General features: G+C 39.9%; 1 long non-coding RNA gene across 1 annotated transcript; it reads right to left on the reverse strand.

The window, feature by feature from the left end:
* Positions 1 to 16,181: 16,181 nt before the first annotated feature.
* On the reverse strand, positions 16,182 to 40,355 carry LOC115238979. Its single transcript, XR_003884572.1, has 2 exons — positions 40,225 to 40,355; positions 16,182 to 19,794 (listed from the first exon to the last, which is right to left on the reverse strand). It is a non-coding gene; the product is annotated as an uncharacterized LOC115238979 (long non-coding RNA).
* Between the last annotated feature and the right edge of the window lie 30,701 nt (positions 40,356 to 71,056).

Here is a 71,056-nt window from a genome sequence, read left to right on the forward strand (position 1 = left end):
AGAGAGAGAGAGAGAGAGAGAGAGAGAGAGAGAAGAGAGAGAGAGAGAGGAGAGAGAGAAGAGAGAGAGAGAGAGAAATAGTTAATTATCATATCAATTATCGAAAGTCATCAAGGGAAGGAGGATGGGAGGGTATTGGCTCGTTAATGCCAGTATTGTCGATACAACATGCTACAATGTCCAATAAAATGGCGCTCGATAACAACAGCATAAACACGCATATTTACGGTTTCACAGTAGCATATCGCAACATTTTCGTAACACCCGGCCGTTTATATGTATATCGTGGCTTCGTTTTCTCGTCGGGGAACATACTCGAGCAGATAAAAAACGACTTCCTCCGACTGAAGAAGTATAAGTAAGTAGCCATCCAACTATCTACGCGTCAGGGCCGCCTTGAAGATGCAACGAAAACTTATCTTATCTAAAATCCTATTCTATTTCGATTATTGCTGTCACTATATACAACGAGAATTACTTATTCTAAAAATCTGCAAGAAACAATAAGATGTTAATTTAGCAAAATTATTATCGTTGATATTCAAAATTTAATTTAATTTAATTTATACTACATTGTAGTTATATAAAAAAGTGTATAATTTATTAAGTCTATCATACCTTCAAAAATTATATAATTAAAATTATGCAATTAAATCGTGAAATAACACTTTCTACGAAAACATGAGATTCACTTTGTTCGTTAAACGTCAAATTATTTTTAGTCAGATGTTTTTAAGAGCTCACAAGTGTATTGTTCGACGTTTATCTCGACAAGAATGAAACCATCGTGTACGTGTCAAATTTTTATTTGTTCTTCAAAAAAGGTATATCGCGAAGCTTTTCCCTAGAAAGTACGGTATCGTGAATTTTGTGTCGGCGCCGACGGCGGAAATGTTGCCTCCAACCCTGCAACGCTATATCTATCTACTCCACTAGCCACCCTCGTCGACTTTCCGCTCGCAAGAACACACCATTCTTCGCGATCTGCTGAAGTATCGTAAATTCGATCCGAGGTAAACGATGCCAATGGGAGCAGTCGATATTGTGTCGCGCGCGTTATGCAGATACCGATGCGGACACGGAGACAGAAAAGGGAGAGGGGGGGGGGAGAGAGAGAGAAAGCTAAATTCCGTTTCTTGCTGTGCATCGTGTCGCTGCTAATTGGCTGGAGGAAAATGGCGAGTAGACAGGCTGTGAACACAAAGTTTTCTCTCCCTGTCGGCCGACGACTCGCTTAAAGCTTTTTCTTCACGCGAGGTCGTTATCGAACTCAACTCACCGTCTGCGAGAGCGAACAAATGTAACTACGTGCAGTGACATATGCGCAAAAAAAGATTAGAAAAATTACCTTATGCGTGTATTTAATATCTTCATTTTTTCTAATTGTAAGAGAAATCACAATCTCGCGTGATTGCATTAAAATGTCCAAAGTTTCGAAACCTTTTTCCTATATTATAGTCTCTTATTCTATTTTTTCTCTGTCGAATGACGCGCGTGCATAAATCGAATTATGAGACTTACTGTCTTTAACGGTTGCTTAAAAATGGGAAGAAATGCGACAGAGAGAGTGGCGTATATGTATCCGCGATGCGCATCTCGAAGCGGAGAAAAGTCGGAGGAGGAGAGGGGGGCGTATTGTCTCGGCGATTATTTATGGCGAATTTTAAGCCCCCTAAGTGTGGCCGCTGTAATAATTAACAAAAGGCATTATGCCGCGCGGAGAATGAGCCGCCCGTCCGCCCTCCCGCTCGCGTTTAAGGGTGCGAAGGTGAACGCGTCCGTTCGCCAGGAGAGATAACACCTGGGACCAGCGGCGCTCGATTGCCCGGGGCTCATTTACTAATGAGCACGGCCCTATAACGTCTGCGAGAGTAATGTGACTTCTTTCCCGGCGGCCGCAGCCGGTCGCACAACGACGCGAGCGATTTACGCGCGGACGCGACTCGTCCCTTTCTCGCAAGAGCTGAGATGATCTCGAATATGTGAACCAAATGAGTTGCGATGTGATCCGTTTCGAAATATTTCGCCTTCTTCGCGCAATAAAAGGTTCATTAAATCATATTAAATTTTATCCAAGACGTGTCTTGTTAATGATATATTTCGCACGTGGTTCCGTTTAAAATCAAAGATCTCGAACTGAATGCAAATATCACTGGGACATCGCGGATAAATATCTGAAAGGATTAGAATTTAAAGATTATTCTCTACTTTCTCAATTTCGACTACCTAATAATATTCATTGCGGCAATTGTGAATACATATTCTGATGTTAAAATCGAAGCTTTGTTTTGCACTATATTATATATAATTACTAATTAATAACAAAAATGAAGCTTTAATTAGATCATTAGTGATTATTTGAATTATAGACAATATGTGATAAGCAAAATTGTGAAACGTGAAGCTAGGTTATTAAATATAAATTAAACAGACAGCATAAAGGATCGGATATATCGAAAATAATTAGATGGAAAATCAAGTTAAAATGGCTCGTTAATACTCGGATATTCGAATATTCGTATAACGTTCGTATCTCGGCCGAAACATCCCCCGAATCGCCCCGCTGCCGCCCCATTCTGGGAGAGTTTGCTGGCTCCCTCATCGTTGTTCGATTCGTCACGAGACAAGAACGTAAGCCGGATGAGTCAGGGTTGTATGCCACACAAGGTATTCACTCTCCCTCCCTCCCCCTCTCTCTCTTTTTCGTATAATCTTTCTCGACGTCGAGCAGACATGCACGGCGCTCGTAAAGTTCCGAGGGAGCACTCGATGACAAAAGAGCGAATCCGGGTGTTTCGGAAGACGAACGTGTGTGAGAATTAAGAGCGTGTGGCAAATAATCGAAACGCGATATGTGAGATAACTGCAGATAAATGTGTCATCGATATATGTTTTCGGGAAGGGCATGTTTGTATCACGAGTAAATTTTATATTGGCGAATAAATACTGCGCCCAATGATTCAACAGCGTCAATATAAGTACATTAGTTTATATAAAAAGTTAATGACGTAATTATAAATATCGAAAGCTGTCAATTATAATCGTTGAATAATATGTCAACCGCAGTTGAATGTTTGTGGCATTTCGTGCAATCTTTTTTTATAATATATTAATATAGATATTCGTTGAATTAAAAATAAGAATTTGATGGAAAATATTAAATATGTATATAGAAAATATGAGAATTTTGAAAAAAGTTGAAACCCCTCAGAAAAACATAACAACCTTATTTCTCAATTAAAAGCGTAATATCCCGCGTAAACGTCTTCGTAAAGCGCGTGCCGAGCTCTTCGATTGAAATAATAACCGCACGTTATGTTGCACAGGCGCACTCCAATTAATATCACTTTATGTTAGATAACATGCCGAGTAAATAATTTCGATCTAGCGGCCACTTAATTTCCACCGCGACTATTTGTCGCTGGGAACAGCCAAGAATGATGAACTCGTAACGAAAGCAACGACGCGATCTAATTTTGATAAGAATCTTCAGCGGATAAAAATTGTTTCTTATCGATAATACAAAAACATCCGATTACAAGGCATATAGAAGTACGCTTCCATCTTGCGCGATTACGCAATTTGCACCTTCCTCCTCCTCTTCCTTTTATCATCCTCTCGACCCATCGCGAAAGAGGCTACCGGGACTTAATGGTTGAAATTTAGAACGATTTAAGTGGCATATGGTGGCATTTTAATTGACAGTCTGGTTAGGTCATTGCGGCCTGAATCGTCGTAACACATGGGCGAACGGATGGACGACCAGACGAGAGCAGAGAGATGAAGGAGGAGAGGCTAAGCACCACGTGGGGAACACTTCATGAGAATCGGGGCGCATCAGGGCCGTGCAAGTCGTCCGGAAAAAAAACGCCCCTATCAAGCCCTCTTTAGAGACACACTCATTAGAATCCGATCGATCCCGTATTCTCACAATCGGTTAAATCACGAATATGCTGATTTACAAGAATATCCGCAAAAATTTTTTTACGCAAATTTACATATATATATTTAATGTCGTGATAAATTTAGCAGAAAAAAGACGCTTATTAAGCATCTTATGTGTAGATAATAGCAAACTTGCTTAAAACTTTAATGTGACACGACGCAAAAAATTTCCTAGCAAATTATTTTTTTATATCCATTCGTAATCGATTATTTCTTACTACTCTTAGAGATGAATGTGAGTTTCATCACGTCTTATTCTTTGTTCGTGACCGACGCGTAATAATATCACACACTCACCGGCTACATCCGCACACGCCCAGAAATTCGGAAGATAGCCTCCGGAGCGATTCGTTCCAGGGACGACGGCAATCTTGTATATACGGATGATTATACGAAGCGCTCGTCATAGCGGCTTATCTCGCCGCGCACTTATATCAGTTTATCTCTGTCGGGAAGAACCGGTCCCTGCTACACGATGAGGAAACGAACAGATGCACGGACTGTGCGCAACTGAATGAAGCCGCGACTCGTTTTCCGCGACGTCTCTCAGGCGTCGAAGACGCCCGAGCGTCGTCGGCGATGATGGCCGAGAGCGGATGAAACGCCGGGGATGCTGCTCCTCGAGCGCATCGGCATCTCCCGTCTCATCCCGTTTTTAGCGCTTTCCATCTTGTCGAGAGACGAAACTTTTCAGATTCGATTGTGTAGCAGATTGGACGTGGTCGTCGAGAGAGGAGATCCCAGCGACAAGTGGGACGAAGCTCTCTCGAAGGACTCTCCATCTCTAATTTTAGACTTCCTGATAAACAAGTCTAAAATGGAAATCTCGAAGCTCGCTAAAGTGCACTCTATGCAAACTTAATCGAACCTTGTGTACAATCTATATAAGAGGAATTATAGCTAAATGGAGGAAATTAAATTAGAGATTGAAACGCAAGTATTGATCGAAATTGCTGTACATATTGCACGTCTTTTAAACATCTGATCTTTGGATAAAGCTTTAATTATTTATTGAAGTGCAGATTGTGCGCCATGTAATTGAAAACGCAGAGCTTTTTTTTTGTGTGATATCATCACTATATTGCATATCGTGCAACCCGCAATTACTCGTTTGATGTACGATCGTGGGGGGGTAGAATAAATATGGATCCACACACACAGCCCTAAATCTGCTTTGTTCGGACGCTCAAAACTTATTTACGAAACTATCGCAGCTGCCCGTGAATCGATTTTCAGTTATTCAATCAAATATTATTATTTCTTGCACGCATGAGAACTCGTTTTTGAGGGAAAATCTTCGATTCCCCAACAAGCGAGAGTCTCTCGGACAGTTTTTAATTTATAAAATTTTTTTGCGTGGTTTATTATTATCCTATATAATTTTGAAGCATATTACATATATCAACCGAAAATAATTATGTTTATTTAAATTTTTACTTGGCTACAAAATTTGCAGTAAGATTAAAAATATATAATTAATTATATATATAATAATTAAATATATAATTAATTAATGAAAATACCATTATCCTTTATTCAATCGTTAATTTGAATATGCTATTTCGGGAATCATTGACAATCGTGCAGAGATCTGCACGAGATTCTCTTCAAGATCCTATCGTATGCCTCGGCTTTGCGAAGCTGACAGAGAGCTTCAGCTCATAAAACATCGCTTTGATCACGACGCGTGCTGAAGATGACCTTTGTAATCGCAGGAGGAATCTCTTTCTCGAAATTCCAACCGATGAACTTAATTATTAGAATGAGTCAGTTAGTCGAATGCGTGGGACGTTTCATTTCGCCGAACGGAGCCCTCCGCGCCCTCTTCCTCTCGTCGATTCGTAAATGTTTGTACGCAATTTTTCGCGGGGTCACCAAGGGTGTGAGATGAGGTCAAACGGGGTCGAGCGTGCGGAGCTCGTAGCAAACCCATTAGTCACCGGAGAGAAGCTGATTCGTCGCTCTCTCTTTGACGAAACTCGTCCCGAAAACCGAGGCCGGTCCGGTTTCGCTACGAAAAATCGTTTTCTCGTCGAATTCGCGTAACAAATGTCACAACGCGTATCTCCACTTCGTCGTTATTTAATTTTCGTGGAAGCTCTTGCGACAAGCTAACTTTAAAAATGGAATCGAAAACAATGAGAAGAAATTTATACACGTATGATTTATATGCGTTAATGCTACAAATCATTAAAAAACGGCGGTTATAAAAAAAAATGAGAGAAAAATTTTCAGAAACGGCTCCGGTTTTTTTAATTACTCGTAGTTTTTGATGCTTGCAATCAGTCATAACCATTTTCTGGTTGTTTGTGTATAACCCATGTCTGTTGGCAGTATTGCTTTTTCTCTCATTCGCGTTTGTTATTTATTCGTTAAAACGAATAACATGTACATATTTCGCTCAAAAGTAACCACAACTGACTGCGGAAAATTTTTATTTCATTTATTGTCGAGAACTATACAAACAAGCTTTTTTCCTAGTATCAAGATGTCTTAAATTCTGAATCTTGAATTCTCAGTTTTCTTTTTTTTTAATTATAATGCTAATTATAATAACAGAATCCTGTTGTAGATTTTTCTGCGAAGACTAATATCGTGTGTAACCCTTAAAACCAATTATAAGAAATAGAAAACCTAATAAAAAGTTTATTAATTTTGTTCGACCAGATGTCATTATAGTCCGTAAAAAACTTTGCGTATGGATGTTCGCACACGTAAGTATTCAGGTCGTAGAATGAAGATATCAGAAAAAAAAGAGAGAAAAATGTTATGAGAAGGCAAAGGATCGAAATATATATATATACGCCTTTGCATCACATATAGAACTTAGGCCTACGACTACTTATTCGTCGCTCTTTCTCTCTTTCTTTCTCTCAGAGAGGAAGAGGATGCAACGGCAGGAGAGGCAAGGTAAAAGAGTAAGAGAGACCTAGGGCGCAAAGCTCGGACCACGTCGGCCTTTTGTGAGAGGAGGCCTTTTGTCGTTGCGACAAAGCCCGAAGAATATCCATCCTTCAAATGTGGAACAGCTGCCATCGAATGGCCTGGCTACCTTTTTTAGAGTCCCGTGCACATACTGCGCGCATGTACTGAGCTTTAGGTCAGAGCAAGAGATGGAAAAGGGATGATATTGATGTAACAGAGAGAGACAGAGGGAGATATAAGCAGGAGGCTGTTTTCAAGTAGGCAGATTTCGACTAGGCTTGCCTTGAAATGGCTCTATACACATCTCTACGTTGTTCTACTTTGTACGTTTTCTCTATATACTTCGAATAAATCTGAAAGAGTCCATCAAGTCGATCATATCAAAACTTAAAAAATCGCGTATCTTCGATATTTAATATACCTATATGTATATGTATATTAATATATCTATATGGCTTCTATATTTCATGTTTATACCGGATTATATTACATGTAAATAAACAAACGTAATTAAAAATATAACAAAATAATAGGAAACTTGAAATATCGAGAGTTAAAGATTCCACGCATTTTCGACAAAGTAAGAGAGAGAGAGAGAAAGCACACGATTTTTTATATACCCTATATAAATGCAGACTCTGCGCTTTATTTCGGTAGGCCGACAACAAACGGAATATTCAATAAGCTAATCGCGATGCCACGCGTAGCTTTATTATTCATTTATTGGGACATGGAAAGAGGGGGAAGGGGAAAAGACAGATATCACAGCCCATATTTATGATGCGATCGATATATACGGAAACAATACATATTTCCAATTTAAAATCTATACGTCACAATACTGTACGTGTGATTTCTCTTCTTTGATGTGTGTGTGTGTGTGTGTGTGTGAGATCGATTTTTAATTGCTATTTGTTATTAAAGATACACTTATTTTTTTCTCTGTCCAAAATTTTGTAATAATGGCCACATCGCTTTAACATGTGTGAATTGAATTGAAGACTAATGTGTGAACGTGATATGCGAGCAAACTGATCACATACTATTGACGCGATCGGTGAAAATTATTGTACCGTAAAATAACAGCACTCGGATAATGCGCCGCAGCTGAACAGCGACGTTGTTGAGATAGCATTTAGTGGCGCGATTTCGGACCCGGCTTTGCTTTAGTTCGAAACAAAGTTGAGGAAAGAGATTTGGCAAATCCTATTTTATTCACGTATGAATCCAAGTCCAAAACTGCTTGTAAACTCGTTTTTTTTAGTAACTTTATATATATATATATATATGTATATATATGTATCAATTATATAATATATTAATAATTGGTACATATATATAATAATATATTTTTCGAGATTTCAAATAACATCTCCTTCCGCCAGATCTCCCAAAGATCGTTAGCCGCGGCTATAATTAATGCGGATTTATCACGGATCAAAATTTACTTTCAATATTCCTAATATATACATATATATATACTGATTCATGTCTGAAATTATTAGAGCGATTCTAGGATTGCGAGCACTCGCGGCGCGAACAACGGCGTGCTCTCTCGCGAAGTACGAGCTACCAACGCGCGGAAATAAGAGCATTCGAGCAATGCCGCGATGCAGCGGCCGGTGCATCGTTGAAATAGCGATTAATTCCCCCGTTTTCGGCGGCTGGTACAGAGCGCGGTTCCAGTTCGCAACAAAGTTCCCGGCCAAAGGAAAGGCTTGCTCTCTCGCGCACACACTCTCTCTCTCTCTCTCTCTCTTTTCCTCTTCGCGGAGTATGGGCGGCGTCGGAATCCACCGGCAAGTTCCGAAACCCTCGAGATGAAAATGCCTCTCCATCGGATTAGCCCCCCGCTAGCTGGCCGATAGTAGTAGTCCCCATACCTAATGTAGACTATACTCATTGTCGGCTCGCTTCCGGTCCAGGGCCGGCCGGATCAGAGAGCGGACCCCTTATCAGAGAGCGTAATCTTATAACTTTTTGCACAAATTATTTTGAAATAAAAAAAATAATTTTAATAGCGAGTAATAAAAAATAGAAATTTTTTTAAATATAAAAGAAAAACCAATATACACATTATTTTAATCTCTATCCCTATCTAACTTCTTTAAAATCATTTTCTAAGAAACTTAAAAATATCGAGATATAAAACTTTTTTTAAAACTTTATCGAATAAAAAGTCTTTCATATTATATAAACTGTATAAATAAAATTTTAAATCCATTAAAAAAGAGGCAATAAAATGTAATTATAAAATTTTAAATAGAACAATAATAAAGTTTTAGAAATTCTTTATGATCTTATTATTTCAAATATCTTTTATTGGAAGTATTTTTAATAATAATAATGCATATATATACATCGACACAGTTACAAAGATTTGAAGTATCACTCGCAATAATTTTGTTTCAATCCAAAGATTATCGTGTTCTAAACGCAATTAATTAATTTATATATTTCAGTAAATATTCAAAATAATTTCCATTAATTTCTAAACATTTATTGATGCGATAACAAAATGAATACCATGCATTTATATATTAGGTTGAACGGAAAGTTCGTGTCGTTTTTTCGATCTTCATCTTTTAGTAAAAACGGAACAAACTTTCCGTTCAACTCAATAGTTCGTTCCATAGGTTTTCGAATAACCGTCAATAGCCGAAAAAACACTTTTCGGTATATTTGAAATTGGATATTAACTGGTTTATTTCAAACCCTATAGAGCGAACTACAATCACTTTGATCTCATTTGAAAGATAATTTAATTCTCTACAACTTTTGTTTCGGTACTTTTTGTTAAAAGACGCATACTTTCCCTGATATTTGTAAAAATGTAAAAAATAACCGTGATTTTAGAGGTTTTTGGGCGCTAACTTTTTAAAAAAGCATTTTTTACCCATGTTTATAGGAACTCAGGTTTTTTTAATTACTCGTAGTTTTTGATGATTGCAATCAGTCATAACCATTTTCTGGTTGTTTGTGTATAACCCATGTCTGTTGGCAGTATTGCTTTTTCTCTCATTCGCGTTTGTTATTTATTCGTTAAAACGAATAACATGTATATATTTCGCTCAAAAGTAACCACAACTGACTGCGGAAAATTTTTATTTCATTTATTGTCGAGAACTATACAAACAAGCTTTTTTCCTAGTATCAAGATGTCTTAAATTCTGAATCTTGAATTCTCAGTTTTCTTTTTTTTTAATTATAATGCTAATTATAATAACAGAATCCTGTTGTAGATTTTTCTGCGAAGACTAATATCGTGTGTAACCCTTAAAACCAATTATAAGAAATAGAAAACCTAATAAAAAGTTTATTAATTTTGTTCGACCAGATGTCATTATAGTCCGTAAAAAACTTTGCGTATGGATGTTCGCACACGTAAGTATTCAGGTCGTAGAATGAAGATATCAGAAAAAAAAGAGAGAAAAATGTTATGAGAAGGCAAAGGATCGAAATATATATATATACGCCTTTGCATCACATATAGAACTTAGGCCTACGACTACTTATTCGTCGCTCTTTCTCTCTTTCTTTCTCTCAGAGAGGAAGAGGATGCAACGGCAGGAGAGGCAAGGTAAAAGAGTAAGAGAGACCTAGGGCGCAAAGCTCGGACCACGTCGGCCTTTTGTGAGAGGAGGCCTTTTGTCGTTGCGACAAAGCCCGAAGAATATCCATCCTTCAAATGTGGAACAGCTGCCATCGAATGGCCTGGCTACCTTTTTTAGAGTCCCGTGCACATACTGCGCGCATGTACTGAGCTTTAGGTCAGAGCAAGAGATGGAAAAGGGATGATATTGATGTAACAGAGAGAGACAGAGGGAGATATAAGCAGGAGGCTGTTTTCAAGTAGGCAGATTTCGACTAGGCTTGCCTTGAAATGGCTCTATACACATCTCTACGTTGTTCTACTTTGTACGTTTTCTCTATATACTTCGAATAAATCTGAAAGAGTCCATCAAGTCGATCATATCAAAACTTAAAAAATCGCGTATCTTCGATATTTAATATACCTATATGTATATGTATATTAATATATCTATATGGCTTCTATATTTCATGTTTATACCGGATTATATTACATGTAAATAAACAAACGTAATTAAAAATATAACAAAATAATAGGAAACTTGAAATATCGAGAGTTAAAGATTCCACGCATTTTCGACAAAGTAAGAGAGAGAGAGAGAAAGCACACGATTTTTTATATACCCTATATAAATGCAGACTCTGCGCTTTATTTCGGTAGGCCGACAACAAACGGAATATTCAATAAGCTAATCGCGATGCCACGCGTAGCTTTATTATTCATTTATTGGGACATGGAAAGAGGGGGAAGGGGAAAAGACAGATATCACAGCCCATATTTATGATGCGATCGATATATACGGAAACAATACATATTTCCAATTTAAAATCTATACGTCACAATACTGTACGTGTGATTTCTCTTCTTTGATGTGTGTGTGTGTGTGTGTGTGTGAGATCGATTTTTAATTGCTATTTGTTATTAAAGATACACTTATTTTTTTCTCTGTCCAAAATTTTGTAATAATGGCCACATCGCTTTAACATGTGTGAATTGAATTGAAGACTAATGTGTGAACGTGATATGCGAGCAAACTGATCACATACTATTGACGCGATCGGTGAAAATTATTGTACCGTAAAATAACAGCACTCGGATAATGCGCCGCAGCTGAACAGCGACGTTGTTGAGATAGCATTTAGTGGCGCGATTTCGGACCCGGCTTTGCTTTAGTTCGAAACAAAGTTGAGGAAAGAGATTTGGCAAATCCTATTTTATTCACGTATGAATCCAAGTCCAAAACTGCTTGTAAACTCGTTTTTTTTAGTAACTTTATATATATATATATATATGTATATATATGTATCAATTATATAATATATTAATAATTGGTACATATATATAATAATATATTTTTCGAGATTTCAAATAACATCTCCTTCCGCCAGATCTCCCAAAGATCGTTAGCCGCGGCTATAATTAATGCGGATTTATCACGGATCAAAATTTACTTTCAATATTCCTAATATATACATATATATATACTGATTCATGTCTGAAATTATTAGAGCGATTCTAGGATTGCGAGCACTCGCGGCGCGAACAACGGCGTGCTCTCTCGCGAAGTACGAGCTACCAACGCGCGGAAATAAGAGCATTCGAGCAATGCCGCGATGCAGCGGCCGGTGCATCGTTGAAATAGCGATTAATTCCCCCGTTTTCGGCGGCTGGTACAGAGCGCGGTTCCAGTTCGCAACAAAGTTCCCGGCCAAAGGAAAGGCTTGCTCTCTCGCGCACACACTCTCTCTCTCTCTCTCTCTCTTTTCCTCTTCGCGGAGTATGGGCGGCGTCGGAATCCACCGGCAAGTTCCGAAACCCTCGAGATGAAAATGCCTCTCCATCGGATTAGCCCCCCGCTAGCTGGCCGATAGTAGTAGTCCCCATACCTAATGTAGACTATACTCATTGTCGGCTCGCTTCCGGTCCAGGGCCGGCCGGATCAGAGAGCGGACCCCTTATCAGAGAGCGTAATCTTATAACTTTTTGCACAAATTATTTTGAAATAAAAAAAATAATTTTAATAGCGAGTAATAAAAAATAGAAATTTTTTTAAATATAAAAGAAAAACCAATATACACATTATTTTAATCTCTATCCCTATCTAACTTCTTTAAAATCATTTTCTAAGAAACTTAAAAATATCGAGATATAAAACTTTTTTTAAAACTTTATCGAATAAAAAGTCTTTCATATTATATAAACTGTATAAATAAAATTTTAAATCCATTAAAAAAGAGGCAATAAAATGTAATTATAAAATTTTAAATAGAACAATAATAAAGTTTTAGAAATTCTTTATGATCTTATTATTTCAAATATCTTTTATTGGAAGTATTTTTAATAATAATAATGCATATATATACATCGACACAGTTACAAAGATTTGAAGTATCACTCGCAATAATTTTGTTTCAATCCAAAGATTATCGTGTTCTAAACGCAATTAATTAATTTATATATTTCAGTAAATATTCAAAATAATTTCCATTAATTTCTAAACATTTATTGATGCGATAACAAAATGAATACCATGCATTTATATATTAGGTTGAACGGAAAGTTCGTGTCGTTTTTTCGATCTTCATCTTTTAGTAAAAACGGAACAAACTTTCCGTTCAACTCAATAGTTCGTTCCATAGGTTTTCGAATAACCGTCAATAGCCGAAAAAACACTTTTCGGTATATCGTCTTTTAACAGAAAGTACCGAAACAAAAGTTGTAGAGAATTAAATTATCTTTCAAATGAGAGCAAAGTTATTGTATTGGGTTGAACGGAAAGTTTGTGCCATTTTTTCGGTCTTCATCTCTTAGTAAAAAACGGAACAAACTTTCCGTTCAACCCAATATATTCGATACCTTCAATAATTTGTTAAGAAAATGGCATTTAATTAAATTAGAAACACTCTGTATATAATACCATAAAAATTAGTATAACACATATTAATTTTAATTGCAAACTGAATGATATTTAATTTTTCATTTAAAATTCAAACTCGTTTGCTATATCATCGATGTCTGTGTGTATTTGGTAATAGAAGTAAATGTCTATTACATTTATTTTCAAAGTCTAGATAGTAAATTATTTTACTAAATTTTCAATCAGCCCTGCAGATGTATCATACTAATATATATACAAAGTCGTATACGCTCGTCTAACTGTCGTGCTAACCAAGTACGTGACCGTACAATTAATTGACCGGCTCAGATGGACTTAGAATTTAGATATAGAAAGTGTGTCTAATGGTGCCGATATATTTGCGTGTCATTTTTGATCTTTGGTTACATTCATATTTTTTCCACCTCTAAAAAAGAATCATTTACATTTACATCATTGAACAATACAGTCTATAAAATTAAACGTGTAATTTAACGATTAAAGACACATAACGATTGTATTCCTCTATTTTGTACAGATAAAGTAACTGTGTTTCGTAAGTTGGAAAGAATGCGTATTATCTCACGTTGTAAGATAATAGCTAGTTTGGAGACCGTGTGTGAAACAATCCAGATGAGCAAGGAAATGACAAATTAACCGATTGCGTTATATCTCTGTCCTTTTCCGTTCCACCTTGATGTTTGCAAACATCATTTATTCAGACATACATTTGTGCGACTAACGCGCACATTTCACACATAATATTATAATCCATAAATCTAGACAACGCCCATTTCTTTTTATCTTTCGGCAAAAACGAAATTGCTTAGAATAAACAGTGACAGGAAGCTGTTTCGATGAACGGAGAAATGACGTAATTTCCTTTCCCACTTGAAATGCTTAATCTCGCCGAAATTCCCCTACTTAAAATTACTACAGCGCATCTCCTCCCACGATCAATGCACACAGCGAGCGTCTTCCTTACTCATAAAGATCACCTTTTGTAGTGCTATTAGCGCGTTACGCTCGCATTCTACTCGCACATCACCTTCACGCTCACCAGCGGCATTCTTGTGTACCCCCTCCCCCTCCCCTCTTCCCCTGTCATTTCGATCTCATAGAAAACGTCTATTAGCGCGAGATCCTATTCTACAAACACACGGCGCCTTTGTACGCGGCCAACAACGCGCTTACGGTTCTCAATCATCGTTCTGAATAAGACGCGGCTCAGCGGTTATCCAACGGAATTTGTTTACGTAGTAAGAGACATCGTTCGTCACTTTGTGTCATCGTTGTCTAACAACGTCGCGATGCTACATAAATCTTTCTCTCATCTAGCTAACATCGTCATTTAATCGCGTCTCTCTTCTCTTTCGCGAAAATACTTTAATCTATCTGTAACAAGCGATTCTACTAGAATTTGGGCTTTATTTTTCAATTTAATGCAAAAGACTGGAAAACACATATATTCTATATTCCATATATAATTCCTGCTATCTCTGTTATTTCCGACATATAATGCTGGTATAATATAATCAGTGTGTCTCTGTACTTAAATCTTATAAAAAAATTTCTTGAAAATTCCCTAATCTTCTTATGTATTTTTGTTCAAAATTTCAAATAAAGAGAATATTTTTTAGTGCAGTTTTCTAAAATAAATTTTTTTTCATTGTATGCGTTTTGTCATATTCTTCACTCATACGAAGGAAAAACACAGAACTTTTTAAGTTACAAGTGTTAGATTTGTATAAAAATGTACTGAAAAAAAAAACTGAAAAAATATCGTAAAATAAGCATCTTTCATTTGTAAAAAAATTCAATTTTTTTTCACTAAACTTACAATAAAAAATATGTACTGCATATTCAATATTTTATTAAAACACTGAATATGTATAAACAAAGATAGATATATATTTATAATATGTTTTAAACATATATTTAATAATTCACTTGGCTTGCTCTTTACAATATGAGAGCAAAATAATCAAAGGGAGATCTTTTTAAAAATTTTCTGAATCCTAATAAAATTCCATGAGAACTCTCTGATTTTTTCAGATACGAAAGAAATCCCTGAGAATCCCAAATTTTCCGTGTTTTTTTCGGAAAATAAACACTAAATATATACGCGAGCTCTCTCCACAAATGCAGAGAGCCGATGGACCGCTCCGATGCGACTGGCTAACTACTCGGCTAACCGATTCGGCCGTTTAACTATTCCGGTTAGCGATTTAACCGCCACGCTGCTAATCACCCATTCGGTTAACCGCCCCGGCCGCGGCTACAAACGGAGACGCGCGCGGAATTTCGATCGCGTAAGCGCGCTCGCACGCTTCGTCCGTTCGTTTGCAACGGAACGCGTGCGGAAGCGCCGAGTTAGGAAAATGCCTCGCGGATGTAGCCTCGCGCTCGTCGAAATGTTCGGCATTCTAATGAGGAAAGCGGTGCGCGTTCATCGGCGCTGACTTATACATATTTCGTTCATTGCGTTGATTGTTGCCGCGCGTGGGCGATAAGTCGCGTGCCTTCCCCGCCCCTTTGAGCTCAAAGGAGTAAGCAAACTGTTAATCAAATTGCTCTAAATCAAATACCGCACTCGCAATGAGATGCATTAAATACATGATCGACAACAGATTCCGTAGAGAAAATCCGATAAAATTCCGATAAAAAAATTTGTGAAAAATAATTATATTTGAGCAATTGTTTTTATTTTATTTTATTTTATTTTCATTGATCAATCATGTAAAAATAGTAAGAAATAGGAAGGCGTAATTGCAAAATCCTATAACGGAACTATCTATCTCTATGTTCTTTTTTTTTCAACACTGGATTAACATATCCAAATAATTTTTTTCATTTTCTTTCTCATTTATTTGGTTACATTTTGATAGATATTGAGTAAATTCTTTCGAGATTTTAATTATATATTTAATTATAAATAGAATAAACTTTTTGGCGCCTTTAATTGTTCGTAACTTATGATAAAACTACAAATTTTCTTTAAACATTGTGAACGATTAAATCATAGATTATTTATTTCTGAATAGTATAATAGTAGAATAGATTAATAAAAAAACATTTAAAAGATTTTAAGAGTCTTGTATGTTCAACATTCTTTTATTGTACTTATTATTAAATATACCCAAAAATTATTTTATATAATTCTAAATGTTTAGAAAATTCTTTTTTCTTAAAAAAATTTAAAAAATTTGATATTTTAATTAAGTGCATTCACTCTCTATAGAAATTATATGTATATTGTTCACGATAGGATTTTTAGAATACGCAATATCCTTCGCCCATGCTGGAAGACGCCATCGTCCCAAATTCCCAACATCAAATTACTCTTCCAATTACATCGCGATTACTTGCGCGGACCTAATAAACGCTAGTCAATAAGCCGACAGATAGGTAACCGGTATTGCCCGCGGATGTGAATAGGAGTTATGCCTCACCGTAATGCTGAATTACTGTCTCAGCCCGGCCACGTGATTAACATCGCGGAGGCCCGTGGTAACAATTAGAGAAACCTCGAAGAGATCCGCCGGTCTGCGGCAATAGATAGAGCACCGGGAAAGCAAGAGAGACAGAGAGGGAGACCGATTACGTCGCAGCGCGATATTTCACGTCACTTCCGGTTACAAACCTCCTCCGAGCGGGTTATGAGACGCCATTTAGTAGAAGGGAGATGCGCGCGCGAACGAAGAGCGACTCCCCACTACCAAGAATTAATTTGAATTGGATTACCATGAATATTGTCGACGCTCGAGAGGTCGGATAGACGCGTTTCCGTTGCAAGCTAAACGCTAAAAAAAAAGAAAAAAGTCCTGGGTTATACGATCACCTGCAGTATGCCTATTAATTTGTGTGAACACTCGCAAAAAATCATATTTTCAATTTTATTTATACTCGTATATATATGGCATCCGGGACATTGTATATCTTATGCAAATGTTTTTTTTTTTTTTTTTTTTTTACATAAATGAATATCAGAAATTTCTTTCACATCGCTTCTTCAAACAGTTTAATCATAAAAAAATTTGCTGTTATATATACTTATATATAGGTATATACTTTTTAGTTTTTAAATTTCTAGTAAATTCAGGAAGAATGTACAGTATTATACTCTTTTTATAAGGGACAAACTAAACCTTGAGACGGTATAGATTTGTATTGTACAAAGTGAACAAAATGAAAACCGGATGCCCGTGACCACGGAACTTTTCTCCGGACTGACGATAAGAAAGCAGTGAGTCGTCTTGAAAAGATAAAGGTATGGACTGAATATATGGACAGCGCGATACGTTCTTTCGACGCGAGCTTCCTCTCATTAGTCCCAGACGATAACCACCGGGTCCAAGACGAAGACCGAAGAAATCCACCAGCCCCGCGGCGATCTTTAACAACCGAGACGGACGCAACTTTCTTCGCGGCTTCCGTTTTTCCCGAGAAATGCCGTGAATTATTCCAAGGAGATTCACCTCGATACGAGACTCATTGTTGCCGCGCGACTTCGTATCTATTGTACGCAGATCTGAAAGTTCGCCAATTTGCGTTTTGGCCCTTAGCGATTGAGAGAAAGCGCGGGATGCCGGGAACATTTCATACAGCGTTGTTTCGAAATTCGCCAATGATACTTTAGGGAGTCAAAGTTCCCGGAATAAATTCGAGAAAGTCGTAATGTGGATGAAATTAAATATCTAAATTTTATAGGTATCACACGGCGTGAGTATATCTCGGATTCTCCTGCATTTTCTTTCATTAACTATACGTACTGACGACGACAGTGATGATAATGAATCGTGCGGGAAGCGGGGAAAAATCTTAGCGTCGCGCTTCGTCGTATTTAATTACTTATATGCGTAGTTAACGTCGCGCGCTCTCTCGCGTCTCCGTGATAATACAACGTAGAGACGGCCAAACACCGTCTGACACTTTACGAAAATCGGAAAATCGCGAGCGACAGCTAGGAATACATAATATCGCGCCGCGTGACGGCGACAGATACGATATGAAATGTACGAGAACTACTGTCCGAATTTTTTCAACAAATTTAATAATATTTTAAAGAACATTTTCCCTTAAGAAGATTTGGAAAAAGAAATAGTTTTTTTTTTAAGAAAAAAAATTGATTTTATATCAATACTACAGGATCGAAAGAAAAAGCAATTAAACGATTAGTATAAATTTAAGCATATAAAAAAAAAACGCAAGACTGAAACATAACGATTAATGACAAAGATAATTGCTCCAGCATATTTAATGGATTTTTAAAACACAAAAAAAAACTTAGAAAAAAATTCTTAAATCTAAATTACGAAAAGATTAAAAAGAAGATCTCGCTGAATAATTGCGCGTCTGCCCGCTCGAGAAAAAGGTCTCACGAAAATGCCTCGGCATCCCGGCAATTTCCTCTCGCGGGCCCTGCCCTCTCGTTCTCCACTCTATCTTCATCTAATCACTTTTGCTTTCGTCAACGCGCCGCCGCGGGCTAAACGACAGGCGTTGATGGAACCCGGCGTGGCCGGGTAAAGACGTCGAGGAACGAAACGCGATAGGTTTGAAGGGCCAAACTGCGCCGAAAAAAGAAATGGGAGAGAAGTAGAAGGGACCGAAATCTCCCCCTTTCGACAGAGTGAGAGAGCGAGAGGGTAGGAGGTTTTCGCACCCTGCGGCGATCGGGAAGTTTAACGGAAATGCACCCTCACCGGGAGTCTCTTTAGGTCGTCGCGACGCCTCGGGAATTGCATAAAATAGAGGAGAGAGGCGGGACGCTTCTATTGTGATTGATATGCGACGCGTTCGGCGGCGAAGTCATATATCGACGGATAAAAATATAATGGTGGCGTATCTTCGTCATTTATAGTCCGTTAAACGACGGACTTGGCGCCCCGATTCAATCGAATCTTTCCGTGAAAGATACACAAAAGTCTCGCCGCTCGTTAGAGCAAAATTCTTCTATACGATCGCCGCTAGTTATCTCTTTTCATTCCGGCGTTTCGCGGAATGTCTTTTAAGAGCACGGGTGACAAAGGGAACTCCGCAAGAATGACGAAACGTCTCGAGAGGCCGCGAACTTGAAGCCTGCGACGGAACAATAGCCCCGCATATGTATGCAAGCGCGTATATAGGGTGACCGTGTCTTTTTCCATAGTAAAAGTGCACGTTATTGCTTGACAAAACCGTTCGTTGACAAATACATTTTTTGAGAAAACAGATAGGGATATATTCTAAAAAAAAACATGCTTGTCACCTTGCACGCATAAATGCACAATATTTGTCTGTGACTATGTATATTTATAGGAACGGATATGACATGCATTTAAAATCGAATGAATTAAATGAGTCTTACGTAACGACGATGGACGCTCGAAGCCGCCAAAGTGTTAATTACGACCTCGATTATACTGGTTGATAAAAGAGCGAAGCAGTCTTCCGTTTCGTAGCAGCAACATCGGTTCTGAAAAAAACATAAATAAAAATAAATTAAGTTTAAAAATACATAAATATAACTTGTGAATAAAAACTAGAATATTTAATTTTAATTAATAATTTTGCATACGTAAGGTTTGGTACATAATCAAATATTTTTTGTCAAGACAGGTTTAGATCCTTATCTTTGTAAGAAATAATATTTTTTTTTATATCGGCAATATCGGTGTGTGTAACGCATTTTATATATTAAAATATAAATTTATAAATATATATTTTTCTTGGATGAGAAATTTGTATCTAATATCTATCGATCTCGGTTGTTGTCAAAACTACCATGCTCATGCATCACGTGTAACTATGCCGTTAAACTTCGTGCCACCGTGTCCGTGGCGTAACTTGTATTACTAACACGTCTATTAAAAGTTCGGCGCTCAACTAGGGAGAGGAGAGTGATGACAAACGTAAAAACTGAATATCTCGTTAATACAATATTTAATGCTAGAATCGCAATCCAAGTTAACGGATGCTGAATCATCCCTTCACAAGAGAAAAATATTTTCACGCTACTCAAATATAGGCATATCAAATATCTGATGAATTCGGCAATATTTAAATATTTAGATTTATGCGCAATCTTTTGAATATTTAATCCTGTACTTTCCCCCGTTCACTTCTTCTCGGTACACCCCGTATATTCGCACTCGAAATCTCTCGACACACGTACACATACGCGTATGGGGGATCCCCTCGTAAAGTGCATACATTCCCGCCGCTCGTGCGAGACGTAGGAAGCCGTATGAGCATTGAACATTGATTTTAAACCAGGGCGAGAGAGCACGGCGGTGTAAAAACGCGGGGGATTTGCCGCGCCATCTTACTTTTAATGGAAAAAAAAAATCGTAGGCGAGGGGAGGGAAGGCGGAGCGGCGGGCACACAGACCGGAAGACGGATGTGGGAAAGATTTCACGACTATCGAGACTCGATGGACCGACCGATGGAGCGGCGGCTCCACGACGCGGACATTGGCGTAGCACGGCTTTCCCCGTATTTTTCTTTCTAGCCCATTTCGCACGTGTCCCGTTTTACACGAGCACCGTAGTGGACTATATACTTTTTATCTCTTTCGCCGGCCAAGTGATTCTTTAACGTCAACGATACCACGAAGGCATGCGTCAGCTCGTTGCAGCGTGTTACGTTAAATGTATTGCGAAGTAATTTTTTTTCGATGCAATTTTGGCATCTCTTTGTAACAAAATCGTACAAAAATTAAAATAGTGCTTTTTTTCTATTATACTCTCTTTTGACTTTCTCTCTCCCTCCCTCTCCGCGAATAATCTTTCCAGCAAAAATATTCGTTTGTATAATAATTTACTATCATCGTATCGCGCGATCAAAATTAAAACCTCGTGCAAGAGAGCAACGCGTGAAATATTTATTAGCGGAGAAAAAAAAAAAAAAAGAGAGAATGGACGCGTATACATACTCTGTCGGTTTATCTCGTGGCGTATCTATCGGGTAAACGTTCAAACTCCCGCGAAGCGTAATTTAGTTAAAGGGTGTAAGCGCATAACTTTCGTAAAACACACCAACTGTATTATTCAAGACGGCGATAACACGTGGTGGCTAACAAACGACCGTCCGTACCTTCCTGGCAATTTAAAGGGTCAAAAAAAAATACGCCGCACGTTACTACGTTCATAGGCTACTTTCCCGTGGGTTACGCTGCCCGTTACGGATATTTGCGCGTGCAACATTTATAACGTAGAGGAATTTAAAATTTTGCGAAACCTTTTCGCAAATTTGAGCAACAACGACGGACGGTGCGCTGTCAATTATTCGCGAGTCAATCGACGAAAAACTAATAAAACCTTACACAGTTATGTAAAAAGTTTGCAAAAACTTGAAAATATATTTTTCTAGAATTTTCTAGAATTTTGATGGATGCGCGAAAAGAGAATTCCCTCTTTTCTGTTTTTTTTTTCCCTGAATAAATAAATATTATTTTACAAAAGCGTAGACTTCGTTTTACGAGATTTGTACTTTCGGCGCGTGCGGCGTTCTTCATATCGACTATTCAAATTTTACAATTGAATTGCACAGTTGAGGTAACATGGGCTTTCAACGAGAGCGCCAAGGGCTCCCGTTTAATTCTACGTTACACGTGATACGTAGCTCCGAAACGACACATCCGCGCATTCTTTGATTATTTAAGGGGTCAGAGTACATTTCTCACCGCGGCCCTTCCGCGCTCACTATGCATACGTCACATTCTCCTCGGAAATTATTTTACGCTCGTAACTCGTAGGTGCTCACATTATTTGTAATCGCATTATATCCTCGAATTATTCTTACCAAATGTCAACCGTCACATGCTCTACTGCTGTTCGGCTTAATCGAATTCTCGAATCACTACGGTTTATTTCCTTCATTCTTATTTATTTGTCTGTCTATCGGTATCTACTGCGTTATTGTTATTAAAGTCACTTTCTGTATTAATTATTTCTTGTATGTAAATTATTGTGATAATGCGTATATTAATCACACATAAACTTATATCATTACAAATTTCAATAAAGTTACATTTTACGTAAAAAAGATAAACCTCATATAAATATATTTTAGTCTGTCTTTTTAGACTTTCAAATTTTTTCTCAGATATTCAGTATTATAACGATTGTATTGTCACATATATTAGGTTTTGTATTATATAAATACAAAAGAGTGATTCTAATTTTAATATATAATTATATTTTTATATTTTATTCTGAGATTACGCGAAAGTTATTTTGCGGACATCCTGTACGCGGGCTGAAAAGGATAGAGAGAGGTACAGTTGCCGGCGATAGTTGTATGCGAAAGAAAGTACACGGATGGACCGACGACGTAATATCGGGAGCCGAAACGGTAATCGATATCGCATATATCTTCACCGATGTATATTCAACCGTCCTCCACGATTTTCCGAAAGGAACCCCTTAATAAAACTACTTACGAGCCTCCGAGACTCGACTCGGCTTTCTGGCTATATCTCTCGGGTCCTCCCTACTTTTCCTCTCATCCCTTTCGTTTCTATATTACGGCGACCTAAGGGACCGCTGGCGATGAAAATACGTGAAATACGCCATCAAACCGTACGACTCTATTTATTAACCCTGTCTCTCTTGCGCTGCATCGTTTTTTTCTCAGATTTAACTATCATCTACAAGATGTATTCGATTGTGTATTAAATCGATGATATGTATTCTGCAATGATCTCGAGTTGCTTTTAATGATTAAAGATCTACATCTTTCTTAAAAAGAGCATTATATGAAACATCTCCCCATAAAAAAAAAGTTTAAAAAAGAAAGAAATAATCTCTTAAATATAAAATATAATATATCGCAATATTTTTTAAAATGAGCTATTTAAATAAAAGCGTCGCATTTTATTTGTTTGAAAAGAAGTGTTCTCGTGATGAATAGCACATATAAAGGCGACTTTTTGAAAATATAGCACTTGTGCAACACCTTTTTTCGTGTCAAGTTGGGATTAGGATCGCTGCAACCTACTTTAAAGAATGCTTCAAGTCTTTTCGATTCGTATCCGACTTAAAACAGATGGCCTGAAAGTATCAGTCAATAATGTGACATTTAAGCGACTCGCCGTTATTTAACTGCTCTGTGTCAGAAATGATTTCGAGTATCGAGCTAATGCGGGAAAACGCGACATATTCTCAATCTCTCGAGATATTTCTAACTACATTCCGCGGATCGATCGTATCGATACGACCTACATGCGCAAAGAGTTTCCCAAATACAATGATCTGAAAATGCAAAGGCGATCAAGCGTTATTACTTTAATATTATTCGTGGACCGCGTAACGTGCTTGCGTGAAGCACGTCTGCAATTTCTATTAATATCTCGATCTTCTCCGCATCGTAATTTCCATCCCTTAACTGACGATGAATAAACACGTGCTTCCCGAACCACGCGCGCGAGTTTTCTATTAAAATTTAATTCCATAAATACACCAGAGTCCTCTACGTTATGAGAGTTATTGTTTCCACGCATTTCTCCGGGAGTAATCGCGTGACGGAGCATGCGAAGGCATGCTTGGAAGAGGTGGGGGAAGGGGGGGTTAAAAAAAGGAGGAACATCGGGAGAAGGTTCGAAAACACGATAATGTGTAAAGAAGGCGAACAGGATCTTTCCAAGCGAGCGCGTATAAATGCATGGAGTTGCAGGCTCTTTGCACTTCGCGCGGAATACTATTAATTTCGTATTCACTCCTTCTTTTAGCGCGATCGTCCCTACTCGTTAACGCCCGCTCGCGGAAAATTTTTGCGGGGTCCCCACCGGCGCGCCGCGCTATTATAATACGGCGTATGTAAATTCGATCGCGGCATTTACAATGGACGGCGTAAAAATGAGAGAGAGAGAAGACGGCACGGCACGAGAGGGGTGAATATCTGGCCGGCGCGACCGAGGGCGAGAGGATTCTCTGACGTCGTCTTTGGCCGACGTCGCCGGAGGAGCCGAGGGAGGAAATAGATGACCCGGCCAGCCGAGGCCGGTATCTCGATTGTATCGAAGCGAAACGAGAAGGGCGAGAAGGGCGAGGAGAGCGATGTAAATTTAGACACCGAACGTTTTCAGCTTTCCTCTCGGGCCTTAAATATCGAAGTAAGGGGGTTTATGCAGCAAAACTTTGGAGGGAAAAAAATAGATATCGTGTGTCCCAGATAAGATATATATAAACGTAATAATATTATAGAGTCCAACATATATATATAAATATAGAATCTAGGTAAATTTAATACAGACTTATTCTGTAATGGAAATTGATGTAAGATCGCTTTTGAAGCTTTTATATTCTCTAAGTATAAATATATCATCGCATCCATCTGTTTTAATTGCAGACAATTTCCTCGTAAATCTCACCTCGACGCGTCTGGTAATAGTGCAAACATAATTCGCAATCGCATTCGCACCTCAAAATTGACCACTCCTCGCAGCTGCGCAGCTGCCGCAGCGTCTATTAAAGGACTTCGACTAGCAGGGACAGAGAGAAGGACGCGCGCCGCAAGACACTATATGGTAATTAGCTGCGGAAACTTGCCGAGCGAATTGTACCACGGCCGCGCGCGGCAAACTATGCCCGTATGCCCCTTGGGTACCAAATACCACCATCCGGAGAGAGGAGGAGGACGGGCGGAGAAGAGGAGGAAGGGAGAGACGGTGGCGCGGGTGGCGGTTGGCTTAGACGGTGGCGACATTACTAAAATGTCAGAGAATGTCACCCATCTCATAATCTATGCCCCACGATCCCGGCGCTACCCTCTCTCGATCCTCCCCTTCTCCCTACACTCCTCTCACCATTTCTCCTTCTCTCACTTTGCCTCTTGTGCACCAGTCGAGCTTTCAACAGTCCCTTCCCTCCATCCTCCCTTCACCGCCCGGCAGTCCTTGCGTCGGAGCCAACCCTCCGGCTGCAGTGTCGCCGCCGCATTCTCGCGAGAAATTAATTTGACCCTATTAAAATGATCACTTCTGGATTTAAGTTACGATCTCTCCCGCCAGAGTCCTCCTCCTCCATCTGTCTCCTGGCCGCTCTAAATTTTGGACGCCAAGGTCTCGTTTCACCCTTTCCCCGTCGTCGTCTAGAAAAGTACGTACGAGATTTAAAAGCGGTGGTGGCGCGAGTTACGAGGTCGAACTTCAAGCCGAGCTTTTCTTCAAGTCGCGGAAAAAGTAGGTCTGCTGTTTTTAACATTTTTCAATTCTTTTTCACGTTTAAAATGAAACAAGCGATTCACGGATCAGGGAAGAGAACATGGGCGGAAAGTACAGAACTATAAAAACTACGGATGTAGTACATTTAAGAGATTGCGCCAAGACGGAAAGCGTAGCCACGGTAATAAAAAAAGAAGCTTTTAGTCTTCGAGAACCTGATAGCGTCCATATGGTTAACATTAGCATAACGTAAACAATTTATGACGCGACGTCCACCAGACAAATTCTGTGTAATTAAGAGTTGTTTTACACGATTGAGTCTCGCGGTTATATTATGTGAAGATTTTAATACAATTACGTTAGTTTCAAACTATCTCAGTTTACAGAGTCAGAGATAGTTGGTGATTATATGTACTCGCCAAGTAGTAAACTCGCGAAAATCGGTCTCGTTATACATACATAGGCGACGCGACTGCTAGTTGCAGTTCTGATTTAAATCAGAGTTCAAATATAAATAATATTTAAATTAATGATATTTAATTTAAATAATAATTAAATTAGTTTTTTCGAAATAACAGTAAATATTCGAATATAATTAAATTGACAGATAATAAAATATTTGCGTAAAAAAAGAACATCCTCGCTTTGGAAAGATTACTTTCACGTGCATAATATCATTCTATATTTCGCGGATCATAAATCCCGTGAAAAGCATAGACTCGAAGCGATAGGATATTTGTAACAACGCGCTTCTCGAATTGCCGGATAATGGGCTTAAAAGCGTCGGTGCATCGTCGCTTCGCGTTGCATCGCGACGTCCGAAACTCTCGTCCGTTGTGCATTTTCGCGTTATTGCGCGCGGCAAATGCGGGACGCGCGCGGGAAAAAGTGTGTAATTAATTTGAGCCCCGTCTGGGCAAACTCCAATCAAAGTGTACAAATATTAGAAAGCGTATCCGCGCGCGTGCAAAGCCGGGTCTCGTCTCTCTCCCAACCAATTACCGCTCCCCCTCCTCGCCCCGAACGCGACGATCGCACGCGCGGATAACGAAAATTCTTCTACCGTCGATATTATCATGCGGCGCTTAAGCTTTTTTTTTTTCCTCGGTTGCCGCGGAAAGCTCGGAAATGGCTTCACCCTCCAACATATCTTGATCTTCCTCGTACGTTTTTTCTCTCGAGATACGTGCTCGCGCGTTGTCGCGCAGCCATTCCGACCGTTAAGGGGCAACAAAGTGCATTTAAAGCTGCTGGAAATGCAGCTTGTCCTCGAGGTTAATGCGTTAGCTGCCCTCCATGTAAAATTGAAATTTGCGTTAGAAAAAAAAAAGAACTTTTTTGAGCGATTAAATAGGAAATTATTGCCTTGGGCCAAATAATTTTTTATATATTTTTGTACCTTATTATTTCGTGCTTATAATTGATTCAATTTATTTCTTATAATTTTACGATTTTGAAAGATATGTAAAATATTATATATAATTCTACACGCGTCAGATCAATTATAAAATAACCACATTTTCTAAAATTCTTGGATACAATGTCTAGAGCGAGATGATTTTGTTCTGCAAAAATTAATCTTTTACAGATCACTGTTGTTTAATTAATGCCACTTCATTATAAAGTTACGCCAAATGATGCGAAGGCAATATATTTTTAATTTTGCTGCAATTAATACGCTGGAAAAATCCACAGAGCATTTACATGCCGCCTAATTAACAAAGAAAAAGCGGAAAGGGCGTATCGACAACTCGCGGGGAAAGTGTTAAAGCGCGGTCGCGGAATCTCCCGAGGAATTCACCGCGACAGATCGAATTAATTAAAATTCGCCGTGTGGTCCTGCCTGCACCACCGGTAATCCTCTTTGGCGGAGATATTTCGACGGTAATGATCGTTAATTACAGCACATCGACTTGCCGCTTATTAACTCGGTGCCGCGCTTTAATTAGCCGCGCGTGCCCTCCTTCGAGCCTATCCGCTCGTGGAAACGGCACGGTGTAGATATCCTCGAAAGAGAGATGTCACGTACCGCCAGCCGCGACTGATCGATCGTATCGTATCGGTCCGTGTTGATAAGAGCATGACGAAACGTTTTTCCAAACGGGCCGGGAGAGCATGTCTGTCTCCGAGGAGATAAAGCCGAACTTCTGACCGGATATGAGAAGATAAGAGAATCGCTCTATTCAACGGTATCGAAATATATATTTCATAAATCTCGTTGGTACATTCCCTAAACCATTTGTAATCTATTTTTCCTTATCAAAAATTTAATAAAATTTTTATATTATATTTTCTTCTCAAAAGTTCTGGTAGAATACAATCGCGAAATAATATAATCAATTTCACATCTCAACAGAATTTAGTTTCCAAACACAGGTCAAATTGATATATATATATATATATATATATATATATAATTAACTGAAATTGAAATAACTGGTACATCATGTGTTGGAAAGATTTAGAGAAAGTACTATGTATTCTCTATATCTATGTGGATGATAAAATTATATAGGTAGAGATAAATTATATAGCTAGAGATAGAAGATACGGATGTAATTATAACTTTGACCCAATATATATGTACCGAGGATAAAGACGGCGCTGCGAGATATGGCGAATCGCGAACACGGAGAGCAGTTATCGTCTTTGCGCGGTCGTTCTAATATCGTAGGGCTCCGACTAAGCCCGGAAAGGTAAGCCCTTAAGAAACCAGGACCCTTCTTCATACATCATCAGGAATGACGGAGCATGTAACACGCGTGACACAGTCTAAAGCGACGTGACGTAATGCGACAGGACGTTCAGTACAGAGAGTCATCGTTCATCATTCGCATAATACGAGTGTGATACGACGCTGCTATTATCGTCTTTCCCACATTGCTGATCCCAAAACCATCATTTGACGAAATGATGCAGCGCGACGCGAATGTTTCCCGAAATTTCGTTATTTATTTCTTGACAAAGTTGCCATAAAAAAGGAAGAAAATAAGATTCGGACGGAAACTAGTTTCTTCAAATATTCTTGTTCATAAATTTTTAAATTTAAATATGTATAAATGTTAAGTATTCGCAAATTTATTCGCAAGAATATTATATTTTGTTTTTATATTTCTATTCTTATATATTATTTTTTCGTATTGTGCAAAAATGTTTCAAGCCACAGAATAAAAGTACTAATATTTTTAAAGTGCAATTATTTTGAAAATTTTATTTTCTTTCGCTTCTTTGTGCTCTTTGTTACGGTAGTCAATTAGAAATACTCTGTCTCCAAAAAAATTTCCAATTAAAAATTCTAACAACTAGCCGCGCCTTTCCCCACGTAGATTGTATCGCCGTGTCTGCCAAACAACGGCATTCGTTTGACCATTGGCCGTTCGCCTTTTTTTCGGAATAGCGTACCAACGATCGATCTTCTGTCACCATCTGCTCGCCGCCACGTTGTTTCGAAGTATCGACAAACAAACCGTTCATTGATTGCATCCTCCCGAATAATAAGGCGGTAATTCGATTTCTTGCGGCGAGATCGCCATTTTTGCGCTGACTAAATCAAAGAGAGCGAAAAATTTGCGCATTGTGACGTAACATTTGTTCGCACATAAAAACCTAAATACAATTTGATGAATGTACAATATTGAATATAAATTATAAAAATGTGGCGTGTGTTTGTGCCAATAAATTTAAAATATTCGATTACCGGATATATATTATAAATTTATTTCGCTCTCTTTTTCTCGTAAATCACAAATGAAACTTTCCTAAATACTTTCCTAAAATACAAAACACGCATCGTAAATTACTATTTTTACCAGAACGGGAAGCGAGAAAGAACGACACGCGAGATAATTATATGCGCCCGAACGCAGTGCCTCGGTGCATCAATGCAAATTACGGCCATCTCCATCGCCGTCGCGACGTTTCTTCTCGCACTCATTGAGGATGGCTCTTAATTTCTCCCTTTGTCCCCTCATCATTCGCACACAATGGTGGAAAGTTCGAGAAACGCTGTCATAGACAATGCGCGGCGAAGGATTCATATTTTCCGATGCACATTGCGCCAACGAGAAGAAAAGAGAGCGAGAGAATGAAGATCGTCGCGGGAGAAGAAGAGAGGAGAGAAAGGGAGAGAGAGAGAGAGAGAGATAGATCGAAAAACCAGCGCACGAGCGGAGATAAAGCCAAAGAGCGGGGAGGGAGAAAAAAAAAGGAAGGTGAAATGTGGGAGGAAGAAAAAAAGTGGAAGCTCGGTGCTGTGCGAAAGTCGCTTCGGCTGGCGAAACTTCCGAATATGGAGACGCAGGAGCCGATATCGAGGAATCACGCGGCCGATATAGGGGAAGGGAGGCCGCGGGGTATATGCAAATATTTTTCCAGCACCCACACGGAAAACCGAGGACCCCCCCTTTTGCCCGCCTCGCCTTTCGCGCGCCTACTTCCTCCTCCCCATCTATCGTCTATAGCTGCCCCTCCCCCCCTTCCTATCCCTCTCGTGTCGCTTTTTTGCTTTCTATCGCGCGCTTTTCACGCCACTCTTTTTCTTTCTCTTCTTCTCGCTTTTTCTCGCCGCGTGTGTAAAAAATGAAGGCGAGAATCGGTAGCCGTCGTGCTCTTTTTATATCGAGCCTCGTCTTATTCCCGCATCTTCCTCTCGCGTTTCCGGGTTCGCGCTTTGGAAGAGAGGCCCGATGGTATTCATCGCGGTGTTATCCGCTGTGCATTGTGCATATTGAATGCGCGGTGAATGTGAACAGTGGCATTGTAATATCTAAGATGTCTATTTCTCCTATTTGCGAGATAAACGGGTCGCCCGACTAATTTCAGAGAAAAAAAAGAGAGAGAGAGAGAGAGAAAGAAATACGTTTATTATATCTAATATAGAATTCTAACGATTTTTTGTTAAGAAAAATGTAACAAAAATATTTAAAAAATTATTAGAGTGTGTTAAATATTATGTAAAAGAAATGCTTCTATCTCGTTATCTTTACAGTTAAAAATTCTTTTATTACATTTCATGTGTCTCAATTAAAATTCTAATTCTTCCTTTCTTGTTATTAAATTAATATCGGCGATATTCTCGTGTCGAATGCAAAGTAAACGTAAATCTTTAAAACCTACATTCAAGAGATGGAAAAAGGGACTAAAAAATTTTAAAAACGGGAAACGAGGGTAACGTGACGCGACGGAATCGGTGGCGGATATAAAGACACCTCAGAAATCCCCGAGGAAAACGTCGACTGGAAAAGTGGCTGTTTTACGAACGCCATGGAGTGCCAGAAGTCGTTGACGCGGGAAAGCGAGAAAGAAAGAAAAGGAAAAGAAGTACTCAAAGAAGCGGAAGTATGGAACTTATCCTGTTGCGTTAGCTAACGCGACCGCGCTTGCAGCGGCCAGGAAAAACCGGGAGGGATTTCCACGACGTGTTCGAAACACGTTTGCGGGATCAGGTACAATGGCCGGTAGCCGTTAAGGAAAGATCTTGGACGAGACTAGCGTTATTCGCGGTAATCGACGATCCGTACGTGCGCGCGTTTATAAAACAGCCAACGCATTGCCATTTTTGCCCGATCCTTTTTTAAAGGGCTCAGAAAATACTTCCAAACGGCCGAGAGTTCGTGAATGAAGAAAATGTATGTATAAATTACATATGTAAAGAATAATCGCGGTCATTGATCTTTTCTGAATTCGGGATTGATCTTTCTTCAAGATCTGAATGTGATTGATCGATATCTTTTTTCAAAATCTTTTCATTTCTAATGACAAATATTTCAGTAACTAAGAACTCGTTTTAAAGTTTGGATATTCGATTAAAGCACGGTCGTGGAAATTAAATAAACGGTTTCACATTGCTAGCAAGAAAATTTAATTTCTTGAAACCTTTCAATTTCTCTATGTGTTCGTAACACATAAAGATTTCAAACAATAGAAATTGAACGCAATAAATTAATTCTTAAAATGTTATAGAATAATTTTTTTTATTTTTAATCAATGTAAAGTTAAAAAATTAAAATGTTACACATATGACATCTCGGACATCGCGTCTATTTTTTAAACTAAAAAAAAAGAAAAAGAAATAAAAAACCTAGTGTCCGAAATGTCACAGTTGTAAAATTTCAATTTGTAATTCCACATCCGACTAGCACACTGAAAAATATTCTTAAAAAAAAAAAAAAAAAAAGAGCTAAGCTTTTTTATCCATCCGCGCAGATATTGTCTCAAGGAATGATAGATGGACGTACGAAATATGTTTGGGCAGTTTAACAGATGAAACCGCTGCCAAAATTGTAACAGGACAAGTACATTGTTACATTAATTTTGAAATAAAAATTAACTTTTAACAGAAAAAGTTAATAAGTTAAATCTTCTGCAACAAACATCCTGTCCACACGATTATCTATATATTAAATAATTTTTTACTCTGATATATAAGAATCAGTATTAATAATTACAAATTCTGTGCGATATTTAAAAAAAATTCACGTTGGATATTTCTTCTTTATATAAATATTCCCGTATTATTAATTAAAAATTTTTGTATATACTGTATTACACATCATTCTTCTCCGCTGCTTCGAGCGTTCAAATTTATATGATTAATTAACCCTTCCGAATGTTCCAAGTTCCACTGATCGTTTCGCCCATCTTGACCAAATTAAAGTGGATTTAATGCCGGCGAGTGGAATAAGAGAAAATAAGAGGCTTCGATTATCGCCCCATGGCCCGCCATTGTTTGTCCGTATAGGGGATGGCGAAGACGAGAGGCCGGAAAGAGGCGGAACGCACAAAAAGAAAAAGAGAGAACCGAAGAATGAATTCATTGCGTAACGAGGGCGTATTCCTGCACGCGATCGTTCGACATTTTAATTAAACGTCTGCGATAACGCGTGCGGTGTTTACGCAGCTTATTATAACACCTCATCTGTCGGTATCCACTTACAGATGCAACGGCTTTGTAACGGATATTATGGCGCCAAGATTGCCGAGCGAGGGAATAAAAAGAGTTTTATAATATAGGCGAAATTTTCCTGTTTACCCGTTTTTTTTTTTTTTTTGCGACACCGGCGCTTAGCCGGCAACTTTTAATCGAAACACGATGAACTTCGCGATTAAAGCGGAAATGATTACTGACCATATTGCGGACGCGATAATCTGCTTACTTGAACTTTTAATGAAACTCGGTCATTTAATTCTCGCGTTGACTATACGCGCCCGTTCCGGAGCTTCTAATATTTTTAACATGTTTCCCGCGCCCGTTTACGTAAAGTAACTCCATTTCACGGTCTCTCGAACGACGCCGGATTTCGCGATTTACGTCAAGTCGTATTATCGACGTTCGTCGACGATCGGGCGAGAGAAGCTTGAGGGGTTGGAAGTGTTCGAAGGGAGCTTTTTCGGGACAAAACGGAAGTGGCGGAATTTCGGTAGGAACGTGCGGGATGTGCAGTTCCAGCAAATCGTTGGCGAGATATAATAGGGAGTAAAGGAGGGGAAAACGCCGCGCCGTGTCGTCTACCCGGACCAGGGATGAAGTTTGTCTTCGTAAGAAAGAGTAGTCGAGGGCACGAGCACAGAGAGGAGGATCGCGAGTAACAGGATTTTCGGATTAGGGTAACACGGCCCTGGTAATTGTCCCCTTGTCTCGGTTCAATCCTGAGAAGAGAGATCCAGAAAAAAAGGCTTTGAAACGCTCGCCTCTTCGTGGCCGAATAAAATCTGCCGCCCTGATGATTTTATGTTCAATTAACCCTTTGATATATCGCGACGATCACGCCGGAGAGACGTCCGAGTATAAATCGTTTTGCATCTCAAATGGAAGGAATGGGCGTGTCTCTATCTCTTTTAATTACATTATGATGTTAATCTACTGTTTTGTGGAATATTAAATGCTATAGAAAAAAGTTCTAAAAAGCGGTTCTAAATTGTTTTATTTCCTCCCTCCGTCCACTCCCTGTTACAACTATATAAATGATAAAAATATATCGCTATGTCTTTATAAAATATTGTATTTATAATTTAGGATTCATGTAATTTTTGTTAGGCAGCGTGATTCACGCACGCTAAAAGATGTCACTCAAAAATGAAAACTATTAATAAAAAGTTATTTGATGTAATGCGTTTAATTCAATGGGGAGGCCGCGATATTAATCACCATACGTGATACAAAATTAAATTAAATTAATTTAAATTAAAAAACTTAAGTTTCAAGAAATAAATATGAGCGTCCCATTCGACGTTTATATTCCAGCTGCACGCTTGATCCGATATAAATAGCAATTGTCATAACCTGTCGAGGAAGAGCTCTTTGCCGAAAGCACAATGTTCCGTGTATAACCGATTTACAACTAGCAAATTGCTTTCTCCACTCGACCATATACGCTCGCCGTCCTCTCGTATGGTATCCTAACGTATCTGATGAAAGCTCTTTACGGTCAGTTCGATATCCTACTCCGTCTTTTCCCGCCCTTTTACGTCGTACTATTAACTGTATTTTCCTCACTCACGTCGTAATGCGTGCAGAGCTGATGCGAGCGGCCTCCCTCATTACCCGCGTTTCAAATCGAGCGTAATCGATATTCAATCGAACGCCTCTCCTCCCGTGAAACGTCTTCGCCACGTGGGGAGACGAGGATACCCGGAATAAGGCGAACGAGAAAAAAATAATGGGGATATAGCGTGAGTTGAGTAAAAGCGAGAAAACAAGAGAGAGAAAGAGAGAAAGAAACGCAGAGAAAAACGAGAAAAAGAGGAAACGGCACTTCGAGATCGAACAAAGAGTGCTCGAGGGGTACTCTGGGAGTACCAGATGGAAAAGTGGCTGTTTTACGAACACAACAGGCGTGTTGGAATTCGTCGTCCGAGATACACAATGTAACGACTCGAGGGGAAGAAGTTCAAGGGGGACGGCAATGCGGAAGGATATCGGGACAGCCCGGTCTTGTTGTCCCGTTTAATACCTTCGGAGGTGACGAGAAAAGCTCGCCGAAGCTCCTCCGGGTCTCTTCTTGGCTCGAATAACCGGGTTTGAATGTTGCCTACAGATAAAAGTTGATAACTTCGCATTGGTATCAAAACATAAAAGCTGTGAGAAAGAGCTTTATATTTTTATAAATTTTTCTTTTTTATGTCTAACTTTATAACGCGCGCGTGATATTTCTACTTTAAAAATAGGAAAATTAAAAATTAGGAACGTTTAAGTCACGTATAGAAATAATTAAAACAAAATGGAAATTTTTCTGCCCAAATTTTCCCGCGGATCGATCATATCTCGTCGCGTCGTCATCGCCGAATGATTTGTTTTATTCATCTCTCTCTCTGAAATATATTTAGAGCCAGCCATCCGATCCTGGCCAGGAATCGGCGCTCCGTACAGGACGCCTCGCACAATGGCCAGGCCGCTGACAATGGCATCGTTAGCGATGGCCTCGGGCTCCGTTCTCTATTCCTCCGCCTGCGAGTGCACCGGGGTGTCATGTACAGGATGCCCCAGAAATCGCGCATCACCCCGCGCTTATTCCTTCTCGAAATTGGAGTCAAAAATTTTCTTTGGCAAAATTCAATCAGGCACATATGCTATTCTTTTTAATTTTCAGAGTCAACTGCTTCGAGGCAATCGAGTCTTCTAATCACAATCTTTGTCAAAATAAAAATTTCTTGAGATTAATTGGAATTAACTGCAAGATATATAGATTTATGATTTACACGCAATGCGAGTATTGGTGATCTTTTTTTCCGTTATATAATTTTTTTTTATATTCTAGATTGATGCAGGTAATATTTATTTCAATTTACTATTGCGTAACATAAACGATTTCTGAAACATCCTGTATGCGTATCTATTACTTTCTATGCTCCCCTCTATCTCCGTTGCGCAACAATGTGAAACGCAAACGATCGGCTCTAAGCCCACGTACACACTTGCAAACTTATGAGCAATGATCTTGTTAAATATAAATAAATATTTACATATACGACTAAAGTGAAACATAAATTATTTTGAAATTTAATTAAAATAATTATATTTCCTTTTTCCATTTACCTTCTGTATTTCAAATAAAATTATTACATTTTTCCCTGCGGAGACAGAGAAAGAAAAAAAAAGGTATAAATATAATTTAAAAGACACGATTCAAATATGTGTGCATGCAGCTTAAAACCGACGCACGCGCGACGCAGGGGAAGCTTAGTGTCGACACTAATCGAACTCCCTCCTCTTCTGTTCTATCTGTTCACTGAAAGCAACGATATCGTAATGATCTCCCCGCGATGCGCCCAATTTCTTTCCGGTGCATCCTGCATCCGCAGCCTCTCGAACAATACACATTCTGATTTTCGCGCGAGATGCGAACGCGATTCGACCATTCGTTTCTCATTAACCAGCCGATGGAATGAGACAATCGATTGTGCGACTCGAAATTCATTGGAAAACTGCTAAATGTGGATTAGATGCACACCGATGAATGATAATGATGAGTAACGATAATATTTGAAGTATATTATTTAATAAATTCATTTTTTTTTATATGTGTTGAATAATATTAGTAAATATGTTTGTTGCGCGCAATAATTTTTATTAATCTAATCCGTAATTAATTATTCATATTATCCATCAATTAATCTATTTGTTAATTGCAACGTAATCAGGCAATTATTGTTTATTTTAAACAAAAAATTCATGCACCATTTAAAATTATTACTAAATACGAATGTTAGAATAACAAAGTCACTCTATTAACCCAGATGCGTCTGTATTAATACGTCATCATATAATTAGAAGCTAATTGTTTAACTGTCTATGTCAATAAAAGTGTTTGCAAATATTATAATAAATTAAAAAATATATTCGAATTTATACGAAACGTATGCCACACAAAAAATTATTGCAGACAGTGAACAATTTCGGTACCGAATTTACGGAATCTGGCAAAGAATTCGGCGCATCGCACCGATCAAATGCATGGGACGCGATCGAGTTTATCTGAACTTCTTGAAAGAACCATGAAATCACCTGACAAAGGAGAGATTGATGGCACAAATTCTTCAAAAGTATGTTCTTCAATCTATTGGACAATCTGCTTTTTATAGATCTACCTTTTAGAGAAAGAGGCGTAAAACAAGCATTCTTTTATCGATAATCGATTTATATCGAGATTTTATTATAGATTATTATTTTTAAATATTCCCTAAATATGACAAAAAAGTTTATCTGTCTCGAAACAGAATATATGAATACACATTTGATATAAATGTGTGAAAAAATAATTAAGTATAACGATAAACGAAACGTAACATATTATTTGACGTTTTAATATACAGAATTATTTCGATCCACAAATACGCAGCTTGATCCGATAAGGGAATATATTTGTACATTTACATGTGCGAATTAATGACAACACGTGGCTCGTGGTAAATAGCTAATGATCGGGCTACATCGACACACCGTCGTCGTTGTCTATTTTAATTTAGTGTTTTTATTCGCGCGCGTATGGTGAAAGCGCCAGGCGTCCCGGCGTTAATTAATACTAATATGGCCGAGCCTCATTAACGGTAACGTTCATTAAATATTCACACCGCGCAGACGACAGCCTGTATCCCGGCCGCATCGATTCAATCGCATTGTGATGATGCACACGGCGAAATGAAAACTTGCCGCCGCGTCTGATACCTTTCATCCACTTTTCCCTTCGCCTCGCGACAGTGATTCAAGCACGTCACAAACGCGACGAGATTCTTTCTGTTTTAGGAGAGAGAAAGAGAGAGAGAGAAAGGATGGGAGAGATGAAGTCGCGTCCTATTTTTTTCTCGATTCTTTCACACAGCCACAAAAATTCTTCCATAATTATTATCTCTAAAAAAATTTGTCGAAAATTCCAAGAGAAAATTATAACCAAGATATTTTCGCATGTTATTTATAATGATATTAATAATAATTACCTGTTCGGGATAAAATAATTAATAAGTTCTATTTAATATATAGCGATAAAGTTGTTTTTGAATTTTTTGAACTTGTGTAAATCACAATTTTATATTTCTTTTAATGATAATAATTATTTTTTATCATGTAATATATTTCAGAGAAATTTTATGTTAAAAGAGAGAGTCTTTGAGAGACAAGTATAGTTTTCAATTTTATGGTTGAATTACAGTGGTGGAGAATCATGGTGTCCGTCAGTCTCAAGCTTGGTATTTCCGACTTGCGCGAACTTGTACTCGACTAAGTTTCGCTTAAATCAGCGGAAGGATACATTATGTTAGCCGATGGAAGATTATCTCTTCGTCGTTAAAGTCAGCGCATTCCGAGCGCTACCGGATGAAGGGATTTAATGGGATTGCGAACGCGAAGATATCTCTGTGCCACGTAAAAGGCTTTGAGTGTGTTGATAGGTTAAAAGGATTAAGGTGTGAGTTCAACGCGATGAGATACTTCCGTTAAGCCACCCTCGCGAAAACGCGACACAAAATTTGCAAAAAGCGCGTCGGTCAAAAGAGCGTGTAAATAAAGATAAGAGAGAAAGAGAGAGAAAGAGAGAGAAAGAGAGACAGGAGAAAGAGGAAAAAGGGGGGACGGCATATTTTCGAGTGGTGGTATCCCAAACTCAAACATGTAAATTACGCCGGAAAATATCATGTAAATGCGATTTGCTGCGTAGCGCATTCGCGGCGGCGACGGCCAGAAAACTTTCAGCTCCAAAGCGGTCTGAATTAATTTAGCGAGGTGTAACGCGCGCCGCGAGTACTTAACGCGACTTTGGCCCGATGCATCGCCCGTTGCAACGTCACCGCTGAAATGTTTCGCGTTTGAGATTATTCTGGTTTTCCGAATAAATATGTATCTCTCACGCGCACGCGTTTAATTTCGCGTGGGATTATGTACGCATACGGTGAGAGCTTATTACAAATTGTTCAATGTTTGATATTAAATAACTCCCCGTTATAAAGTTAAAATCGCGATTTAAAAAATCGTGTGAAATTAAGGGTAGAGAGATCTTAGCCGAAAATTTGAAGCTTGAAAAAAAGATATTCTCGTTCGATATCTTTTTTCTCTATATATTGATTCTGTATATTATAAATGCATTTTTTGCTACTGTTCTCAAAATTGTCACGTTATATTTTTCGACGACAAGAAATCTCGTCTCGTCGTATAACGTCGTTATACGACGTATAGCGACGTACTCCATTTCACTATGTAGATTTACCTGTACCTTAGATCAAAGAGCGCGCGTAAAAAATAAACACGACCGCGCGCTATTAATTTGCGAAATAATGCGGGAGACGACGTCGACCGTTTTTTTTTTTTTTTTTTTTTTTTTTTTTCCGAAGTGTAATCTTCAAAAGCAACGAATCGATTTCGTTTTGCTCGTTTTGCCCAACAGGATTGTATTCACTCGAGTTTATCCGCCATGTATATACAATGCGCATAAAGGATCTCTTACAAAGGGCCGCCACATATACGGCTATTTAACTCGATTAAGAGTATAATCATTAATCTCGCTGCTGTTAATTTTATCTCACGCTCGTGTGCCGTGCAACATTTCCGCGCGTTGCACGTTGTAAGAATGCGAAATGACGCGTTCGTGATCCATCTCGAGATCTACCGTGTTTATTATTCGCTACCCGTACTTTGATTTTTTAAGAGTATATATTCTGTAATACTAGAGAGTTTAATTATCTAATTGAAAATGCATATACCGAGCAACGTTAACAGATATAATTTATCGACGCTTGTCGATAAATTTGTAGCAATCTTGAATTGACATTGCAAATAAAATAAACTTAGATAGGAAAACAATCTATGTTTATTTAATCGAGATTGTTATTGATTGTATAAACTTGTTTTGTTAAGCATACTGTTTAAATAAATTTTCATTCAAAAATTTCATTTGGAATGATACATCTTACCTGCTAAATAGATAATCGAATAAATTTCCGATTTGGATGCTCCATTTTCACCGATTAAATATCGTTGATTTATGGTTTTAGAATCACAATTAATTTGAAAATAATTTCTGGCACGTGCTCTGTTAGTAGCGATCATAATGCGCCTTAAAAAATTAACTTTTCCGATAACTCATTCGATTATTTATAATATCAGCCGTTCAACATAAATGGCAACAATCGAATTTATATCTATAAAACGTGTCGAGTAAATCATGATACAACCAATTCTCCTTGTGTGAGACAAAACAAGTAAAATATATTAAATAATTTTTTTTTTACTTTTATCGTTTTTTCTTTCTGATCGCGTATTAAAATTTCATTAATCAGACATTTTTGGGGGATATATGCCTGTGCAATTACGCGAATAATCATTCGAGAATTTGGAAAGACAATAGGGGGAAGAGATTTGAAATACGTAAGCAACCCCTCCCCCTGCCACCGGCAATACTCTCGATCGTACGTTCCATTCCCTCCCTCCCTCTCGTGTGGCGGATCAAACGCGCCTTTCGCTCGCCGGCTAATGCAAATTTCACGTGTTCCAGAAGCATCGATCGCTTAATTAATCTGTACCGACGTAAACGTGGAGGGCGGCTGCTGGTGGCGCGACTCCCCCGCGGCGCGGCGGTTTCCCAATGAAATCGAATTTTGCGAGTAATCTCGGGCGTCTCGCGAAGAGAGTCCATGCGTCCAATCGAATCGCCGCGTAAGATCCGTTCTCTCACTCTCTCTCTCTCTATCTCCATCTCTTCCTCTCTCTCTCTCTCTCTTTCTCGATCTAGTAACAAGGAGAGATGTACGCTACTTACGGTTCGTAGTTTCCAAGTCGTGGTCTTCCCGCAGCAACAACACGTCCGAGTCCTCTAACGCTTTTCCTGCTCGCCGGCAACGGGAGATAACTGCGTCGTGTGCATCCCGCGAGTACAAGATGCGCTTCTCGTCTGTCGTTGCCGAGTACATCGCACGATCGTGCCACCCGATACAATGTAACCGATACGCTCCTCTTGGACGAACTGAGCTCTCCCCCCCTCGCGCCGGTCTTATATAGCACCCCCACCCCTCTAAAGTTCCCCTGACGTTCCCCCACCACCGCGGCGGCCGCTGCGCGCGAGACAGCGCCGTGGGGATGTGGATCCTGTGGTGGTTCACTGGAGGGTCCAGAATTCCCCTCGCGTCCTTTCTCACCCTCGTAGAGCGAGGGGGAAAGGGCGAGAGGGGGGAAAAGAGACCGCGCATTCTCGCCCCTGTTCGCCGAGAGAGTCTACCATCTATCTCCCTCGGCCTGTTTCTCCGAGTGTTCTTTATCCGTCTCTCTCTCTCTCTGCCTTTCGCTCGCCGGCTAATGCAAATTTCACGTGTTCCAGAAGCATCGATCGCTTAATTAATCTGTACCGACGTAAACGTGGAGGGCGGCTGCTGGTGGCGCGACTCCCCCGCGGCGCGGCGGTTTCCCAATGAAATCGAATTTTGCGAGTAATCTCGGGCGTCTCGCGAAGAGAGACCATGCGTCCAATCGAATCGCCGCGTCAGCGAGAAAGCGAACGACAGGGAAATTCCATGATATATATATATACATGTATACCGGAGAGGAAATATAAGAACAAAATCCATCAGAGAATACAGCTAGAATATAAAAAATGGAACGACGAAACAAAAAGGGGAAGCAAAAGGAAGAATTTTGTTGATATTTACATGCTGTGCGCGATGTGAGCTTTAGAGAATATTAAGCCGCAACAAGATAATACGTGCCGTATTCGTAATGAACATGCTCGAATATGAGATCCGTTCTCTCACTCTCTCTCTCTCTCTCTATCTCCATCTCTTCCTCTCTCTCCCTCTCTCTCTCTTTCTCGATCTAGTAACAAGGAGAGATGTACGCTACTTACGGTTCGTAGTTTCCAAGTCGTGGTCTTCCCGCAGCAACAACACGTCCGAGTCCTCTAACGCTTTTCCTGCTCGCCGGCAACGGGAGATAACTGCGTCGTGTGCATCCCGCGAGTACAAGATGCGCTTCTCGTCTGTCGTCGCCGAGTACATCGCACGATCGTGCCACCCGATACAATGTAACCGATACGCTCCTCTTGGACGAACTGAGCTCTCCCCCCCTCGCGCCGGTCTTATATAGCACCCCCACCCCTCTAAAGTTCCCCTGACGTTCCCCCACCACCGCGGCGGCCGCTGCGCGCGAGACAGCGCCGTGGGGATGTGGATCCTGTGGTGGTTCACTGGAGGGTCCAGAATTCCCCTCGCGTCCTTTCTCACCCTCGTAGAGCGAGGGGGAAAGGGCGAGAGGGGGGAAAAGAGACCGCGCATTCTCGCCCTTGTTCGCCGAGAGAGTCTACCATCTATCTCCCTCGGCCTGTTTCTCCGAGTGTTCTTTATCCGTCTCTCTCTCTCTCTCTTTCTCTCTCCCTCTCTTTCTCTCTCCCTCTCCCTCTCTTTCTCTTTCTTTCTCTCTCTCTCTGTCTCTCTCTTCCTCTCTCGCATAGCTGCTCCTTTTTTGCAACTGACGTTTGTTAAGATGACTTTCATTATCATAGCTACCGCTGGCTCCTCTGGTTCTCGCGTGCCATACCGTTATTCTCATTTTCATTATTTTTATTCCTACCAATTTTGCGTGCTTATTACATATCGCGTTTATTATGTTTGTCTATAGATTCCTCTCGTTGAGAACTTCGCGTTAAGACGGCTCTCGTTATCTAAACAATTGGGACAAGACGTATATTTATTCTCTCTGCTATGACTTTAACCTTTAACTGACAAGTACAATAATATTACGATTACGGCAAGTTTATAGCCACAAAGTGATACATTTTCGTGTCTTGTTTCAGAATTTCATACGCTTGTTTTCTTTCTCTTTTCTCTCTCGTTTTACCTTGTTAATTATCTAAAGCGAACATTGTTCAAGCTTGACATTTTCGTGGCTCTTGTTTCAGAATTTCATACTTGCTTGTTTTCTTTCTCTTTTCTCTCTCGTTTTACCTTGTTAATTATCTAAAGCGAACATTGTTCAAGCTTTTGATCGCGCCGCCCGAGGGGCAGCGACGACGAAGGGTGGCTATAATAGACGCCTGTATACTCGGATTATCCACGATAAATATTTACGCGCTCTCGCGCGATGCGCCACCTCAAAAGCGCAGCGCGATGAACGGAAGCGCTTCCGTTTTATTAACAACGATCGGGTACCGTATCCCCGGACATTATTTTTTTTTGCTTTTCAAAATATTTGAAATAAAATATTGAAATTTGTAAAACTTTTTTATTTCGTAATTCTCTCTGCGATATCTCATGATAAATCTCTTTCGCAATAATCTGAGGTCTATTTAATTAAATTATTTATAATTTACTAATTTCTGGCTAATTTTTACAGCTGTTCGTACAGTTAAATCAATTCAACGAGCACCTTTATGAATACGGTCTTTGCGTATCCGAATGTAGATATCACAGTGTGCTCGCGGTGGGCAATAATTGAAATAGTTTGCGGATTTGTCTTTTTACCCCGCTTCCGTTTATTTGCGTTAATTATTATTGATGTATTAATTTCTCTGCAACGCGCCAACACAACTAATGCATGTCATTAAATGATTACAATATTTTATCGTATTTACACGCGATGATAGTAATTTATAAATCGTGTTGTATCGCACTGTAATTTATATTCTAAGGAACATAGAGTTAATTACGAGGATTTATTGTTTGCATTAGTCATCTTTTAGTAGTCGAACCTCTACACATGACTTTTCGTAAGAGTGACTAAATATAAACAGATAAGTCTGCCGTTGTACATAAAAAATAGTATTTTATATAAATCTCGCCCGTTCGTAAATCAGTCGCGGCGACATTAAAAATGTGCGAAACTTTGGAAATCGCGCTTTCACGAAAGGACACGCAAGCGCGAGGACACGAATCTCTCGGGACATTCTCGAGCAGACGTTCGAACTTTCCGCGCTTTTACTCCTCCTTCTTCTTCTACGGCCTACTCGTAATTCATGTGTGGTGGACCACACATCATACACTTGACGCGCATAAATATCATTATCTCCAACAGGCCGCGTAACTCGATTTAGAGAGAAGGATCGGACTCTTCTCTCTCTCCCGTCTTTCGTTGCCAAGCGAGAGTATCTCGCTTTGTCCCACATACATATGTCCAGAGTGATTCATTTTTTATTTCAATATTGAAAGATTGAAGAATACGAGAGAATCTCTCTTTTTTTATATCTCACTCTGTTTTACACAAATTCTATATTTTATTAAGTATAATAAACACACGTACAGTGTATTAATGAATAATTTTTCCTTTTATTATTTTGATGAGTTTTATGTAATTACTTTCGTTTATTTTAATATAAAAAATTTTAACTATATTTCTGATAAAGATATTCTTTCGCGAGTCTAAATGATACTGTCGCGTTACGATTAAAGAGCCGAGATTGTTGGAATTCAATTTGAGAGGGCGGCTTGAACAGTCGAGAATTAATCAACGCGTGGCAAATCCATACTCCGACACACCAGATACATATAATCCAACTAGCGACCGAGGAAACATGACTGTATCAAGCGCAGTGCAATAACCGCGTACTATACGATTATTTACTAGGAGCCATCTAACCCTTCATAAATGCTTAAATGTATTTTCCCGTCTATAACTGAATTAGCTTCTTTCTTTCTTTCTTTTTAAGTTAAGTAGTTCAGGAATTTAAATATTTATCCTAAACAGCCGATACAGATAGTTTAATCAATATTTCGACAAAATGACTCAAAATCATCCAATAATCTTCAATTATCTTTTTAAGGTAGTTATAAAATAAAATTTGTATAAATATAACTCGTTTATAAAATGTATGTTGCAAGCAGAAAGACAACTCTGGGGGAATTAATTTTCTCATTTAATTTCTCACATTTCAGTCCTTTTAGAATGTTACATAATTCAGTGAAAAGAGTCAAGCTGCAGAGCGGAATATAGCCGAGTTCATAATCGTATAAAGCATAGTTTTCCTCACGAATAATTTCCATCATCCCAAGACAATAAACATATTTAATCATCAAAACGAGCCGCGAAAGTCAAAGATCTGAAAGTTTCAGAATACAGAGCTCTGCAACGATATCGGTCGCGTTGATCGCTGGCCGATAATCTAATCACGAATCGGCCGGTGGTGGCCAGCGATATGGTGTCAGGGCCGAGTCACCTGGAGCGACCTACCTGACCTCCGCTGCACGTACGTGTAATGCGTGCGGGTGGCCGAGCGCAGAGACACGCAGATAGATAGAGAGAGAGAAGGATAAACAGGGAGAGAGAAAGAGAAAGAGAGGGTTGGTGAGAGAGATCGTGCAGGGGGTGGAGGGTCAAAATCCCCTGGTCGTCTCCCTAGGAATTCCTCCCTGCGGTGGCGATAGAGGGGTTTGTGGGGAGAGGAGAAAGGGCGAGGGACACAGGGGGGACGAGGATGTCACCCCTTTCGCGACTACCCAGGTGCCCCACCAAGGGCACCACGTTGCTCCTGGAGGGGTCGGTGGGGATGCTGTCGTCATGACGACCGGCAAGTACGGTGGGGGCGAAGTATAGAGGGGCCCGACGATGGCATTGATCGCTGCGCGACCATGGACCATCGCAGTGATGTTGTTGCCACGGGTGTAGAAGGGGTGAATACGAGCGTGCCCCTACTCTCCTCCCCTTTGCCCCCACGCCTCTGTGTGCACGCTCGCGTGCGGGAGAGGAGAGAGAGAGAGAGAGAGAGAGAGAGAGAGAGAAAAAGTGACAGAGAAAAGAGAGCGCGTCGCATCTCGCGGTTCTCTCGTACCGCATGCATTATGAATCTTGTATTCGTACGGAAGCATGCGTCCAAGTATATGGACTTGCGTGCGCTTATACGCACTCCACACGAGGCGTGAATGATTCGCGACGTCGCATTCAACCGGCATGCGGACGAGAGCGAGACGTATCGCGGCCAAGATTTTGCCGAAGGATTTTTATCGCCCGCGAAGTAAAACTCTCTGTCATAGTTGCGAAAAACGTTATACAGAGTTTAACTAATTCAAAGATTTTTATATCTTATTAGAAGCTTATGAAAGATGTATTATTCGTTTGAAAAAAATTCTGCAAATTTGTTTGCACAAAGTCATTTTTACACTACTGTGTTTAAAACAACGACCAAGAAACATTATAATGGAATTAATAATTAGCCGTTAGTTTTAACACGGTTTACGTAACAATTACAAAAGTGTATTTATAAAATCTGTGTTTATAAAGTTTGTACCATATGATCCTTTTCACTTACGGATAAAACAGCTTGCAATTAAAAAAATGTGCACAAAGGTATTAAAAATTGATTAGATAGAAACAAAATGTGTGTGTGTGAACAATCATAAAAAAATTAATTACTTACCATGCTTGCCAAGCAGCTATATTTTCATTTCTGCTTGTGACCTCATTGATCATTGGTCAACACGATACATACGCACACACACACACACACACACACGTCTGTGTGTGTGTGGACATTACAGAAAAAAAATTGCAGAAGAAAAGCAAGCCATATAAAAATTTATTACATATTTGTAAAGAGCTCTAACGTTGGGCGCTATGAATTTTATGTTATTTTTATTTTATTATAAAATATGTATCAATTGCGAGAGTTAGAGAACGGAAATAAAGTGCCGTCGCCACGGTATTATCAGTACACCCTTTCGATTAGCGGCGATGTGTTTGCGCGCACATTCAATGACGTGGTCGTCGTGCCAGCCATCCCCCATCTTTCGCCCCTTTCACCGCCGATCTCGCGACCTTCGTTTTTTTCTCTCTCTCTCTCTCTCTCTTTTTTAACGCAAAGATTCTTATCGCACACGAGACGAGCTCTTCACCGGTCGGAAGAAAAATAGATACCGACGAAACAAATTCCAGTTAACTTGCAGTCGTTTAAGCCGGAGTGCGGAAGTTTTATCGCGATCTCGGACGACATTATACCAGGATAAGGGAGGTTTTTAACGCTGTCGTAACCCCATTACGCGCCGCGTCAACCCCGTGCCTTGCCTTCCCATCTTTCGCCCCTTTCACCGCCGATCTTGCGACCTTCGTTTTTTTCTCTCTCTCTCTTTTTTAACGCAAAGATTCTTATCGCACACGAGACGAGCTCTTCACCGGTCGGAAGAAAAATAGATACCGACGAAACAAATTCCAGTTAACTTGCAGTCGTTTAAGCCGGAGTGCGGAAGTTTTATCGCGATCTCGGACGACATTATACCAGGATAAGGGAGGTTTTTAACGCTGTCGTAACCCCATTACGCGCCGCGTCAACCCCGTGCCTTGCCTTCCTCCCCCCCCCCGCTTCCCCTCTTCCCCCTTCCTGTCCCAGCACGAAACACGGACAGCGCGCGGGGGATGGCACTGAGAAAGATAAAGATACAGAGCGAAACACACCCCAATCTGACATTCGTGCCCCCGTGCTCATGCTTCGTGCCGCGCGACATGATGTATCGCGGAGATTGCCGTGAAGAGTAAATTGATTGATATACGCGATGGTAACTAGATTGAAAATTTTTGGGGGAGAATCGAGAAATTATTTAAGCTGAGTGCGCGAGATTAATGTAAGTGTTACGTGCCGCAGTTTTCAATGAGGAACGATCGTAATGCCGTTGCGTGAAAGCTCGTCGCCTGTAGCTATGACATTTCATTTGTTTGCGAACTGTTCGATTATAAAGTTTCGTATACTTGACGTATATAAATTGCAAGGAGTATTGTAAACTTGAAAACAACTGTTTCATATTTGATATTACATGCTTTAGTCAACCTCTTTTCAAATGTCCATTAACGTTTTTCGTTAAATATTCTTAAAATCAGTATCAGTATTTCAAGTCGACTTGTTAGGGTAAGAGTATTAATAGTAAATAACACTTTTCATCAATCTAATCTTTAGACTTATAAACAAAATTTCTCATTGCTTATATGTGTGTATCTAGAGATCGTCTATGGAGCGGTGAACATCTCCCTAACAGGTCGTAGGAGAATAATCCTTATATTTCCCGGTAGAGTATTGCACGATCCTGTGCGAGATACAATTATTGCCGAGTCCGGCCGAGACGTACCATGATCACGCGAATGCCCGACTTGAAGCACAGCCTTCGAGCACGCACCAACTAGCGAAGGGTTCAATAATATATAGCCTCTTTCTCTCCGCTACTGTCATTTTGTGATCATCCACTAGCGAACCTAAAATTCACTTAAGGTATAGCCGTAGCATACCGGAAGGAAATAGCGACTCTAAGATTTTCACTAACGCTCTTGGTCTCAAACGACCTACAGCCGATAACTGACGCGTCCGTAATAATCATAGCTGTATTCCCGTCGATAATAAATATATTTTCCTCCCCGTAATCTTAATAAATTTTATACAGATTGTCGGTTCTTTCGGACAATGTAAGAAAAATTTGAGATAAATTGTTTTTTCCCAGCGGAAATCGGATTTTTCGAACTCGAATCTTTTAAATTCCAATATTTAATATTTAAACATTATCCTAAAACAAAATTTTTGTAAAGATTTCGAATATATTAATTACAAAACAGATTTATCTGTCGAAATTATCTCGCTGTATTATTGAACATTAATTTGTCGAGCTTCTTCAATTTTCAATGCTGCCCTATAATTAAGCTCTGTTGTGCTTCTAAGAAAGAATTGATCCCAAATTCGTTAAAGAACCTATGATTAACAAAGAGAAAACGCATACATGATACAGAATTGCGGTGGTGGCGCAGATTCTATAAACACTCGCGATCATCATCATCATCATCATCATCATCGGCTGTCTCCTCATTTGCCCGCGGCAACGTAACCACTAATTAACGAGTCACCTTTTCGCTCGTTTCTCGAATACCGGGAGAAAAGCAAAACGACCGATCGAGAGATCGGAAGTCATACCGGCGTAGCGGATGCACGCGCACCTTTATAGCGCGCGACGATTTCATTCGCTCGCTCGTAACGGGCTCTATCGCGGCATTGGATTTTTTTTCAGGTCCTTTGCTAATTAAAAAATTCCACGCGAAGTCAGATTTCCTGCCGCCGCGCCGTACATAGCGCGTACGAACGCCTGTATGAACAAATCCAATACTGTAGCCCATCCCTCGCGAAGCTCATTCTCTCGCGCGTGGAGCGAAAACATTAGCGGTCTACCGCGAAAGTATCGTCACACGTGGCGTATCAAAATATTTGTTTACACACACACACTTGCAAAAGATCGCATCATGATGATCTTCGAGGTCACCGTATCGGTCCGATTACGAAAATGCTTTCCTTTCTTTTCGATATCAAAGATTCGATTCTGCTCGCGCTTCTAAGGATAAAAATTATTATTGTACCAATTTGTCCTAGTTTCCTCTACCGCGTTTGCATATGGAAACCTACATTCCTCTTCTCCGCGGTGTCCTCGATTTAAACGAAGAAGAGCTGAATGGACAAGCATCGACCTATCGAGGAATACCTCAGTCCAAACCCCGGCGCTCTTCCTCTCCCTACTTACGCAATAAAAACGCACGTACGGAATTTCGTGTCGGGGTTCGTCCCGTTTAGTAGAGGCAGGCACGCACGGAATGCTTCTCAGGAACCACGATGCACTCATGCGTTATCATATTGCGTAATTCGATACATACGTATGTGATCGTTCGTTCAGGGCAGTTCGTACACTATTTCCGGACGCGGCGTCTTCATTAAAACGCGACTTTTAATATCGCGAGCGCGCGCGCAATTATTTGACACGCATCGGCGTGCTCGCACGAGGCGATGTTTTATATCTTTATTTCGGCGTAATAGCTCGACGGCACGTCAAGGAAATTAACCGCGGAATGCGGTCGCGCCGCGGAGGATATTTACGCGGTTGCGAGGAGAAAGAGAGACGCGCTTGTTAAACATTTTTTAATTAAATCCAAATCGATCGCGCCGCCCGATGCATGCCTGTGCCCGGAGAGCGCAGAACGTGCGGTAAAAAGAACCGGGGAGAGGCAGGAGAGTGCGCGAGCGTTTCGGGATCTTCTTTTTATAGCGAACGATTCGATATTCGTACGGAAATATCGCTGACTGATAGACTATATTTGTTAAACTATATCTTTTCGAGAAAATAAATATGTAACACAATTTATATCATATTTTATCACATGTAAAGTTATAGATGCAGGGAATTTATTTTGATCTAATTTTATAACTAATAAATATTTCCCCTGCAATTTAATGAGTATCATTAATTTATTTAAATTATATGATTAAATAATATGATTAATCTAATTATATGTATAATTACATAAATAAGAAGTAGTGGAGAAAATGGATTTTTCTATAACATTTTTGCAACAGATAAATTTGATTTGGAATAATAACACATTTTTCTGATATAATTTTAGATTGGCATAGATGTACAGTCTTTTTTTTCGGCATTTCGGGCGGTAGATATTCGTCACGATGGGACCAGGCAATACCCGACGCGACCGCGCCTTTTCTGCTTACTCTTTCACCCCGTAAATAAGGATGAAAGGGAGTAATTTCCAATCGAGACCGGCTGCGAGGGCTGCGCGCCCCGCGAGTCTCGGTCTCTCTATCCGCTCACCCCCCAATGTTCGCGCGCAGCAAACGCCAGAACGAGAGAGGCTATTTGAAATGCGCGACGATGGTGACGAGAAAAGCGAATGCGCTCTCTCGCAACGAATGAAAATCGGTCAGCTAATATCGATATTTTGCGGTATATGGTACAGGTTCGACACGTGGACGCGTAAACAAGCAATAGTTTATATATGTGAAGTCCAAACGGGAAAATCGAGGTCGCTGGCGCGATAAATGAGACACGAGACACGATTATTGTTCTCTCTGAGAAATAAAGTTAAATTATGGTAGAATTATTATTAAAAGATCCGATGAGAGAATATCTGTTTAACAATCTTCAGAAAATTATACTCGAATATAATTATTCTCGACACGTTTTATTCTCGTGGAAAATTGTTATGTTTATCCAAAATTGCAAAATTCACGGTTTGATTCTATTTATAAATTTTGGTTTGTCTTCAATTTTTTTAAATCCAATTGACGATTACAACGGTACGTTCAAGCTTATTTGTGCAGACTTAACGTTCGTAGCGTTATTGATAATTTTGTGGGCCGTCTGTCGCTGACATATTCCGCAACGGATGAATGATCATGCGGAAAGGAGGCCACGCTCGAAATCTCATTAACCCGGCATCCTAATTTAAAGTTACGACGATCTATATAGAGCACTTCGGTCTATCTAAATTATTGGTCGACATATCTACATTGAATGCGGACAATCGTGTTATCTTGATCAACCAATGCCCTTCGCCTCTATATATTAGCAAAGTTAAAAATTTTATTTTATTCTGATGATCATAATTTTTAAACAATTTTTAGATAAAAGTGTATTGACAGCGAGATAAAATATTCAAGAATCTTACATCGATTTTACATAAGGGAATAATCAAGCTTATAATATGTGTGAAATAAACTTGTGAGAGTGTGATCTTATTAGATGTAGACAAGGCTGTATATGCTCAGAACTTAATTGTACAACGGGATCTTCTACTTACTCGCGTCTCGACTTTCCGCAAGTTTGTGTTAATTTCCGCGTGGAAAGAGGAACATCGTGAATAAAGTACACTTCGACGCAGAATCAATTATATGTAATAATCGATCTTCTCTCCGTGAACGAGTGAGAGAAATGTATTTCAACCACGGACCACACTTTCCGCTCTGAAAACCTTTCACGTTGCCGAGAATATTCACGAATAATCTATTTTGTCAAGAAAAACGTTTCACTTCGTATACAAATTTAATATTTTCAAATTCCATGATTTTTCAATTTATTATAGTGCGTACGATTCAATTTAAATATTTGCGTTTATAAAATGCATACTAAAAAGAATAAAAGACTTGTATAAACAATCGATTTATCAAATAATTATATATAACTCTACAATTAAATCCGTAAATTGTATCAGCACACACATAATTTCTGAAGCGAGACTTGCGCGAAATCAATGCAAAGCGTGAACAATCGACCGAACTCAATTAACTTAAGACTTCACTCTCTCCGCGCACACATAAATAAATTCGACCAATTTGCGTCGAATCGACGAAGGGGTGTCAAACCGCGCGAGTTTACCGCGTAAACACATTCGCGGGGCGTGCATTGATAGCCGAACTTGGCGCGGCAAGTTTCACAATGTATTCCCGAAATACAATATCCCGCGACACTTAGCGTCAGCCGTCGAAAACGTCGGCGTCGCAACAATAATATCGCGATACGGTCGTGTAACGTTGCGAGCGCGATTAGATCTTCGCTCTCGTACCGTGTACTCCCGGAAGGAAACGACCTCGAGAGAAGTTACCGAAACATCCAGACCGGCTTGCAAATGTTGTTCATAACGTGAAGAAAGTTATCGCGATACGCGTCGAGTTGTATAGACGACTCCGGTGTTTAACATTATCAAGGTGCCATCTCTTTGAATGCTCTAAAAATTATTTCTCGTTCGCTGAGTAGATCTCTAAAATCTGCATTTAGCCATAAAATATTGATTCCAAATCGTATTTCACGTGGCTTCCATATCGCATATTTGCTTGATCCATTAATTTATTTACCTTAATTTAGCATAAAATGCAATATTAATAATTCTTTGCAATTTGTTACATTTTTATGATTGTTACATTATAATAATTCGATATTTTTAGAAAAATAGAATTAATAGCTGTTTAAAATATTCTTTTCAAGAAAACTAGGAGAAATCTGAGAGCGATTCCTAATTCTTCTTTTTGTCGAATATTTTTCTTTTACCCAATAATTTAATTAACTTAATTAGTATAAGATGTAACATCAATAGCTCTTTGCTTTTTGTCATATCTTTATAATTGTTTGGATATATCGATATTTTTAGAGAGATAGAATTAATCGCTGTATAAAAAATTCTATTCTTCAAAGAAACTAAGAACGATGTGAGAGCAATTTCTTATCGCTACATATGTCCCGAATCTCCTTTATCGCAAGTTGATCGCACGGGACTCGTCAATCGGATCGAGGTCATCACTATGCACGCGGCAGCGATGATGACGGTCGGTGCTGGCGATGTTGGCGGTGGTGCACTGTCAGTGGTGCAGGTCCATTGTTCGTCAGACACAAAACAGTCGGCGTACAAAGTGGCTGCTGCGGAGAAGGCGAAGCCGAGGCGAACCGATGGGCGACGAAAAGGACGGGCGGAGGGGAATAGTGCACAGTGTGATAGAGAGAAAGAGAAAGAGATCGGGTGGGAGGAAGACAGAAGGAGCGAGAGAATCACAGCGCTATCAGAGGGTGAGTATTGTCTACACAGAGCTAATCAAAACCAGCCCTTTCAACACACCCTTCCTCTTCTAGCCCCTTCGCGGACCAACACACAAATGAACGCAGGAGCGTATGCACAAGGTATACGCACATATACACTCATATATACATATACATACACACGATTCCATCTAAATAAGAGAGCGCACGAAGGTAAGTTTGCTTGAGCAACGAAAACGCGTTCGAATGCATCATTGCAGACTTTATATTTCGGCGATATTGTTTGATAATGCGATTGAAACTTGTAAGTCTATCAAGCATGATTTTTGAAAAACCATAATTAACTACCCAATTTTTAATGTATAATAAAAAAGAGATAACAAAATAATTTAATCCCCCTAAAAGAAACTTGAATATTAATTTTAACTCTCATTGAGAAATTTTTAATATTAGGCTCTTCAGTTTGTGTGATGATTTATATTGATATTAAATTTATTTTGTGTGTTATATATTAATATTGATTTAATAAAGTTAATTATTTTTGCCATTTTTTCCATATCTTCATTCGAATAAAAATGAAGGAAAATATTTCGTTTGCTACGAGAGCAATCGTATCATGGAGCAATCATAGTTTCATAAATTTAAAAGAAGTACTTCAATTGTGTGTGTGTGTGTGTGTGTGACCGTATATTTTCAGAGAGATATTTTTGATCGTACATCTATCCATCCATGTCTTTCTAAATCGATGCATTCGTAAATATTTCAAAATGCACTTGACTTTTAAGTCATGAGCTTTACAGATAAAAAGAGAACGAATATCTTTCTGTAATCTAAAATTGTTTTATATATATTATGCAAATTGATCTGAAAGAATATTTAACTGCTCTATAATTCGATTAATTTCTAATCTTAAAATTTGAATGATTATTCTCTTATAATCCAAACTTTTTACGTACGTTTGATTCTAATTTATAAAAGAAATGTGTAACGTTTTAATAGAGCGTGTATTCGTCATTATTCACAAATCTTTAACATCTACAGGAATTATGAACGTTTGGAAGCGTGTAACCGAGGGATAATAACAGTTTCATCCGCCGATTGTGTGACAGTTTAGCGCCGTAATAGAACATGCACGGGTCTTTGTGAGTACAAATGCGATACTCCGCGTTTGCGACTATGGTTATGAGAAGAACGATAGGACTGGATGAGAAAGCCAGATAACGTTTCTAATTTCCGAAACGAACCGCCATACCGTAGTCGCAAAACATTTGCTCCACGAATTTGGTACGATCGAGTGTATTTCCTTCACGGGTTTTCTATAACGTGTCGTTTTCTACTCTATAACACGCGCTTTATAAAACTATCTTTATCTTGATTATGTCAGGAAAAATAATAAATTTCATTATTATATCAATTCCTCGTCTGATGATATATTGAAGACAAAATATGTGCACGATTAAAAAATTGGAAAGAGGGTGATGTTTCACATTGATATTTTTCATATACCGCAAATCCGAGCGCGCGAAATAAATCGCCGATTTTGCGAGATCTCGCGAAATCTGATCGAAAATCTATAGCTTCGCTGTAAGTCGTACGCGAGCGAGAAGCCGACATTGCGTTGTCCACGGGGGTCAGAGGGCGGCGTGCGTTTCATAAAGTTAGATGTGCCATTCGTATTTGCCAAGGGTGGCTGTGGCAGCGGCATGTCGGAGTGCGGGTTGTATCTCTCTAACTCTCGAGCGTCTATAACACATCCATATCTATATCCCACGTACCGGGTGTCCAATAAATCTATTACCCGGTCCCTTGGGACTGAAGGCGGCAGCGGCGGCGGCAGCCGTTATACAAACGCACACGCACACGAATACATACGCTCGTTCATATGGAGGATGCATGAAGGATCGCTCGGATGCGCGTCTATCTCCGTTATGACTTCCAAGCCGAGAGGGCACGCGATCGCGCCTTTCCGCGGCCGTCGCGTCGTGTCCTTCCTCCGTCTCTTCTCTCAACGTCCTTCTTCCAAGGCCGTCTTTTCCACAAACGTCTCTCGAGCGATATCCATATTCGTTTTTGCGACATTCTTGCGAGATGAACGCGCACGTATGGAAGTTTTTGTTTTTGTACCTGACCATTCCTACACACATACATTGTCTGGAAGGCAGATCCCCATATTACGCGCATCGTTTCTAATACTAGTGAAACATGTCAGAGATCAAACATAGTTTAAACAACTCAAATATTGTATATTTTGTTGATTATTATTTTGTATTATTTTATTGAACTTCAAAGTTCTTGTATGAAATAAAGATTTAAAATTGTTTCCAATACTAAATAGGCTTATAAAAATATATATATATTTATGAGAGAGAGAGAGAGAGAGAGAGAGAGAGAGAGAGAGAGAGAGGGAGGGAGAATAAAAAAAAAATAGAGAGAGAGAGAGAGAGAGAGAGAGAGAGAGAGAGAGAGAGAGAGAGAGAGAGAGAGAGAGAGAGAGAGAGAGAGAGAGAGAGAGAGAGAGAGAGAGAGAGAGAGAGAGAGAGAGAGAGAGAGAGAGAGAGAGAGAGAGAGAGAGAGAGAGAGAGAGAGAGAGAGAGAGAGAGAGAGAGAGAGAGAGAGAGAGAGAGAGAGAGAGAGAGAAAGAGAGAGAGAGAGAGAGAGAGAGAGAGAGAGAGAGAAGGAGGGAGAATAAAAAAATAATAGATTATCTTCTTGCAGATATTTACTGAAATTTATTCCTTTAAATATGCTGGGTTGAAACATATTTCATTACATGTTTTGAATTTTTCGTTTATTTAAATAATTTGTTGATCTTTTACGAATTTAGAGTGTGCAATAATACATGAATTGCGGGATTAAATAATTCAAGTAACAGAAAGCCATAATACGTAAATCGTTAATTAATACTTAATTACAAACTCGAAAAACAGAGAGAATATAGATATTCTGTATAAACGTATTTTTATAGAATATTGAATATTTCGTGACGGCAATAAAATTAATAGTCACGCGGAATTCGGTGCTAGTATGTTTTTGCGACATATATCGCGCTACTGTTTACATCGGGTTTGTTGTCATCCGCGCGGTGAGACTCAAGTGAGCAGGCAGCGACGTAACTGTATTTCGCAATATTTTTTAAGAAAGAGAAACGGGATGACGAGGAATACTGATCGTGAAGAAAACGATTATTCGCTGGGATTATCACAATTAATGATTACCATCACATGATTGATTGACGTTGCGAACAACAACACGTGAAAGCATCGCAGTGATGGTTATTTATTAGAGCGGATATTTTACACGATGTATTCAAAAATGTAATTATTTCAAGCAATTATTATAATTTGTGATAAATATTTTATAAACGTATATTAACAATAGAATCGTAGCGAGAATAAAGATGATGCAATTTTTCTGGCCGAGTAAATCGTGGTTTCATGTGATCGTAATGTTTTCAGTATGAGTATCCCCATACCTACGTACATCTCGCTAGGGGAACGGAACGAATCATTGTCGAACGGTGTACTATCCTATATATATTGCTTGTTAGCAACAAAAGTAATATTGTCATGTCGAGTGGCATTTGTCCGCTTGATTTTCGAGTGTCGAGTGTATCGTGGCTTTATGTATTATAGATTTTCCAATACTCGCAATATAATACAGCGCATTTTTTTCGTTACAATTAATATCGGGAGTGCTGTGCAAAGTATACCGTCGTATTTTGTTAATTAGTGCTCATGCGATTGTAATTAACTGTGTTTTTGCGAGTATTATATGAGTGTTATGAAGAAACAGCAAAGAATGAGCAAGACAGGAGAAGCAGGACGAGGCTTCGAGGGAGAAGCATCAGGTAACAGCGTAAAAAAATATAATATTTAATATTTTTCACACATACGTCTGTGTATATATATATTTCACCACTGCTTAAGATTTATAATTATTTAGATTATTTATATAAGAATTACATTTTGATTTATATCATATTTTATAAAAACATATATCTAAAAATTTTTTGGAAAGTTATATAATTTTCTTGATTAAAATTCCGTTTTAAAGGACAAATGAAAACTTTAATTGTGTGCAATAATTATTTGTTATTATTGATAATTACATTAATTATTTTGTTCAATAAAGTGTACACATTGCTTTATATCATATATATAATTTTTTTAATATATTTGTATTTTACAATAATTGTTCATTAATTTAGTTTTACGCAAATATATATATATATATAAACTTTATAAATTGCTCTCTCTCTCTCTCTCTCTCTCTCTCTCATTGTGCGCGATTACGTATTGCATCAGATATGACAATGCGCGATTATTGGAGAATCAATGCGACAAGAGAAGCCATTTTCCTGGCAATTGTATCCTGGAGAAAACTCGATGTAGCTTCGAGGGCGAGGATAACCATTGACGTATATAGTCGCACGCGGACGTGTACTTGCTTCACGTGCAAACGAAGCAGTCGAGGAATTCGCGGGAAAGGTAGTCGCTGGAGAACAAGGCGATCTTCTCGGGGGACGGGGGAAGGGGGGTGGAAGGGCACGGTATTACTCGCGACGGAAACTGGGACGAGGGGTGACACGGGAGGGGGAGGGTTGGAAGCGATCCCTCCCCCCCGCTCTCGCTCTCGGAGAATAAAACCCGCGAGATTGTCATTGCGCTGAGAGATCCGGGCGTATAACAATGACAGCGGCTGACGCAGCTCGCCGCGACTACAGATCATCCCTGGATATTAAAAAGTCGGACCGTGCGACTCTTTCCGTCTTCATTCAACGACGATCACCCGCGATTACCCTCCTCTCTCTCTCTCTCTCTCTCGCTCTCTTTCCGCGCGAGCGTGTCGAGCCGATACCGCGAGGGGTTGCGGTGGCCCACGTCCCCCTCCCCTTCTGCTCCCGCGCCTTCTGTCTTCTGCTCTTGTGAAAACAATAGGGAGCACTTGGCGATTTCGTGTCATCGACTGCCGGGGAAATCGTCGTTTCCCCTGCATCGTCGCGAGATGGGCGGTTGCGGTTACCGCAGAGAATGGAGAAGGGTATAATTCCGATGAGCTCGGATTCCAATGGGGTAGACACGCGAGAGTGATCTCTTACACGTATTCATGACGATATAAGCACAAGGATTAGCTTTCGAGATAAACTACATTATATTAATTCGCTATTCTAATCGCTAAATTAAAGATATATGAATAAAATGTATTAAAAAAATATCTTTAAAGTTAATATCTAAAGTCGATGTTCTTGGAACTGACTTTTCTTTTTTCCTAGTTGTACTGTAGACAAGATTATAATCAAGGGAAGTACAGTGAACCATTCGGACAAGATTATTCAAGTCAGACAATTGGACAATTACACCTTAGGTGTTAAAGGAATTCTCTGGTTAGATAATCGAGATAATTTTGAGATGAATAGATATACATTGACAGAGACAATTGCAAGGAATCTATTGACATTCTCGTGGCTTTGTTCGTTATATACGGGTATCGACGATCAGGATTCGATCTGTTGCGGCCGCTGATAAGGATGATAATGTGTATTTATGAGAGAGTAGACGTACAAGTGACTTGTGGGAATAATTGTGGGTGAAATTTGTATATTTTATATGTCACTCTATATTCGAGGTATTTCTTTAATCCTCATCACTTTTCATGTATGCATCAATGAGATAAAATAATGGAAAAAATGTATTAAAAAATTATATATTTTTCAAATTATAAGAGAAAAATAAAAGAATATATCAAATAAAAATTATTTTATATGTATCATTTGATAAGAGAATTACTAATTTAAAATATATAATTTTTTAATTTTTATTAATTTTAAATGCTAATTTTGCTAAAATATCTCACTTCTATCTATGTGGGAAACTTCTCCCAAAATCTGACTTACTGATTCGAATAAGTTGAATGGCACATAGATCCGATTCTCTAAATTTTCCCAAAACGCTTCAAGAAGATAATGAAAGATTTCATCACGAGAACGAGATTATTTTCAATTTCATTAACGTCATTTCCTCCGACGCGTTACTTCACTTCCTCATCGCGGATCATGCTAGATGAAGCGGTCGCGGTGGTATCGGTTCTCTCTCGAGAGAAATGAAATATTTCCATCGCGATAATCCATCTAGCGCGCGCGCGCGATTGCCTCTGATGCAGGAATTCATCAGAATACTACTCATAAAGTATTTAGAAGCACGTTGAATTAATACCGATTAGTCCCGCACTGTTGCGAGACTGTTCTGTTAATGATCATTCAAATGGCGACGTTGCGCTTGTACAAAAGCCATCTATTGTTTTGAATCAAAAAGTTCTTCGAAAGCGGTCAATGTTAATTATACAAAATGCATTGACACAAGGAGAGGAATAAAGAAATTCTTCTCATAAATATTCAAATTTATTTTATCTCTAAACAAAATATCCAATTTAAATCTTACAAATCTATCACGTAGAATCAACATGCCGGAATAATTCGAGGTACACGCTGCGAGTTTAATAAGTGCAAGAACATTCGGCTCGCATTGTCGTTCGTTTTGAGGATAGATCGCACGCGCGAGAATTACTCGGGGCGCGAATACAGCGGAGCCGGTCGTCGCATTGGAACATTGAGGGTCGTCGAAATTTCGGCAAGAGTGTCAACGCGGGGCACTCGAGCCGGGGGGCCCGGAGCGGAGGGGACCGGCGCGGCTGCGGGCGAGATGGACGAGGGGAGCGGATGCATCGTATCCGCACCGCATCCGCATTGCAACCGTTGTTCGCTCGCGCTCGCACGATGCGCGTATATACGGAATCATGCAAATGTGACGCGTATGTGATGCTCGTGTGGCCCGTGACGTCTAGTGCCCTGCCGATGACATTTACTGCAACCACGCCCTGTCCGTGCTCGTCCGGTGTCCATCCTGGACAGGCATCGACCTCCTTAATTACCAAGGATTCGCCTAACGCTCCGCGGCTGATTACATCTTTCGAGTGGGCCGATGCGATGCGTTTAGCGCACTGCCTGTACCTAATTGACGATTGATGATGGATCGAAGAACGGCAGAATCGGCTTCTAATTAAATGACAATGTCTCGTTGATTATGCTCGCTTGTATATCGTTTGTACGTTGAGGAAAGAGTTTACGGTTTTCAATTATGTCATATTTATAATAAATAAATTTAACATTATAAATTATGTGAATATATATTATTCTTATTAATGACAATAATTACTTAAGCGAATTTTAAGAGAAAAGCATAATATAATAATTTCATGTATATTAATTTTGAGATCAAAATGATATCAACGATAAGCAACTTTCATCTATATTTGCGATTTTATAGTTTACAGTAAACTAAAAGCATTGTTGATTTTTTAAATTAAATAGACGAGTCTGTCAATTTTATGTACTATCACCAAATTATCAGATTGATAGACCGTTATAGAAAAATTGTCGTAAATCAATCAAGTCGATTAATTCTTGTTGACAGTTTCTTGCAAATTAATACTCGACGGGATTTCTGCGCGGTAACGATCATTCGGAAATATCCGGCGACTTAATGCCGGGTGCTAATAAATTTTTCATACTATGATGGAACAAGGGCGATGAAGGATAATCCGATTTCCTGTCCACGATCGCGTTCGTCTCTTAAAATACATATGCGAGCGCATCAGGTTTGATCAAACCATGGAAATTTTACAGCAATTACTAAATAAAATATATCTCGAGAGATGATATCAATGATACAAGAATGTCCTGATTGATTCATTAATTCAAGATACGTCAAGATATTCGTGTTATTCTAAAATCTTAACTCCCCAATATCTAAAATACAATATAGTTATAAACGTTTTAAAATTTTAATATACTTATATTAACGAGATGCAATCGCGCGGAAGAATAATTCCTTGCTAAAAGGATCTCAAGAACACATTGCGAGCATTCACGTGTCTCAAGAACCATCGGGACGCATCTCTCACTCGACAGCCTCGACGAGAGCTTTTCGAAGCCGATTGAACGTGTCCGCGACGTTCTCGCAGACACTCTTAAATTTGGGAGCCATTGTCGTGCACTGGGAAAGGAAGACGGAAGTCGCTCACTTGGCAGAAGTAGCGATACCGTGCATTATGGCGCGAGATAGAAGTCGAAGTGAGTGGAAAGAGCCGTGGCGTACATGCTGGACAGAGAACGAAAGCGTCCGTATCGTATACCGGGGGAATCCCGACTTCGGTCGCGGACCAAAACCATTGTTCGTTACGAGTGGCTATCTCGCTGGACATTTCCGTACCCGAGTGTACGTTCATGCGCTTTGCTCTCTACGGCCTACCAGATATTTTCGATGCTCGAAATTTACATCGGACCATATCGCCGTGTCTGACTTATACCGACGAGATTATATTCGCGAAAATGCGCGCTCGCTCGAGTGAAAAAGAAACATTCGGAAGAATATAATCCTCTCGCACACAAGTACGTAATTCAGAATACAGCTCGCGAATGGAATATGCGAATGTTTCATGGTGTAACAGTAGATATACATGTGCTCTTTCTCGATAAAATCATTATAAGGGATAAAGTAAGCGGATATACCGAATTTACCGGGCAGGGAATGTGTGAGTCTAAAAAAAAGGCAAGTTGCGCAAGTTGTGATAAAGGGCGAAATAACTATGAAGTGCGAGCGAAGAATTCACGAATGCGCGCATTTATTCGCCCTAGACGATCGTTTATCCAGAAACGTCGAAGGTGAAATGGTACCGAGCGGTTGCGCGCCTTTTTCACCAGCGAGCCGCTGGCTTAAACCCGACCTCAGTTTTACTAGAAGTTATGTGAGAGATCGCACGGACGTATCGTGTTAATCTCCGCCATTTTTCGCGATGCTGGCACTGGACAGCGGTTGGATAGCGATAGATACGGAGATTTCCTCGAATTTTCGCGCTTTCCAAAAGCTCAAAAACATTTTTTTGAGCAAATAAAATATTATTTAAATGTAAATTTTTTTATTTTCCTTTAATTAATATGTACAACTGTATGTGTGAATTACGATGTAGTTTATATTTTCATGTTTTATAGAATTAGAACTGATTGCTTTTAATTTTAAAGCTAGTAAAAGTTCTATGTGCTATGTGCTATGGGCACATAGGGGAGGCGAGAGATTAGAAGAGAGTTACTTACGTTTTCACGCGGAGGGAAATGCAAGGGAAGAGCAAGATCAATTTAATCTTATTAAAGGATGAGTTCTCTTCCCTCGTCGATGCACTTTTGAAGATTAACGTACGCTAATGACCCACGAAAATCACAATTTTCTTTATAACTGCGATAATATAAAGAGAACGCAATTTTTCGTCGCGTGAAAAAAATTCTTTAAAATGATTTAAATACAAAAAAAGAGTTACAATAAAAGTGTAAAATTTGATACAATTTACCAGTAAAAAAAGATGTTATCAAAATAGTTGCAAGTGCTTATTTGTAATAGTTTCCAAGAAAATATTTGTCGGATGAAGGAAACACGTATAGTAAATGTAGCATGACGTATAGATCGAAGGAAAGAAGGAAAACAGATTGCAGACGCAGAAAGGACAATCTGTCAGAACCGGCTACTCGTGGAAATGCGATTGATTATGATTTATGGCAAGGTGTTGCCGGACGAACGATTTCGGTGCGTCTTGTGATTCGGAAAATTTAATTTGTTCGGGAGAGAAGAAGAGGGGGAATCAGGCGAAAGAAGAGAGAGACCCCAACGCTTACGGGAATCCGATCGAAGACGGCTTCTCGACTGCTAGAAATTTCATTCGACTCTCTTTTTTTCTGGACTCCCTTTCCCCGATTTCATATCGAAACGATTTTCCAAAGCCAACATCGGCGAGACTACGTTGACCTTGCGAAATTATTACGGGCGCAGTATATCGCGAAATTTCGTAAGAGCCTTCTAATAAAGTGTCTTCGAGCCGGATTACGACGGCGACATAATGTTTCTGAATTCATACACGAAATGATTATAACGCGTACACATTGACATATTTATCGTGCTACGGAGGGTTGCCCTTCCATAGGGCTAAGACATTAATTAGAAAGGCGGAACTAATTACTCGATCCCTCGAATATTATGAATTAGCCTTATTGCATGTAATTCACCGACTAAATGCCGCGAATAAAGTGTCGCGAGAGTATTAATATTTTATTTCGGTCGGCTCGCTAAAAGTGTTCCATTTTGATTAATAATTCAGACGATTTATCTTATCTACGTAAAGTAATATCTTTGAAAAGCAGCATTTCTCGATCGCGTTGAAAAAAATATTAAATATCACATAAAAAAATGAGATAAAAAACTGATTCACATTATTTTTTATTACTAAGATTTTATATATTTTTTTATGAAAATGAGGGAAGGTGATCTACAATAAAGTATAGTGCGAGAGAAAGAGAGAGAGAATTTTTGCGCACGTTATAAATTCTCTTGTTTTTCTTAGAGTGAATTTTCTTTTCATTGTCATTGACATAATCTGTGAATTATTTTCTCTGTGAAAAACAGTAGGTCCGCAGTAGTCCCTTACGTTTTTTCAATTCGACCTCGAAAATCGAATCGCCTTCGAAATTACTCGTCGCGACCGCCACTATTTCGTTCGGCCGAGGTGCAGAGCGAGGTCGATCTTATTCAATATTAAGAATCCACCGCAGCCTTGCGGACAATGCGTCTCACTATCGCAGCTGTCGACCTGGACGAGCACGCCAATTGATCCACCCCGAAGGACTCGCGAATAGTCCCCTCGGGACTCGCGCGCTCGCTCTCCTTTCCACGATCCTACCGAATTAATACCACACTCGCAGAACGCTTACGTCACCCCAAAATGTTCACTACGATTATAAATGTGTCGCAAATTTCTCGGAAAGTAATTTAAACAGCAGCGCATTTTGTTTGTCTCTCTTTTTCTTTCTCTCTCTCTCTCTTTCCGTAATATTAAAGATATATGATACAAAAATATACAATGTGATATATTAAATAAACTTTGCCATAAATAGACATAGTAACGCTACTGTAAGCTTTAATAAATTTACAATGCAATAATAAATATAAAAATATAAACGTGTCTATATAAAATCTTAAAAATGTATATTTTTTATAACTGACCAGAACCGATCTGCTATTATAAAGATACAAATTTATGGACATCGTCTAAGTTTTTCGAGAATGTACATCGATTGACATAAAACATGGGCGTGTAATTGATTTAAGAGGGAAAGAGAATGATCACTTTATTAGCGACCGACTAGATGGCAGTTAATTTAACAGCTTGGACGTTTAATGATCGATTCGTCGGTTTCACGCATCCCTTCAGCACGGGTTCACCTATAATTCGCGCGCGTGCTAACTCTAAGGTTGAATTAAACGAACCGCTCGCACTTAATCCGGCGATTAACGACCGACCGACCCGATCTATTAGCTTCGTCGCGATCCACAGCTACGATATTACGACTTGCTCATGCTGCACGATGAAACACAACCAAACGCATGGCCATGGATTAAGCACAAGATACGAATCCACGAATATAGAAAAAAATTTCTATAAAACAAAAAAGTGAAGAGAAAATAAAAAGACTCAAGTTTAATCTCTCTCGAGTTTCTATTTCCAAAAAAGATATTTTATTATTTTTTATCACGGATAACGCGATGAGAAGATGAAGGGAAAGAAAAAGCCTGTATTGGCTTCTGTAACGTAACATGCCATTTGTTGTTTTAACGACGAACCTCGATGCCATGTATAAATCGGTCAGAGAAAGAGAGAGAGAGAGAGAGAGAGGGCGAGGCGTAAATCGCGGAGAGAAATTCAGGGCAGCCTTGGAGAGAAATGTATATCGGCCCGCAGGGTAGATACACCACCGGCAAGCACATCGCGCCAAGATGGACGATAATCGTCATTTTGCGAGTAAGGGGCACTCAGACCGCCGCAAATGCATGCAAAGAGAGACCCGATGCACTCTCCATAAAATCCCGTGTTATACGAGATCACTTAGGGCAAGCCCTGCCTAACGAGCGTGCCGTTACCTTACGGCCTCGCTTAATCGCGCTTCTAGCAAAGCGACGAAACTTGGTGGACTCTTCTTCGCAGCACTTTCACCATCCTGTCGTGGCGAGAAGATGTAATTCACGTTAGAAACGCACTTCGATCAACGTAAAGTCAAAGATATACGGCTACGCGACTCGTAGAGAATAGAATGTCTCGAGTGGCGCGACGACACACGCGTTGTAATATCGATTAAAATCACCGGGACGCGTTATTAATGCACATTTACCGAGCGGCGTGACGCTACTCCCCTGATTGACTTTGTAATATTAAACGCAATCCAAGTTAGCAGACGGCCAACGACGATGACGAGAGCGTATCGAGGTATAAACTCGGGCTCGCCCAAGGACCACGGTAGATTAAACTTGAGCAATTTTGGAGATTTCGTCGGCGATTAATACGGGGAGAGGCTGACCGATTATTAATTGGTGATTAATTCCAAATCGCGCGGAGATTTCGCCGTGAATGCGAGGCGCTGGGAATTACAGGCGGTCGTCTCGACGCGCCAACATTAGTCATTAACGAGATGTGCTCGATGAATTTGTCTGAGAAAATGGCTCCTATAAAGTCGGCTAAGATAATTGAAACTCATGATTAAATGGTGTGTAATATAAAATCATTTTCTAATAATAAGATTGATAATCAGCCAAAAAAAAAAAAAAAAAATATTGCTTTTTAAAAAACGTGATAAAATTGACAAGAACATTTTATTAAAAAATAATAAATAAATATATAAGTGTATTTTTGTATTTTATACAAAAAGATCAGTCCCGCATTTAATTAAAAATATCATGTAGGTATTATTTTATTGACCTCTAACTCTTATTGATACTTTATTTTCTCGATCGCGTTTTTGTTAATTTAATTAATTGATTTTCGCGATACCTTATTGCTTCGGCTTTATATGCCATTTTTTCTGGAGAGACACGCGGTTTACTTGTATGTCGTCGTGTGGCTCGAAATTTGTTTGCCTTTGTTTTACGACGGGGACAGGTTGCATCGGCTGTCTTATTGGATTTCGACACAATCACGGGAAATGAGATACACATGTGCGGGAAAAAGTATGGATCTGTCGCGCGTGTAGATGTCACGGTGTAATGTATACATATACGAGTATATATATATCCGTCTACATGCCATCATTTGGTTTCAATTTTGCACGCAGAACCGAATACGCATTTTTTGCTGGGATATTAATAACGTATAATACATAAGTAAAATATATTTATTTTTATTGTCACGCGCACGTTATTTAAACCGACTCTTTCATATAATCGAAAAAAAACGCATTTTAATTACACATTAGAAATTATCAATCAGAGGGAGACACAATTTTGGGTTTTTTACGATTATTATTTTTATAAATTATTGCGTTAATCTTCATCGTAATTATTATCTATGCAATCAATGATAAACATAATTAGGGAATCGCCCTGTACTCGAATAAAGCATCGCACTTTCGACACGTGTCTTCCTCGGTGTTATCACAGACTACTCATCCCCCTTCAATTTTCCGCCAGCGAAAAATACAATCGTACAAGAAGAGAAGAGTGGCAGGACATAAAAGGAAGGTAACGTGGGAAAGTGAAGGAAGAACAGAGGCAGCGCACAGGACGAATAGCAAGCAGCGTCTCGTGGGAGTGTGCACCAGGTGCTGGGTTAACCCCTGCGGCTTAGATGTCTTTAGGCGGCGCGTTACCCTGTCGCGCCGTAACCAGAAGATGGTAACCAATCGGTCCGTAAGGTCGGGCTAGGGTCGGCTAAGAAATTCGAAGGCGATGGAACAGAGACGGAGAGATCGTCTAGACGGACGAGAGTGTGTTCCCTACGTGACCGGGGAAAGTCATTCTTCTTTGAGGTATCTCGCGCGAGATGATCCTGTGCGTGGGGTGTAGCCGAAGAAATTTCTCTCCCTTTCTCTCTCGGTTTGTCTTATGTAATTTATTAAACCGCGTATAAGAAGATTAGTTAAATCTTAAGATTTTATATCTCGCCACGTTTGAAATTTCAAGCTATTTTGATGTCAACTATGGAATAAAATTTTGCGATCGGATGCAATTTCAAGGTACGGTGGCGAAACCTTCGCAATTGCTCGACGAAGGTGCTGCTAAGAGAAGATAGAGAAAGAGATGTTCGGAGAACACGTCCGCGCTACGATGAATTTTTCAAGGAACACCGTGCGTCATGAATTATCCGCAGAGTCATCGTTTCGAGGTTCAAAGCCGCGCGCAGTAAAACAGCGCATCCGCGCCGATGAATTCTTCAGTGAAATTCCATTTCCGCGGCCGTTAAGTCTTCACCCCGCCCTCCCACGTGGCCCTTAAAAACGACGAATAAAGTGGTGTTTCTGAACATTAAAAAAAACGAATGCAACAAGGGCGAAAGGTAAATGGCAACTGCTTGCGACTACGTGAACGGAATAGGAATCGCGACATAATGGTTAATAATCTTGACGGCTTGTTTACGACGTCGGCTCTTGTGTTTACAACCTTCCGATGAATTCTCGTCGCGCCAGCGCATTCGCGCTCCGCTACTAATTACACGACGTCGCGACATTTATACTCTTGATCTTAACTGTCGCAAAATTCTTCAATTTAAATTCCTTTACATTTTCAAAAGTACTGCATATTCGAAGTAATCGTCTTCTATCTTCCTTTGACACCCGCGCCTGAAATCTTGCGGTACGACAAGCACATAATGCGTCTCGTATAGGAGCGCGACAAATAACGAAATTTCGCGGCGTGTTTGCCGAGAAAATATACGGAAAATTGAATAGTGCATGTGGCGGGATTAAGGAATAATGTCATCCGGTTTCGCCGGCTCCCCGGGTGACGGAGCCGCACCCGGGGCCGTTGCTTTTTAAAAAACGTGATAAAATTGACAAGAACATTTTATTAAAAAATAATAAATAAATATATAAGTGTATTTTTAAACATAATACAAAAAGATCAGTCCCGCATTTAATTAAAAATATCATGTAGGTATTATTTTATTGACCTCTAACTCTTATTGATACTTTATTTTCTCGATCGCGTTTTTGTTAATTTAATTAATTGATTTTCGCGATACCTTATTGCTTCGGCTTTATATGCCATTTTTTCTGGAGAGACACGCGGTTTACTTGTATGTCGTCGTGTGGCTCGAAATTTGTTTGCCTTTGTTTTACGACGGGGACAGGTTGCATCGGCTGTCTTATTGGATTTCGACACAATCACGGGAAATGAGATACACATGTGCGGGAAAAAGTATGGATCTGTCGCGCGTGTAGATGTCACGGTGTAATGTATACATATACGAGTATATATATATCCGTCTACATGCCATCATTTGGTTTCAATTTTGCACGCAGAACCGAATACGCATTTTTTGCTGGGATATTAATAACGTATAATACATAAGTAAAATATATTTATTTTTATTGTCACGCGCACGTTATTTAAACCGACTCTTTCATATAATCGAAAAAAAACGCATTTTAATTACACATTAGAAATTATCAATCAGAGGGAGACACAATTTTGGGTTTTTTACGATTATTATTTTTATAAATTATTGCGTTAATCTTCATCGTAATTATTATCTATGCAATCAATGATAAACATAATTAGGGAATCGCCCTGTACTCGAATAAAGCATCGCACTTTCGACACGTGTCTTCCTCGGTGTTATCACAGACTACTCATCCCCCTTCAATTTTCCGCCAGCGAAAAATACAATCGTACAAGAAGAGAAGAGTGGCAGGACATAAAAGGAAGGTAACGTGGGAAAGTGAAGGAAGAACAGAGGCAGCGCACAGGACGAATAGCAAGCAGCGTCTCGTGGGAGTGTGCACCAGGTGCTGGGTTAACCCCTGCGGCTTAGATGTCTTTAGGCGGCGCGTTACCCTGTCGCGCCGTAACCAGAAGATGGTAACCAATCGGTCCGTAAGGTCGGGCTAGGGTCGGCTAAGAAATTCGAAGGCGATGGAACAGAGACGGAGAGATCGTCTAGACGGACGAGAGTGTGTTCCCTACGTGACCGGGGAAAGTCATTCTTCTTTGAGGTATCTCGCGCGAGATGATCCTGTGCGTGGGGTGTAGCCGAAGAAATTTCTCTCCCTTTCTCTCTCGGTTTGTCTTATGTAATTTATTAAACCGCGTATAAGAAGATTAGTTAAATCTTAAGATTTTATATCTCGCCACGTTTGAAATTTCAAGCTATTTTGATGTCAACTATGGAATAAAATTTTGCGATCGGATGCAATTTCAAGGTACGGTGGCGAAACCTTCGCAATTGCTCGACGAAGGTGCTGCTAAGAGAAGATAGAGAAAGAGATGTTCGGAGAACACGTCCGCGCTACGATGAATTTTTCAAGGAACACCGTGCGTCATGAATTATCCGCAGAGTCATCGTTTCGAGGTTCAAAGCCGCGCGCAGTAAAACAGCGCATCCGCGCCGATGAATTCTTCAGTGAAATTCCATTTCCGCGGCCGTTAAGTCTTCACCCCGCCCTCCCACGTGGCCCTTAAAAACGACGAATAAAGTGGTGTTTCTGAACATTAAAAAAAACGAATGCAACAAGGGCGAAAGGTAAATGGCAACTGCTTGCGACTACGTGAACGGAATAGGAATCGCGACATAATGGTTAATAATCTTGACGGCTTGTTTACGACGTCGGCTCTTGTGTTTACAACCTTCCGATGAATTCTCGTCGCGCCAGCGCATTCGCGCTCCGCTACTAATTACACGACGTCGCGACATTTATACTCTTGATCTTAACTGTCGCAAAATTCTTCAATTTAAATTCCTTTACATTTTCAAAAGTACTGCATATTCGAAGTAATCGTCTTCTATCTTCCTTTGACACCCGCGCCTGAAATCTTGCGGTACGACAAGCACATAATGCGTCTCGTATAGGAGCGCGACAAATAACGAAATTTCGCGGCGTGTTTGCCGAGAAAATATACGGAAAATTGAATAGTGCATGTGGCGGGATTAAGGAATAATGTCATCCGGTTTCGCCGGCTCCCCGGGTGACGGAGCCGCACCCGGGGCCGTTGGTGGTAAGGTCGGAAGGGGGTTCCGCGTGCGGGTCTCGAGAAAGGTTGCTTCGGTGCGGGGGATGAATCCCCGGCCGGCGCGAAGGGGGTGCAACACGAATTCGGCATCGACGGTCTCGGGTGGCTTTCACCTGCATTTTCCACCTGTCCTTCCGGGGCGTCGCTCTTCCTGGCTCCACCTACAACCCTCCTAGCAACCAACGCGCCCTTCCAACGACATCACGAGCTCCCGCAGACTCCCATTGGCCGCGTCGTATCGACGTGGCCGCGAACCCGTCGTCGTCGCCCCCGCGGTTGTATTTTATTATTTTACTTACCTACCCTACGCGGCGACGGAGGTGGCGGTGACGGTGGCGATGCATGTGCGCTCCTTTTTTCCGTACTCCTTTCTACGACATCCTGACGACGTTGCACGCAAGGACCCGGCCGGGAGGGAGGTCGCCTCCGCTCGTATCTCCGCTACGAAAATGCAACCCCGACCATCTTTCTTTTATTCCGTCGCTATCGCCGCCTCCGTCGCGCTTCGCCGCTCGAAGAACAGCGGGAGGACTCCGTCTCTCCTCTTCGTCCTGGCCTCTCCCGCTAGCTAGTAGCCTTGAGTCGCAAGAATATCCCGCGGATCATCGATAACGCGCGGGGGAGCTGCGGCAGGATCCCGGCAAGATCGATACTTCCTGTTCCAATTTTCTTGGCCCTAACGTTACTCGATATGGACTCGTGCCGGAGTTGCAATTTCTACCTCTCGGCGAAGTCACCCGACTGTTCGAAAAAAATCGAGTCTGCCATTTCTCTTTCTCGCGACTCATTGTTCGTTCGATGAACAAGACGGATTAAAGTGTTGAGCAAAACCGGCAAAGAGTCTTAACGAAATTTTCTAAATAAGTCTAAGAGTTCACATCGATTCTTGACCGAAGGTCGCTCCTCTATAATCAAAAATTTATCGAAGGGTTTTACTACCGCCCCTCGACCTCGTTCGCTCGCAGATGACGACGGATGAGAGAAAATCGGGACAATGTAACTCATCTTCAAAAGCCGCAGAATCGACGCAGTCGACATCGACATTCAAAGGTCAAGCAGTCTCCGCGCTTCTTCGTCCTTGGACTCGCCGTATTCCACGTAGGAGATCGGGGATATGGAAGCACGTACATCCGTATTTCGCCGAGGAAATGCCGCCGCCAGCTCCTCTTCCCTCCTCATCCTTTTCGAGTTTGAAGCGAAGGGATAAGGTAGAGAGAGAAAGAGACAGCGAGGTCGACAGGAGAGAGGG

The sequence above is a fragment of the Formica exsecta genome, unplaced genomic scaffold (assembly GCF_003651465.1).
Source record: "Formica exsecta isolate Colony F162 unplaced genomic scaffold, ASM365146v1 scaffold363, whole genome shotgun sequence".
NCBI lineage: Eukaryota > Metazoa > Arthropoda > Insecta > Hymenoptera > Formicidae > Formica > Formica exsecta.